Raw genomic sequence first — 60948 nt, 5'->3', positions numbered from 1 at the left:
TTCCGACTCCATCCGCCAATTATGGTTCTGGCCTTAAACCAATGCAACAAAAATTGGGTGCTCTTACGTGCTCTTTAGAGAATTGAGGGTCAATTAGTTTTTCATTTTCTGATAGAAAATACTCCTTACTTTATGCAACGTTTTTTATTTTTAAATTAAATTTACTGATGTTATTAGTGTATTTTTATTTTGGGTGATCTTAATTCAGGTTGGGGAAGAGAGAAAAAAAACTGAGAATTGCGTATTAAGGATGAAGAAAACAATTTGAGAAAAATAATGTCGACAGGCGGTGTATACAGGCCATTAATAAAATTTTTGAGTTTTTGATAAAAAAATAAAAATAACAAAAACTAGGTTTATATTGTATTTTTTTTTGTAGGAATACTCATTTTAAACAGAAATAATAACAAAAACCACAAAAAATAATTATGGCCAGGTTTTTGATGACAATACTCCTATGTGCGCCATATGGTTTCTTAGATTCGGATTTCTTGAAATCTTAACCCCTAGGTAATTATAATTACTGACAGCTTCAATTTCATTGTTGTCGAATCTCCAACTTTCATTTCGACAGTTTGGAGCAGTCATTAGTAATTCTAAGGATTCAGCTAGAGATATTGTCCAGGATCCGTCAGGCTTAAGCAGTCTTTATAGGGTTGATAGAATTTGTATTTATGGCAAATGTTGAAGATTGTTCTAGTCACTTTCCGCAGATTAGACAAGTCTTCGTTCCACCAAGGAGGAAATATTTTGGTACTATGTCTCACCGGACACGAGGTTTTACAGGCAGTGATCATCGATCTTTCAAGGGTTATTAGTACCTACCTTTGACTCAAAATCATCAACCGTATCTGTACTTAGATTGGCTATACTGCGCAGCTTTGCACTAAAAACTTGACCGACATTCTTCCAGTCAATTCCTTTTTGATTTCTATAAGGGATGGGGTTTTGGTTTTGAAATTAGATTGGACGAGAATCCCAAACTCTGGTCTGAAAAATATTTTAAAGGGAATACTATTCAATTTTCAGCCTTCAAATTGGAGTAGTTATTTGTAATAGTAATGTCTAGTACATCCTCCCATTCTTCATAGTTTCCTGGAGTAGTGCCTCTATTGCGAAGAGTAATGTTATTTTCAATGATGTCTCGAGGAAACGTTGGCTCCACTGGCTTGTCTAGATTACAATTGGCTCTTATCATCGGAACTCCTGTAGTCATTGGCGTTGGCTACTATCTGTACAAAAAGAACAGTAAGTCGTCATTGGATGATGATGGGAAACCCACTTCATCCAAAAAGATTCCTCTTAAAAGCTTAAAAGACCAGTCGATATCTCTTGACGGTACAGAAAGCGAAAAAGACGTCGAAAAGAAAAAGAAAGCCGAATTGGAAAGCGAGAAACTGTCGCCTTTAAAAGAGGCAACGAATTACAAGAACGAAGGAAATGTGTGCTATCGCAAAGGCAAATACGACGAAGCGATATTGTTTTATGACAAAGCCATAGACAAATGTCCACCACAGAATCACAACGACTTGGCTATCTTTTATCAAAATCGGGCGGCTGCCTATGAAATGTTGAAGAAGTGGTCGAAAGTGAAGGAAGACTGTTCTAATTCTATATTACACAATCCTCGGTATGCCAAAGCCTATTTCCGCCGAGCGAAAGCTAGCGAAGCCACAAATGATTTACTCGAGTGCCTTGACGATGTAACGGCGACTTGTATTTTGGAAATGTTCCAAAATCAAAACACAATTTTGTATGCTGATAGAATTCTAAAGACAACTGGAAGAATTGATGCTGCCAAGGCTATTGTTACAAGAGTTCCAATTTTACCTTCGAAGAATTTCATTAAGACATTCTTTAAGTCGTTTGTCCAGGATCCATGTGTGGTGAAAGAAGTGAGTTTTTTTTTTAAATGGATTTGTTGTTTATTTTTATCATATAATTTATTTGTATTTTTTAAATAGGTTCCAAAATCAGAAGATCCAAAAGGATATGTGCGAGCTAAAATGGCATTTGATAGTGGTAAATTTGATGATGTAATACCAGCGTGCACTGAAGAAATTGAATCTAGTGAATCGGAATCACAGTATAAATCTGAAGCTCTTCTGATGCGAGGAACTTTCCATTTGTTGTCTGCCAACTTTGCCGATTCAAAAACAGACTTGGATGCCGTCATCAATAATGGTAAGGAACTAGTTTAACATAGTAAGCTGTTGGAGTTTTCCTGATTTCAGACCAGATATGGTTGAGATGAGACTGGAGATTATATCACTGAATATTCTTATCCACTCTCAGAATCTTTGTTTCGCACAAATTCCCATTTAAACTGGTTTAATTTCATGATTTTGCAACACAAAAACTTCAGTATTGTTGAACAAACAGTCGACAAGTTCGAGTCTCTTCGAACAAGTCTTTTTTGAGGCATTTCACAGAGTATCCGCGGGATATCATTGCATTAAAAAATTTCCAATATCTTGTTAACTTATGGATTTATGTATATGTCGCTTAGTTTAGAAAAAGTGATGTCAGAAAATTACCTCCTGGATAAATTGCATAGTTTTGCTTTCATTTTTTTAATCCATTTTTCCTTCTAGTCCAAACAACTACTGTAGTAAGATTTGTGTAATATTTGTTTTTTGTCTAACAATTGCTGATGTTTCGTCAAGAGGACAAATAATTTGTTCTGAAGGTATTATACGTGGGCCAGAGTTTCCTAAATATAGTGCAGTTAGGAAAGCTGTACCACCTATTATTTGCTTATAAGTTATTTGAAAAGTTATTGCCCTTCATGAATCCTATGGAAAGGTTTACTTTTTTCGCAAGTGACTCACGAAGGGCCGATCCTTTCCTGGCCAGTTCAACCGCCTTTTCACTACCTTCAAAATCACTGAGACCTTTAATCACTGAGCTTCCTGAAAACATTGAGATTTCCTCTCTGCATTATTGAACCAATAAGAAAATGTTCTGGTAGAATCAAGTTGGTTGTATCATCGTGACCGAAAAGTTTTGACTTCCAACAACTGCCATAGCCATAGTAGATATACAAGGTAAGAGATGCAAGAGAACGCTAAGTACCTCGTGTGGTGAGCTAGTCATCCCTAAGCTCTCTGTTCTTTATGTTTTCTTGAGTTTTTTTTGTTGTTAAGTGCTTTGCTTTTTTTAATTTTAGTTTAAATAACATTTTCTCCATTTCTTTTTTTACTACTGAGGTGTATTTTGTAGTTTTTCATAAAGTTAAGTTAAGGCTTCACCTGCTTAAACGCCACAGTTGTGCAATGTCTGAGGCCAAGTAAATACAGGTGTCATTTCCGTTTCTTCATACCATGAATTCTTAGGCATGGCTCTTCTTTGCAATTATGTTAAAAAGTAGTTTGATATTGCCTTTATATTTGGATTAACAAGGCATCTTCTTTCTCAAAATCGATATTTTTGACGTATAAAGTCTTTCTGGGATTTTTATTTTCTTTTTTCACGATCAAGTTTTGTTACTAATATTGACATGAAAATCATCTACACATCAGGTTTAAAGGGCTGAAATTGTGTAAGTTGACGAGAAAGAATGTAATTTAAATAGTTAAAGAATTAACTATTTAAGGTTGATCATGGGCGAACAATTCAGTTTTGAGCCTTCTTTTTAGCTAAAGGTGCATTTTCTATTACAGAAAATCGCATTTTTCGCGATGGATTATATATTTGCTTAGAGATGATTCACTATTGACCATCATGAAGCCAAATATTTACTTTGCATTTGGGAAGCACATCCATTCAAATAAATATCCAATATGTGGATCAAAAAATGAAGGATATTCCATTTTTTACATGCTACTGCCTTATACATTTCCCTCTAGAAGATTGACTTTTATAAACATCTAAGAAACCATCACTTGTTCGCAAACAACTGAAAACTTTCAAGATATTTATGATTTGATGGTTTGATCATTAGGAGACCGCCTTTTAAGCATCATGTTCTTCCCTGTAAAAAATTCAAATGCTTTGGAAACTAGTTCGTCAGAGCGATGTCTTATCTTTTGCTACTATTTCCTGAATTCGACCGCTGACCTTCTTCTTAAAAATATGCTTCCTGATCTCAAACTAATTTGAGATTTGGATTCCCTTCCGTATTTAGGTTGGTTTAGAACAAAGATATTTGGGGTGGAAAAATTTCCATGTGAAACTCAAATCATTTTAATATTTTTTATTTTATTTTATACTTTCAGCTGATGCCGACGTCAATCTACGAGCAAATGCACTCATCAAACGAGCCTCGCTTCATATTCAGCTTGACGATAAAAATACGGGCATGGCTGATTTCGAACTGTCTGTAAAACTTGCACCCAAAAATCCCGATGTCTACCACCAACGTGCTCAAATCTATATTCTTATGGATCAGTTGGACGAAGCCCTTAAAGAATTTGAAATGTCTGTTAAATTGGCTCCCAAACATGCTATCGCCTACATACAAAAGTGCTATGCCGAATATAGACTGTCAATATTGAATCAAGATCAAATGCGCCTCATGGCGATCATGAATGAGTTTAAGAATGCCGTCGAAAAGTTCCCCGATTGTGTGGAGTGCTACAGTCTGATGGCCCAAGTCCTCAGTGACCAATCACAATTCGATCAAGCCGATTCGTTCTTTGAAAAAGCAATAAAAATGGCTCCAGAAAATGCCTCATTCTATGTGCATCGCGGTATTATGTGGTTGCAGTGGAAAGGAGATGTTGATAAGTCTGTTGCCTTAATGAAGAAGAGTATTGAAATCGATGAGAAGTGTGAACTAGCCTACGAAACACTGGGAACCATTGAAGTACAACGTGCTAATCTAGACGGAGCTGTTGAATTGTTCGAAAAGGCCATCAAATTGGCCAAGAGTCAAACGGAAATGTCGCATTTATATGCATTAAGAAACGCTGCTGTTGCCCAAATAAATGTTACACGAAAACTTGGAATCGATTTGTCAGCGATATCGGCTCTGGGGCGTTAAATATTTTTTATTTTAGAGAAACAAACACTTCTTCTTTGGCACCTCACAATGTCATTGCAATTTGTATTTTTAACTAATTTTATAATTGTTTTTCCCTTGTTCATTTTTTTTTCACATTTGATTGAGTTTCATTTAAGAAAAAAAAAAAAAATTCTTCGTTCCTTTTTATTTTATTTGTATTCGACAACAACTAGCGTGGCATTTTTTTTTATCGAATACAAATAGAATCAAACAAAATATCACAAGTTATAAAAAATTATGTTTTTTTGTTCTAAAATTTAAATCAATTTGAAATGTTATCGATTAAGTTATGCATAGTTTAGTATTCAAATGAGGAATTCATTCAAATGAGGAATTCAAGGAAAAACAGAACAAGCACGAAGATCTGGTAAATCCTCCTTTATATGATAACATTTCAAATTGAATTGAGTTTCAGAATGAACATTCAAGTATAACGAAAACAAAATAAAAAGTTTAATAAACCGTTAAGTAGTATGTTAATTACAAAAATTCATTGTTTTATTAAAAGTCTAAAAACTAAATAACTTGATGGTTCGATTAGGTGATATGAGTTGAAATTATTCCTGCTGAAACCTTATAATCAGCGAGGACAACATCGATTAAGCTTTTGAATGGTACTTTTTATAAGTATAGAATGCTCGGTAAACCTAAAATCTAAAAGCTATGGAAAATTAATTCAAAAATGAATTATGAACTTCGATTATTTTGTTAAGATATCGAGGTAATCATTCAAAGTCAATATATTAACTTTACCATACATGCTTTGTCCGGTTTAAGTCAATACCATGTATGGATATAACGGTGTACCATATTTTTTTGACTTTGAAAGAGTTAAAAACGACTAAAAACAAACAATAATAACGATATCTTAATCTAAACGATTATATTCGGAGGAAGAAAAGTGTCAAGGCATTTTTTGCAGTAGGTACAGTGGTGGCAAAATAATTAGAAACGTTCTCCTTTGTTTACAAAATGTTATTTTTTTCTTACTATAAATACAAAATATTTAACAAATTTTTAGCAAACATGAGTGATGATACAATCCTTGTACCATTTTAGGAAAAAAAATTTAGAATTTATCCAACAAAGAAAAATATTGCAAAAAATCTAAAATATAGTCCAATTTTGTGTGGAAATATAATTAGAAACACTGAGGAAAAATTACCAAGAAATATCCTGTTTTTGATTTTTAGCATTTACATTTGCCAAACTTGGTCAATTAATTAAACGTACAATTAATAAAAAGGACTATCGCCAACTAATTTCTATTAGTTGGTTAATGCGGTTGCAGTCCTCGAAAAATGCCACATGTTCCAAAAAAAAATAATAAAACGTCCTTAACAATATTCCTGACACACCAACCCCTTATATTTTTAGAAAAAAAGGTGCAATAGAGAGGAGATCCTTAGTATTACATCAAGCTCTTCAAATACCTCTGTTAAAAAATATTTCTAATATTTTGTATTCATATTAAGAATATACAAACGTTTTGAAAAGAAAGAGCGTGTTTCTAATTATTTTTCCACCACTGTATATGTATGTAAGTACAGGGTGTCTCAAAAGTAAAAGTCCAAACGAAATATGCTGAATGAATTACTTAAGGGCTCTCAGAATTTGGTAGTTTGTTTATCCCAAATCCTTAAAATATTTTATAAATATTTTGAAATACCTTCATCTTTAACTTTCAACATAAATGAAGAATGAAGAAAAAATTAATGTTGGGCCTTGAATAGAAATTAGTTTAAATTTTCATAAAAATGAAGTTTTTATTTTATTTATTAATAAACTGTAAACATGTCAACTTTTTTTTAATTCAGCTTAAAATAAATTTGTCCAAGAAATTTTGAGAAAAATTATATATCATTGCAAACTTTAAAAAAAGAAATGTTCGTTTTTTGTTTTCTTTTCAAAATTATGAGTTTGTTTGATTTTGCCAAAAACACTTAATTAAATAACATAGGTTTAAAATTTTGAGACTAAAATTAACTAATAGCATTTTAAAAATGTATTTCTTGGTATTGTAAGTATTGCCGTTGTGTTCAAATATTTTTTTTTTTTTTTGAAAATTTCAACTCTTGCCTAACGATTCAAAGTTTTCCCTTAATCAAGGGGCACGGTAGTGCCCAGCCAAGTTCTCTAGCAACTTTGGCACTACACCCTTATTTACAGGAAACAACTCAGGGCATTTTCGACCCTCCTCTAACTTCCACACCAAAGATGCTAGAAATTTCAAACTCGCTACATTTGTTGAGCTGGTCAAAATCAAACACCTCACAAAATTTCAGCCTCCTACGATGAGTAGTTTCTGAGATATAGGGCTTCAAAAATCGCAAAAACCGTAACTGACTGACTGACTGACTCACTCACTCACTCACTGACAGATCATCAAAATTATGGGGAACTTCCCGCTAACGTAGAAACTTGAAATTTTACACGATGATAGGACTTGTGGTGTATACAAAGGAAAAAATCGAAAATTTGAGATTTTCAATTCAGGGGGCGTGGCATCCGCCCATTTCCGCTGAATTTTCATCAAATATTATAGAGCACTTCTAAATATCGTAGATTCTTGAAATTTAGTAGAATGGTAGAGCTGGTAGTTTATACAAAGGAAAAAATTTAAAGTTAGAGAATTTTAGCCAGGGGGCGTGGCAACCGCCCATTTCCGCTGAGTTTTCATAAAATATTATAGAGCACTTCTAAATATCGTAGAATCTTGAAATTTGGTAGAATGGTAGAGCTGGTAGTTTATAAAAAGGAAAAAATTTAATGTTTGAGAATTTTAGCCAGGGGGTGTGGTAACCGCCCATTTTCACTTTTTCATTTTTTTAAATATAGACATTTTCATTTCTACAGCCATACCTTGCAAAAAGTAGTGAAATCACAACAAAAACATTACTGTTAAAAAAAGAGCCAAGTTCTCCTATGTTGAAATTATGCTGGCACAAAAAGTACTGAGATGTAAAGTGTACCAAGTTCTAAAGTTTGGGTTCAAATTCGTATCAGTAAAATTTTGATTGTTTACTTGGCAATTTTTGAAATAACTTTAAAAATCTGTAATTTAAAGAAAAATTGTCAAGAGAACAATCAAAATTTTACTGATACGAATTTGAACCCAAACTTTAGAACTTGGTACACTTTACATCTCAGTACTTTTTGTGCCAGCATAATTTCAACATAGGAGAGGCTCTTTTTTTAACAGTAATGTTTTTGTTGTGATTCTTTCTACACGATTATTTTCTTTAAAAATCTTACTTTACAAAGTTTGCAGAAATACACATTTTATGCATTTAGCTAAAAAAATTACAAATTTTTTTTTGTCCGATTTTCGAAAAAAAAATCCCTTGCCTAAAAAATGCACTTTTAAAAATTTCCTTCAAATCTATCGAGTGATACATCAAAACAAAGGTCTCTGGTCTCTTTAATCTCTATTCATAACCGTAAATCAAAAGTTTCTTGGAGGTATGGTTGTTGAGTTATTGTAAACCAAAATTTTTTTTTTTTTTTTTTTTTTCTTACATTCAGAAGCAGGTTTTTTCAGACTAAAGTCTCAAAACAAGTTTTGGTTTACAAATATGAATTCGAAGTCAACAGGCCTATGCTAGTATTTATCTAGAAAAATTAGAAATATATTATTTTCCGTTTTTCGAAAAAATCCAAGGGGTACCCTTGCTTGAAAAAAAGCCATTTTTAAAAATTTCTTCCAAATCCATTAAGTGATACAGGCCTCTCTAATCTCTATTCATAATTGAAAACCAAAAGAATCTGGTTGCTGAGTTATTGCAAACCAAATTTTGTTTTTTTCTTACATTCGGAAGCTTGTTTTCTCGGATTAAAGTCTCGAAACAAGTTTTGATTAACAGATATGAGTTCATAGTGAACAAATCCATCGAGTAATATATACATCAAAAGACAGGTCTCTTTAAGCTTTATTCATAAATAAAATCCAAGAGTTTCTTTTAGAACTAGTTGCTGAGTTTTATTTTATTCACTACATGATATCTCAGGGGCAAATCTGCTGTATTGTTGAAGGAATCTCTTCAAAACATTAATTTTAGTTTAAAATTAATTAATTTCTACATTAACATTTACTATATGAACTGTAAGGCATCATATTTTTATCCCTGATTAAATCTATTTAAATGGGTCACTCTGGCGTATGCGTAACTTTTTTGCATTGAAACATTTAAAGAGCTTTTCCAAACTCGGTATCATATACATATGTATGTATGTAATTATTCTATGATAGAGTTTCAGGAACGGAAACTTTCTTAGAGATATAAAGCTCAGAATTTATTTTCGCAAGCCTCAAAATCTTAAAAACTCAAATAATAAAAAAAACTCATGTATGTTTTCAATATTTTTTTATTCATGCATTTTTCTTAACAAATACAATAATTTTATTATCTCTATATTTTATTATAAAGAATATCAATCAACGATATTCTTTATAAATTGCTTATTGTTTTTTTAAATTTATTAAAATATTTTGTTCTTTTGAGAGAGATTTAGTAAAATTAAATTTTAATTTTCTCTCTCAAATCAAAACAGTCTTAAATTACAAAAAAATTTAATCAAAAATATATATGTTTTAAACATATTTAATAATCTTGTAGGTATGTGTTTGTGTATTATGTATAAAAATAAATACAATAATCAAGCACTCAATGCTTCCATTTATGTAGTAGATGGTATGGGTTGCACTTCTCTTTCGTTTTAGTTTTTGTCTACAAAGAATCGATATTTTCTTTTTAATTAATAAAACAAGAAGGCAAGCATTAATTGATGTATGTTTTTCTTCATTTTTCTTGTTCTTTTTTTGGTTACATTATAATCTTTTTCTTAAAGTCTCAAAGGTAATCAAATTCTAAAAAAAAAAACACTACAAATAATTATTTATACATAATGTATCGTAACAAAAAACTTATAACAATAAAAAATAATAACAAATAATAACTCGTACAATTTAATTTAGTAAAATAATTATATAAATTAAATATAATTGAAGCCCAAAAAGCTTTAAATTCGTTTTTGTCTTTACGTATTTTCATTTCTTAAATTTTATTTTAAGTTCCAATTTGGTACTAATTTTAAAATAAAAAAAATATTAATTTAAGGCTTCAATTTTTGTTTTTGTCATATACGAGAGGACTTACAAAATAAACAGAAACAAACTAAAGTTAATGAGCTGTTTTTTTTTTTTATTAAAATAACTTATAAATTATTTGATTTGTTGCTCTTCTTTCGATGGCCTTGTTCAGCTTCAATTTCTTTTTCTGGTCGACGATCGTTAAAGTCTTGAACTTCACCTGAAGCCCATATCACATAGACAATTGAAGTTGATACTAAAACTCCAAATGCCACCCAGAATACTAAACGCCATTCAAGAAGTGTTGCCTGGAAATTTAATTAAAAATTAGAAAAATTTGTCCTCCATCGGATTTTGATGAAAAAACTTACATTTGGTGTCAAGACTCCCACAAGATAAGGCGTTATAATTCCAGTTATAGCACCAATTCCATTCGTAATGGCCATTAAAGTTCCTGAGTAATTCGGACTCAAGTCGAGAGGGTTCAACTTCATGCCAGCATAGAAGGTACCCATAAGACCCATGGCAATAGTAAATAGCAGTACAACTGCTAACCTATCACAACCAGCGTATGACGCTGCCACAATGAATATTGCTGGTCCAACAGCAGCTAAACAGAGAAAAAAGTAGAAAAATTTTGTTAAAGAATATTAACTTCCTCGATTTCAAACTTAATTCTTACCAATTGTGGTAAACATCTTCCTCGAATTGGTAATTCCAATAATCTTCCTTGTGATCAACCAATCACCAAATACTCCAGAACTTAGCGAAACAATCCACATCATCAAGTATGGCAGTGAAGAATAGAGACCATTTTGTTTGATAGAGAACTGCATAACATCAGCCATGTATTTGGGCAAATCAGTTACCATAATGTAGAAGCCCCAATCGTGACCAATTTGTGCAAAGACCAAAGCAATCATTGGAGCATTGGTAAGAATTTTCCTCCATGGTGTTGGTGGTAAGTCAGTCTTGCGATCAATTGAACCCATTTCGCGTAAAAGATACTCCTTTTCTGATTGTTTGATGAAAGGATGAGAACCTGGGTCACTGTAGCAGAGAACGGCCTTGAAAATAAAGAATCATCCAATAAAACATCTCTTTGAAAGTCAAAAAGTTATAAAATAACTTACAAAAATAAGGAACCAAATTACTCCCATACCACCAAAGAAGTAAAATGTCCAATCCCATTCGTAGGCGTCCAATAAAATACCCGATAATGAATTACCCAAAATGGTACCAACTTGTCCACCGCCCAACACTAGAGCTCCTAATTTACTTCTCTCTTTCAATGGTACCCATGATGAAAGTAACACACTCAGAGCTGGGAATGTTGTTCCTTCGCCCAAACCCATCAGCACACGCACAACAATTAAAGCCGTTGATCCTCCCAAACGTATAGCCATAGGACTGAGAATAGTAAAGACAGCTGTCGATAAAATACCCAAACATAAAGTCCATTTGCCACCGAATTTCTCAGCCAATATTCCACCAGGAATATGGGTAATAATATAACCCCAATAGAATGAGGATAGAATTAAACCCTGACGTGATTCGGACCAATCATATTCACCTCCAAGACTCTGTAACGATTATTTTGTGTTATAGTTAAGGTGTAAAATCTGATTCCATAGAAAGTTAGAAACTTACAGGTAATTCGCCTTCTTCTAATGGATCAGCCAAACAAGCATCATTATCAGGATTATCAATATCTGTGTGATTTTTACTGACAACCAATTGTGTAATAGCTACTGATAGGCAAATTCTCATCGTGTAGGCATTCAGGATTGCAAAGAAGCCCATGATGGAGAGAATTACCCGTTGGGGTATGATGAAATCTGAAAATGAAAAAGAAAAAAAGAATGTGGTATTGAAAAGGATACAAAAATTGATTGATTGCAAAATGTTTAAATTAATTTTCTTTTTCTTAGACGACTAAAAGCTTTTTTTTTTTGTAAAAATATCGGTATCCTAGTTTTGGATGCTCAACGCCATCAAGGTCCCTTTATGGTCTATTCATAACTGAAAACCAAAAGTTTCTAAAAGATCTTGTTCTTGAGATATTTAAACCCAAACATTTTTTTTTTTTTACATTCCGAAGCCGATATCTTTTGACCAAAGTCTCGAAATCGGTTTTGGATCAAAGATTTGAGTTCATAATCGAGAGACCGATACATTCAGGCAAAATTGAAAATTTCATTGTTTTTAATTTTCGATACAAATCCAAGGCCTTGCCAAAAAAAAGGCATTTTAAAATTTGTTCTCCAATTGAGTGAGACATCAAAATAAAGGTCTCTTGAAGCTTTTTTCATAAATGAAAACTGAAAGTTTCTTGGAGATCTGGTTGCTGAGTAATTTGGATCCAAACTTTTTTTTCCATACATTCGGAGGCAGATATCTGCGGACCAAAAAAAGAAACACAAATCTATTTTTTAAGAATTTTAAAAATTTTCAAGGGGGTAGGTACCCCTTACCGAAAAAAATGCATTTTAAAAAACTTTCTCGAAATTCATCGAATGAATGAATAAATTTTATTGAGGCTTGAATAACAAAAAATAAAGGGTTTTTTATTTCAACATCTCACAATTTATTGGCACCAAAAAATATTCTTTATGCATTACTTTGTACCTATATGAACTTTTATAATCACAAAACAGTTTTTATTTTATTCGGGACTTATTAAAGAATTCAGGACTTCTGCCGCAGTAGGGTGGGACATTATTCCCGAATTCGATTAGGGTCTTGCGAGTTGCGACCCAGTAAAGTGAGACAAAAGTCATGAAAAAAAATCGGGACTTCTATCGCGGGGTCTTATGTCCCTGCACCGTTTATTTAATTTTAAAATGGGCAAAGCATTTTAATGACTAAGTTAGGATTATAAAGGAAATATTAACGATAATTAAGCAAAGTGAAAGTCTCAAATTTAAACCATTTTCGTACTACATTTGTTTTTTTTTTGTTTTGAAATTAAAAAAATTTTAAAATATCACCATACTAAAATAGTAACAACAAATAACACATTTCTAAATGAATTCAAAGAAATAATATTTTTTAAGGCACGCACGTGCCTCACAGTCGTGCAATTGTTTTCTAAAATAACTCATTTTTATTTTTACTCTTATCGACATTTATAACAAATTTATGAATAAACAAAAAGATATCATCGTTAAAATATGCATATTATTTATTTTGAATGGAATTTTCCTTTAACAAAAATTTCTCGTAAAAATAATAACTAAAGTAAAAAAAAACAACGTGTATCAACATACTGTAATAACTTTTGTTGTCCCATAAAAATCACTTTACGTGTTTATTATTGTTTATTATTTTTTTCTTTTTGTTTATCGATGATCTACGACTTCAATTCAAATTTTCTAAATGTATCTGACATTAAGATAAATTTAACTGTGATTAAAGTTGACTAATTGTTGACTATTTTGTAAACTAAATGCTGAAATTATTATTTTAGATTTATCATGGAAACAATTTTGTTTACTTAAATATCTTGTTTTTAATGATTAATCTAAAATGGCTTGAGTTATAAAATTTTTCAACAATTTAACGGTATTAACGAATTTAGAATGAGTAAAGATGAAATTATGAGAACTTTCGAACTAAACTTTGCCTATAAATTGTGTAAAAACACTGAAATTTCCATAAGAAATTTAACTTCAAAAGTTCTGATGACGGTTTTTCGTTCAATTCTACAGCTTTTTAATGTTTACTAACCGAGAAATCAATCAATATTTAGACTACTTTATTAAATATTGTCTACTGAAAGTAAGACGAAATTACGAGTATACTTAAAAGTACCTTCTTCTTCCTTTTTTCTCGGCGCTGTTATGATCTCGATGTCGAGGGGATCATAACCTTCCCACGTTACTGCTTCACACTAGTGATCCGCCTGTGGGGTTCGCCGGGTTGACCTCAGAAATCGGCGGCAAGCCTCCCGGTTTTGTATTGTTCCGTTTCTGAGGCCAACTGAATGCTGGTGTTTTTGCATTTGCTTGTACCAGGAGTTTTTAGGCCTACCTTTCTTTTTATTTCGTGTTGGAACGTTATATGATATTGCTTTTTTGACGGGGTTCTCAGGATCTCTCCTTTGAACATGGCAATACCAACTGAGTCGGTGGTGTTCAATTTTTTGGGAGATGGTATTTTTAACATGAAGGCTTCCTCGGATCTTCGTACTTCTAATTCTATCAAGCTTTGTTACTCCTGCTGTCATGCGAAGCATCTTCATCTCAGCTGCCGTTAACTTACTCTCATACTTTTTGTACATTGTCCAACATTGTGAACCGTATGTGAGTGCTGGACGCACAACTGCGGTGTAGAGCCTTCCTTTCAGCTTAGGGGGCATTTTTCGATCACAGAAGATAGCAGAATTTTCCCGCCACTTCATCCACCCTACGCTTACGCGATGATTGATATCGTCATCACAAGTACCTTCGTTATTTATCATAGACCCCAGATATTTAAACTTTTCACACTTGGGAAGCACTACACCATTCAAATAAATGTCAGGAATAGGCCTGTGTGGATCAGAAAATGGGCAGCATAGGTATTCTGTCTTTTTCGCGCTTATGCGGTACCCACTACCTTCTAGAACATCCACCCATACATCAAGTGCTCGTTGCAGGGATATCGGGTCTTCACTTATGATGGCTCCATCGTCAGCAAAGAATAACTAATGCACTTTTGGGTCCGTCACTTTGCCATGAAGCAGGTAATCAAGAACGGTACTTAAGAGTACCTACTTATACATATTTCAGCTATTTTATGTAGTGTCTTTTTGATGTTGTTTCATTTGTGCCCTTGATTATGAAAGTGGACTAAGTCACTTTTTGCATTGGTTAAAGAAAAACTTACATAATAATTTTCTTATAACGATAAATTGTATTTTTTTTATGAAATCACTGAAGGAGCAATAAAGAAATTTATTTACTGCAATTTCGCGTTCAAATAAACTTCCCCTTTAAATAATAATTATTTTTAGGCTAGATTTGATGCCATTTTCAGGAGTGACTTAGTCCACTTTCATAATTAAGGGCACATTTACATCTGTTTTCTTTAAAAATAACACTCATGTAAATAAATAAATTCTTAAATACGGAATACGAATTCCGTGCGTCTAGCTATTTAAAAATTTTGCCAGACTTTAACTTTTGATAAATTTATTCATGTATATTTGTTTGTATACTTATAAAACAATTGAGACTAATTAAGAAATTAACAATTGGTTTTTAACAATTGACTTCAAATAAAAAAAAAAATAAAAAAAAAAAACATTTAGAACAGACCGAAAATTTGGCTGAGTCGTCATAATTTTGTAGACGATCAAAATACGCCAAATGATTGCATGGATCACAACAGATATTAAATCTATTATTAACTGATCAAATTAATTTGTTTATAGACTTGTTTACTAAACCTTGGCTTGGCACACGTACCTAACTAGATTTTGAAAGAATTCTTTGAAACTCTTTAGCTTAGTTATTATTTTATCTGATTTTCACATGACTGAGTCAGAGGCGTACGTTGAGTTGCCGGAGCACCGGGGCAAGACTAAATTTTGGGGCACCTTTGATATTTGGGGGCCCCTTTGATATAGAAAATAAGAGCAAATAAAAAAGTACGTATTCGTCTTACTTTTTTTGGGGGCCCCTGATGTACGTATCATTTGTTGGTCGCTCAGATTATTCAAGTAACATTTTTTGGGGCCCTAAGACAATATATAATTTATTTTTTTGGGCCCCCGAGGTAATATTTTTGATTCATGTTCAATATCTTATATTTTTGCTTCGTTTATTTTATAAGTAACGAACTTTCTGCATTGTCTCTAGTCGGAGCCCTGGCGTGTCGGGGGCCACCCCGCATGCCTCAATGGTGTGTACGCCCTTGGACTGAGCTGATTACGTGTGATGAAACAAACTATGTAGTTATTAAAATTAGTTCAAAAGTTCACATTAAAAAAAAACTGAAATAAAAGTAAAAGGGTAGAAAATAAAAAGGAAGATGGGGAAAAGTATAGTTTCGCAGTGTAGTTATTGATATTACCTATAGTAATCGGCCTTATCACGAATTCCATTCGTATCGGAAATTTTCTACGATTCCCGAAAAACCAATCACAGAATTCGTTCGTCATGGAAAAATTCATACAAATCGACACTACGATCCGATTTTATGATTGTTTTTTCTTGAATCGTAGCAAATTTCGGATAAAAATGGAATTCATGAAAAGGCCAAATATGGCTCAGTGACATAATGTATGGTCGCTGCATATGCAAAGTGCATAGGAAAAGGAACTACCTATTTTATTATTGGTATTGGTATTAAATAAAAGTAGGTGTACACCAGGGAAGCGTCTTGAGTCCTCTGCTCTTTATTACCGTTCTTGATTACCTGCTTGAAGGCAAAGTGACGGACCCAAAAGTGCATCAGTTATTCTTTGCTGACGATGGAGCCATCATAAGTGAAGACCCGATATCCCTGCAACGAGCACTTGATGTATGGGTGGATGTTCTAGAAGGTAGTGGGTACCGCATAAGCGCGAAAAAGACAGAATACCTATGCTGCCCATTTTCTGATCCACACAGGCCTATTCCTGACATTTATTTGAATGGTGTAGTGCTTCCCAAGTGTGAAAAGTTTAAATATCTGGGGTCTATGATAAATAACGAAGGTACTTGTGATGACGATATCAATCATCGCGTAAGCGTAGGGTGGATGAAGTGGCGGGAAAATTCTGCCATCTTCTGTGATCGAAAAATGCCCCCTAAGCTGAAAGGAAGACTCTACACCGCAGTTGTGCGTCCAGCACTCACATACGGTTCACAATGTTGGACAATGTACAAAAAGTATGAGAGTAAGTTAACGGCAGCTGAGATGGAGATGCTTCGTATGACAGCAGGAGTAACAAAGCTTGATAGAATTAGAAGTACGAAGATCCGAGGAAGCCTTCATGTTAAAAACACCATCTCCCAAAAAATTGAACACCACCGACTCAGTTGGTATTGCCATGTTCAAAGGAGAGATCCTGAGAACCCCGTCAAAAAAGCAATATCATACAACGTTCCAACACGAAATAGAAAGAAAGGTAGGCCTAAAAACTCCTGGTACAAGCAAATGCAAAACCACCAGCATTCAGTTGGCCTTAGAAATGGAACAATACAAAACCGGGAGGCTTGCCGCCGATTTCTGAGGTCAACCCGGCGAACCCCACAGGCGGATCACTAGTGTGAAGCAGTAACGTGGGAAGGTTATGATCCCCTCGACATCGAGATCATAACAGCGCCGAGAAAAAGGAAGAAGAAGATTGGTATTAAATAAAAGGTGGAGATGAAATTTTTATTTGTGTAAAATATTTCCAAAATTGTTTTTGGGAAAGTCGAGAAATTTAAGCTTGAAATTACTGACCTCAAAATAAATATTTCAGATTTTTTTCATATAAATAATCGATAGAATTCCTTATTTAGGATTTAACATTATGCAAGTGTAGATTGTTGTTAAAAAAAAACAAGAAATAAAAAAAGGAAATTTATAAAAATTTCAAAAAGTCAAAAAACGAAGAAAAAATAGCAGGTTTAAGTACCTACTTGTTGAGCTCTATTAAAAATAAAAAAAATCCAATTTCAGTATCTCTTCTATTTTTGTTATTCAGGACAGTTAGAAACTCAACATTCCTTTTTGTGATCTTTGCTATCATTATAAATAAATTATAATGCAGTTGAGAACTTATAAGGATAAATGCATATCCACCTATGAACAAACGGGTTAGATCAAAGGGGCAGCTCTAATTAATTTTGTTTGTTTTGACATTTCATTACCGACTCAAGTCAGGATCTTGTATCTACTTGAATCTTGTCAATTTCCAAAACATTTAGGTGTTAACCATTTTCATTCCATTTCATTTTATTTCTTTTATCATTTTGAATTCTTAAATAAAACAATATCACGTGTTCTCTTATTATTATCTACAATCAGTTATTTTTTTTTATTGTTGATAATATAAGACGAGAAGATATTTCAATATTTCATTAACTTTCACAACAACTGCATCCAACAAACCTGAAGAAAACAAACACACAACTAAAATAAAAAAAACGTTATTAATTTTGCAAATAAAATTAAGTTTCACAAGTTTTATTGAAATGTTTTTTTATTTTTTTTTTTATTTTATTGCTATAGCACATGTTATATACGAGTACTTATTTGCGGATGGATTGCGGGTGTTTACTTTGTTTCTCTCAAGGTTAGTTAATCGGAAATAATTATTTTACGGTTGTTAAATAAATTCTACAAACTTTATTGTTGTTGTTTGTATGGTTTGTTTGTCAGTCCGTCCACTTGTAAGCCACACAGATTAATTTCAGTGCAGATTTTAACACTCTCTGATGTGCAGTGTATTCTACCACTTTTGATGCGTTTAAGTATTGGCTTCATGAAAAAAGTTGCTTGTTACCAGCAACTTTTCCAAACAACTTAGTTGCCTTCTTCTATAGTTTGCAAGCAACTGTTTTTCCTTCTCCAGTTTAACAAACCCATTTGTGCAAACTTTAACAGATATTCAGCTGTTACTTGCAATTTCGATGATATAATCGCTTCACAGATCGATCTTTTCTACGAAAGGGATATGGAAAAGCAAGATAAATTGCTTCGAGTTGCCACCTAATTGCTAAAAAACTAGTTTCTTCAATTGGTTGACTGGTCAACTCGCAGTATTAAAAAAAAAAGAAATTCTTTGAGTGTCGAAAGTATCACCGCACCACCAATTTCATACGACACAATCGTTGATCTTTAAAAAAAAAAACAATCCTTATTTATTCTGTCAATAATGTGTCAAGAAAACGTGTACCATGCATGAAACCGGTCAGTTCACACCTGACTTAAAATTGATGGAAAGAAATGTTGATCGAGTGGTGCATTTGTGTGCTGACTGACCACCGCACAAAAGTAAAAATTAATATAAATATTGATTGATTATTATATTTTGTGATAAAATCAAATGCCAATAATTACCTACCACTAACTAAGTATTGATAGTTCATTAACCAATTAAGTATTTTCACTTCACAACAATCATAAAACGTCATTTGTTTATTTTTATTTCATGGAATATTTCAATAATTTATTCATAAACTTAACATAGAAAAATATTGTTTCATGTGAATTGAAAAGACCCTGTGGCTATGTGGTATACTTTTAGTTATTGTAGATCAATATTTATCTAGCACAATTGTAACGCTTGAGTGATTTTTTAGAAAATATCAATTGAATGAGTCATATACGTCTATAATTTATTCAAGTTTATTTCTAAGAGCTTAGACAATTAGTTGTTATACGAGAACCTTTTGGATATTTGAGATTTAATTTCACGACATTATCTCAACGATACACATGAGAAAATGTTTATTATTTTCTCCATACTGTGGAATTTCTTTGACTTTTGAGTAATTTTTGAAAAGTTAATTTATAGTAACTTACCGTATACTTTTTCTTTGGAGCATCTTAATAGTGTTTGCTAGATAATTGAAATACTGACGTTTTCTGACAACAGCAATAAACCGAAGCGAAAAAATGCCTATCAACAAATTAATAAAAATAGAAAAGTTTATTTCATTCTAAGACGTTTCAAAAAAGTTACTTTTCTATTAGAAGTCCCAAAAAGCCAATGATTCGTTGAGAAGCGTATAGACGTTCTATTTGTAATGGAACAAAAAAAAAAGAGCATTTCGGTATAAGTTGTTTTAGTTTTTTGGATGAAGGAACAAAAATACCCGAAAATAAAATTTCCGTATAAAATCTCTACACTTCCCTTGCTCGAAAGAACACCCTCCAAAATAGTTCTATCGTCTCCATAAATACTTTACTCCTATCCTTATATACATATACTAGATTTCAATCGGATAACCTTTTTAAAACTGATATTTGATATAAAATATTTTCCCCTTCCAAAAAACACCCTTTCATCCAAATTTTATACATACTACTTAAATACCTTTTGGAACTTATTAAAGAATTTACTAGCTCTTTGAGAAAAACACCCTTTCATCCAAAATTATTTTATGAAGTTTCTTTATTATTGGTTTCTGTACAAAATGTATCGTTAAAATAAAAATTCATTAGGGTGGTTCATCAATTTTTATTTTTTTTTCAATAAAAAAATATGCTTTTAACCATGATATTCGCATAGACACTTTGAATTCTTGCAAATATCAATTGAATGAGTCATAGGTATACGTCTATAATTTATTCAAGTTTATTTCTAAGAGCTTAGACAATTAGTTGTTATACGAGAACCTTTTGGATATTTGAGATTTAATTTCACGAGATTATCTCAACGATACACATGAGAAAATGTTTATTATTTTCTCCATACTGTGGAATTTCTTTGACTTTTGAGTAATTTTTGAAAAGTTAATTTATAGTAACTTACCGTATACTTTTTCTTTGGAGCATCTTAATAGTGTTTGCTAGATAATTGAAATACTGACGTTTTCTGACAACAGCAATAAACCGAAGCGAAAAAATGCCTATCAACAAATTAATAAAAATAGAAAAGTTTATTTCATTCTAAGACGTTTCAAAAAAGTTACTTTTCTATTAGAAGTCCCAAAAAGCAAATGATTCGTTGAGAAGCGTATAGACGTTCTATTTGTAATGGAACAAAAAAAAAAGAGCATTTCGGTATAAGTTGTTTTAGTTTTTTGGATGAAGGAACAAAAATACCCGAAAATAAAATTTCCGTATAAAATCTCTACACTTCCCTTGCTCGAAAGAACACCCTCCAAAATAGTTCTATCGTCTCCATAAATACTTTACTCCTATCCTTATATACATATACTAGATTTCAATCGGATAACCTTTTTAAAACTGATATTTGATATAAAATATTTTCCCCTTCCAAAAAACACCCTTTCATCCAAATTTTATACATACTACTTAAATACCTTTTGGAACTTATTAAAGAATTTACTAGCTCTTTGAGAAAAACACCCTTTCATCCAAAATTATTTTATGAAGTTTCTTTATTATTGGTTTCTGTACAAAATGTATCGTTAAAATAAAAATTCATTAGGGTGGTTCATCAATTTTTATTTTTTTTTCAATAAAAAAATATGCTTTTAACCATGATATTCGCATAGACACTTTGAATTCTTGCAAATATCAATTGAATGAGTCATAGGTATACGTCTATAATTTATTCAAGTTTATTTCTAAGAGCTTAGACAATTAGTTGTTATACGAGAACCTTTTGGATATTTGAGATTTAATTTCACGAGATTATCTCAACGATACACATGAGAAAATGTTTATTATTTTCTCCATACTGTGGAATTTCTTTGACTTTTGAGTAATTTTTGAAAAGTTAATTTATAGTAACTTACCGTATACTTTTTCTTTGGAGCATCTTAATAGTGTTTGCTAGATAATTGAAATACTGACGTTTTCTGACAACAGCAATAAACCGAAGCGAAAAAATGCCTATCAACAAATTAATAAAAATAGAAAAGTTTATTTCATTCTAAGACGTTTCAAAAAAGTTACTTTTCTATTAGAAGTCCCAAAAAGCAAATGATTCGTTGAGAAGCGTATAGACGTTCTATTTGTAATGGAACAAAAAAAAAAGAGCATTTTGGTATAAGTTGTTTTAGTTTTTTGGATGAAGGAACAAAAATACCCGAAAATAAAATTTCCGTATAAAATCTCTACACTTCCCTTGCTCGAAAGAACACCCTCCAAAATAGTTCTATCGTCTCCATAAATACTTTACTCCTATCCTTATATACATATACTAGATTTCAATCGGATAACCTTTTTAAAACTGATATTTGATATAAAATATTTTCCCCTTCCAAAAAACACCCTTTCATCCAAATTTTATACATACTACTTAAATACCTTTTGGAACTTATTAAAGAATTTACTAGCTCTTTGAGAAAAACACCCTTTCATCCAAAATTATTTTATGAAGTTTCTTTATTATTGGTTTCTGTACAAAATGTATCGTTAAAATAAAAATTCATTAGGGTGGTTCATCAATTTTTATTTTTTTTTCAATAAAAAAATATGCTTTTAACCATGATATTCGCATAGACACTTTGAATTCTTGTTTCCAATCTCAAATAAAACATTATTTCTGAATTTCAATAGGGACCTTTATTATATTAGTTAGTTTTTGCAACTAACCCACATTATATCTAGCTAAAAATAAAAATACCCTTTCATATAAAAAAAATTTTAGGGTACGACTTTAATTATTCCTAATGTCGATGGCAAAGACAACATTTTTTAATAAAGTTCGCAAAGGTACCATCTATATCTTTGATATTATTGGACTTATCTCGGTTTATCCTTATTTTCAAAAAAAAAAAAAACACCCTTTTATTCTAAACCATTTTTATAGGGTAAGATTCTTGGTTTCTGTTGTTGGTAAATGACACATTTAATTTCATTGGGGTATCTTTTGTCATAGTTTTCAAAACGATAATTCTGAATTTTGTCTGTTCTTAAAAAAAACACCCTTTTACTCAAGATAATGTTGTAGACTCTTTAGATCCTTAGTCTTTTTAAAAAAATGAAATTTTTTCACCAAGTTTAAAAAATAAAAAAAAAATCTATGGCAGCTTCTTACTCTTGCAACACACACTTTTTATAGACTCTTTTGATCCTTGATTCTTATTGCCAAAGCTTACTTTTTGTCAACTTTCATGTAAAGAACAATTTTTTTTAAATGCCTCTTTTACTTGCTACTTAAATTTTTTTTCGTTCACTCATTTTTTCCTAAGTTGCTTATATAATGCTTATAAACAAAAGTATGCAAAGCCGTTGAATACGGTAATGATTTGTTAGTTCAGCTCTAAAAGTTTGAAATATTTACTAACAATAGTCAGTTGTATTCAGATATTTCTTACGTAATTTTCTAATTTTTTCCTGATTGTAGCAGTATAAACTAACAAACTATGAATGTTCATTGATTGAACCAGATGTTTAAGGGCAATAGAAAAAAAAATTGAAAACATTTAAAATTGGCAAACATTTTTTCAAATATTTTTATTAGTTAGGTACCATTACCATTTTTAATCAGACATGAAACAAATATTGAAACAAGTGTTTTTTGTATATTTTTTTTTAGAAAAGAAAAATTATATGACAATGTTAGATAAGTTCCGTATTATTTTAACCTTGGTATTGATTCTTTTTTGTGATGACAATGATTGTCAAAAAAAAATGTTTCTATAAAATTAATCAAAAGTTTTTCTTTGATGCGGTTTAGTTTTTAAAAAGAAATCACATTTTTATCTTCGGAAAAAAAAACTTGAGATAATAATAATTTTAATGAAATTCCTCACAATTATCATCCAAAGTCTTTAAAAAATTATAAAAAAAAATAGCGACACGAGTCATAAAATTTGAATTAAAATTCTATTGTCAAAGATAATAAACATAAAAACGATATGTATTTAGGTACTAAGTACGTAAAATTACTGTCATTATCATTTCTATTTTCATAGTTTTAATAGAAAAAAAAAATAAAAGTGATTTATTGAGTTCACTTAACTTTACTATCTTCATTTCTAGAATCATGAATAAAATAAGATAAGTTTTACTGCTTTAGACGTCGAATATTTTGATAAAGCTGTTTTTAATATAACCACTTAGCACAAAAAAAAATATTTCCATAAAATGTTATCAAACGATAGCCAAAAAAACAGTCAAACAATGGTTTACTGAGTAGAAATTATGCTATTAATATTTTGAATACTTTGGTTTAAGAAAGTTATAATTACATAAATTTAAAAAATAAAAAAAAAATAATAAAAAAAGATTTTGCCTAAAGTAGACTTTAGTATAATCAATCAAATAATTTATTATATTTATTTTTATTTTGTTCGTAAATTCAAAAGAAAATTGATTCGTTCTTTATAAACCTGCAGTTTCATCAAAGTCACTTTTGACTCTGACGGATGCGGAAACTACGTTGTTCATACAAAATGAGCTGTCAGATCTTGTGGGATGAGTTTTCAAATTCTTTCAACAAAGTATTACCTATGTGAAAAATTTGTTTGTGTAGACTGTAGAGGCATCTAAAGAAATTGAGCTTAAAAAGGTTTGCTTGAGCTTCAATGTATGTAATCCCCCCTTCAATTCCAAGAAGAACGGTTTGAAACTCAAAAGTGTCAAAATAAATACATTTTATGAGCCCGTTCTTACCTCAGTTTAAGTGTCAAAAATCTTGAACAAAAATCAAGGTTTACCATAATTGAAGGTTATTATCTATACTTGCCAATTTAAAAACAGTGTTTTTTTTTTGTTAAAACTAAGTATTATTTGGCACTTTAAGTTGATTAAAAAGTTATTGGTTTGGAACCTGTCTAGGTAAAACATTAAAGCTTTTAACATGACTCTACTTACTAACTAACTAACAAATTGTATGTCATAAAATAACGAAGTAAACGAATAAACGTGATGTGAATGATATCAGTTTTTTTTGCCCACCAGGGATTGTACTTTTTAGAGGCTTGTGTGCGGTCAGTGTTTTGTGTCATTGGCACCATGAAGACGCCAATAACGATGCCAAAAATTAGTGTCAGTCTTAATAACTAACTGTCTGTTGTATTTTTTTTTTGGAACTAATACAATTAGATGACGCATTAATTTTGCTTACGAATTTTTTCAAGTAGCTAAAAAAAACATAGTACCTACATAAATGTTGATTTGATGCATGGTTTCAATTCTCTTTTCAAAAATAAAAAAATGTTTTGATATAAGGCTCCTCCCGGGTTTAATAAACTACCAGAACTTTTTTAGTTTTCTAAAATTATATTTAAAGGTTGCGAGTATCGATTTTATTCAAGAAAGGTCTATTTTTAGGTTCTTAATTTGAGTTTACCTTAAAAAATAATTATGAGATTAAAAATTAATAATTATTTAAACTTTTAAAAGTTGACTTGTTAGAATTGATAAATATTTCAGCTAGTTTTGAGAGTGTTTGTTATACATCTAGTGCTAGTTAACTTTCAAACATTTAAAGAAATATACACGGAGAAAAATGAATCTAGTATTTTATACTCCATATGACTAGTAAGGTAATTAAACTAAAAAGCCCTAGATTTTAAGTAAAATTTACCTTACGTATTGAACATTTCTTGGATCCGTAAAGTAATTTTTACAAGAAAGTTATGGTGAACAAATTATAGTAATATATACCTTACGAGTAGCAATATTTTCTTTACGTAGAGTCAAATATACCTTCAACCAAAAAAGTGTATGAATCTTTTCACTTTAAGATTCTAGTAAAACATATTTTACAAATTTAACTATTCTATGAATAAATTTAACCTTACACTAAAGTAATAATAATACTGAATTCTAGGAAATTTCCCCAATAGAGATCAGTAGTCAGTACCCTCGATACATAGAAAAAAATCTTAAAGCTGTCATTGAAAAGTGCGCCATTTTTTCTCCATTTGTGTTTGATTTTTATTTTTTGTCAAAACTTTTAGGTGAAGAGTGCGGGATAATAACATTAATTCATAAAGAATTCGCAAACAATTAGATCAAATAAAGTCAATTTAATTTTTATTGATATTTGCCTAAGAGCCAATTTTTCAATCTTCTAATAAACAGTCAGTTAACTGTTCGACGAATAAAGTTATTAGGCTCATAAACAATCAGATAAAAACATTGAATTTTTCAATCAAGAATAATTTATTCTATAGAATAACAAAAAAAAATTGTCAAATTCAAAAATATTTAAAATTAAACGTCATTTTTATTCATGATTGTTTTTGTTTTCATTAGTTTCACTGTATTTTTTTCAAAATTCTTTCAAAACAGCTTTGACAACTGACACAATATTTTTGTTGAGATTATTCCTTAGAATAATTTTTATTCGTCTCTGAAAGAAGCAGATAGTTTTATTCTTAGGAATAAGCTATATCTGCCTGTTGAAAAATTGATTTTTTCTCTATTCTTAGGAATGAGTACTAACTGACTGTTTAACTGACTATTGAAAAATTGGCCCTAAATAAAATTGTATGCATTTATCTTACAATAATTAATTAAAATAAAAAAAGGTGATTTTTGTAATTATTGAAAAACATAACAGGGTCATACGTTACTTCTAAAAAGCTTTGAGGATTAAGTACGTGTTACCTAGTTATGCTTTTCAATAATTACAAAAATCAACTTTTTTATTTTAGTTTTTGTAAGATAAATGCATACAATTTTATTTAGAAAATGTCATCAATAAAAATGAATTTGACTTTACTTGATCCAATCTGTAACTAAATTATATACCTTCCATAGAGAAGTTAAATTTACTTTAAAAATCAGTATTTTCAGCCTTATAGTAAGGTTAAATATGTACCTAACTTTCTAGTTATTTCTATTAGAAATTCATACAAAAAAAGGCTTTACTGTAAAGTTAATCATAAGCTATAAATTTACTAGAAAAGTAAGGTAAATTTCATTTTATTGGGGAGTCAGGTGGTTCATACCTTATTTTTTCTCCGTGTAGACTTTTTTGATATACCTAAACTTAATTTTTGGAAACCCATTATTTATATTTTTAAACAATTAATGCCTCAAAATATAATTTTAAAAATTTGAAAAAAAATCTAGTAGTATTTAGATAAGCTCTACTCCAAGAGAAGCCTCTCAAAAAAAAAAAAAAACAAATTCCAATTGTGCCCAATCCCAAAGTGTGTACATAAGAAAATGTTTGGGCCAAAATGTATCAATTTCTCTTATATGTCAAATTTCTATAATTTAAGTTAAAGGTTGGACGTTATTCAAAAGTATTTCATTTAATAGCTTGAGCTCTCTAGGAATAAAAGAATCCTCAACAGCTTTTATCAATTCCACGTGCGTTGTTTAATTCAAAATATTCCACTCAAAGGTACTTTAAAAGATTTGTATCCTTATCAGATAATTCTAATCTATCAACCACAAAAAAAAAAAAAAAAACAATTTATCGTAGTAAAAAAAGCCTGCAAATTAACATTAATCACAAAGGTACATTTAATCACTTAGTAAATTATCTTTTCTCATTTAAAAATAGACTTGTAGATAGGTATAGCTAGGCTTCCTATATAAATAATAAATAAATCAAATTAAAATACAACTACTCACAGGTCAGGTTTTTCCTCATTTTTTTTTTTTTTTAATAAAATTTAATAGCAACGAGTATTTTGTTTTTCATTTATCTTCAGATTAATTATATATTATTTTCTAGTGTAAATGATTATTTTAATAAGAATTTGTATTTCAATTGATATTCAATTATAAGAATTTTTTTGGATTTTTTTGTGTAAACCACAGAAATATTTTACTACACTACAATATATGCATATGAATAAATTAATTATAACTATTTTTCATCTTTTAAACTATGCTTCCAATTGTTTTCCAACTTTGTTTACTTAAGATTCAAGGTTTCAAGCAATGAACGAACATGGATTCAGTTTTATCTTAAGGTTATATGCAGTTTATTGTATTATGTACCTATAATAAATTGTTATCTCCCATGCTTTACTTTTTTATGAAATACAACTTACATTAATTTATTATTGTTAAATAATCACTTTGCCATTGAAATTTTGTTGGAAAAGTTTGATTTTATGATTTAAAACCATAAAAGTTTTTGAAAATGTTTAAATTTTTGTTTCTTATCACGCATGTTATGTGTGACCCGTATTTTTTTTATGAAAATACAAAATTTTATCTTAAAATTAACTGAGCAAATTTTTACATTTTTCGAATTAAAGCATTTAGAATACCAAAGGTTAGGCCCACACTTCCATTGATTAAAAAACTTTTCCATTCTCATAAACTGGCGCTAGAATATAATTTGAAAATACGTACCCTATATAAATGTACTGTTAGAACAAAATCACAGAGTTTTCAACATTGCTTTTTAAAAGCCATTTCGAATTTGTGAACTTAAATATTTTCAAGAAATTTGATGGTCTGAAATTGAATGCGGTCTCCAAATTATAAGCTAGAGTTTTTAAAATCAAAGGTCAAGGCAGTGCATTGATGATTTATAGTAAAATCTTGAAACTTGGTACAATTAAAAAGAGCTAAAAGTTTACTAACGGAAAAATTTAGAAACTTGAGATTTTTTACTTTGCAGGATTTTATACACAGCAATTGGTATTGCTGAAGTAATATTAAACAAGAAATGTACTGAAATTTGCCAAGGTTTTTCTTTAGGTGTATTTTAAGAAACTGCAAGTAGTTTATAAAGCTTCTTAACTACTAAGAAAAAGGAGTTTAAGTAACCTAAAAAGGGTAACAAAAATTGATCACAGATACGAATATTTCAAATACTTGAGTATCAGCAAGGAGTGAGAATAGATTTAAAATCAGTTTAAATCAGTTAAAAAGAAAACATAATCGAATGTAAAAAAGAGTTCGATTTTGTCAAAAATAACCGTCATCCAGTTGATTTTCTCTCATAAATTATTATCAAAATGCTTCAAATTATTCTTAAAGTTCTACATTTTATGTTTGAAATTCCATTTTATCTATTCATACGACAAAAATTTTTCCATTAAAATTTGTCAAATTTTTTCTTGTTTTCATTCAACAGACAGTGACACAAATAAAATTCTGCTCAAAATCAATATTTTATTGACTGAACTAAAAAATATATAAAATGTTTTGTCAGGTGTAAACTGTCTGTTTTGCAAACTCGCAGTTTGAAAGTCTCAGATAATTAAAATAAATGAGATATCAAACCAAACCTAGGAATTGTAAACAATTTCTATTTGAAAAAGTCTATTCCTGACTTTAAATGAAATGGTTCCGATTAAATTAAGAAATTAAACATTGTTATTAAAAATATACGAATAAAAATTTATCTACAGCAACCATTCCTTTATGTGGTTTCAAAATAAAAATAAGTTAAAAGTGAATGAAAATTAGACAAAAAGAACCTAAACTTCGATTCTTTTCTAGACAATTTTTTGTTCAGACCTGTAAGGTGTCCGTCTGAAATAAAAGGTTGACAATTGTCGAGAATCCTACGACCCTATTATACCCTAATAAAATCGTAACTTTTTTTGTATTTTAAAGAATTTTTATAAACAAAATTAATGAATAAAATTTGCAATTATGCAACAAAAACTGGAAGAAGAATTTTTAAATAAATATAAACAATCTCTAAGCTTAGACGTCAATGAGGTTTCGTTCAAACAAAAAGCGATTTAACTGGTTTAAACGGAAAATAAAAATGGAATATCTTCCGAATTAAGTACATATTTATTGATTTTAAATGATCTAATTTTAATTTTGATCAGTCGAAATTGGCATTTTAAAAATTTTGCCAAATGACACATAACATACATTTTTATAATTAATTCAAGACAAGTTTAAATGCGTTTTAGTTTTCCAATGTTTCAGCTATGAAAAAAATATAAAACAAAAAAAATGGGTTCTTTGACTTTGGACTTTTTTTTTGTTATTTTTTTTTATGTCGATTTTTTTTTTTAATGAGGTAAAAATCAATCGAGACAGTGCGAAGGTCAAGATCAGAGTTGAATAAGCTCAATTATTCATTTAAAAACAATGAAAAAATAAATGTGAATGACTTTATTGAATTGCATTCATGATTTTTGACTGTTATTGTTTTTTTTTTCTTCTGGTTTTAACAATGAAAGATGATGGGTTTGTTTTTAAATTTATTTTTAACTAAATTATTAGGAATGTTTGAAAATTCTTGTGAATTTGTGTAATTTGCAACCAAATTAAATTCGGATTAATAACCTTTTTAATTATAAAAAGCAAAAAATGATTAACTGTTATTCTTCACCATGGGAAGCAAAATAATAATAAAAAAAAGAAAAAAACAATAATTAAGACCACTTAACAATTTATGAAGCAGTATGTAATTGATGGATCGGAATTTAGAGTTTGCCAAAATTATTCAAAAAAAGAAATACAAAATTGAATGCCCAATTTTGTTGTATACGTATAATTATCTCTCGATAGAACTGGTTAAATCTAGTTTAATATTTGGATGAAGATTATTAGGTGATTGTTATAATATTAAATGAAATAATTTAATGGGTTGGTATTAATGAAGCTATAAGTATGTGTAAATTTTAAACACGTTTTGAGTTTCTTATGATTTTGTAATTCTATAGAAGTTCTTTTCTATCTACGTTATACCCTCTTCTTGAAAGTGATAGTCGTAGTTTGGTTTATAAACGGAAATCGAAGATTTAGATTCACCTATATACCTTAAGGGAACAAAAAGAGGGAGCAAAAAACTATTTTTCGTGAATCATTTTCATCTTTAAGTACAAGTTTTAATTCAAATAAGTTGAAATTTGGTGGATAATTTTTGGGTTTTTTAAATTTAACAAAATACTTCTAGTTTTTTTTTAACTCAAACAAAATTAAATGTCAATTTCAATTTTGTAACTTTGAACTGTGTGGTAAAAAACTATTTTGTTTTGTATTGACAAAAGTCTAATTCCAAAGCTTATCTTAAAAAGTACTACATAATTTTTATTCGTGTGGAAAATGCATTCTTAGTATGACCTTCAAATTGTCATATCCCTATAACCACACACATAACACGGTTATCAAAAAAGTTCACAATTTGTATGCAGTTATGTTCAAATTTGATTTGATATCAGTCCCATGGTTTTAAGCCTTTTTGCCCAAGTCCCATATTATTTTGGGATTTTATGAAAGATACAAAATTGACATTATAGTCTAAGAGCCAGCGACCTAAAGTTTGCAGGTAATTTCTTAGTATTCACCCCTATGAAATATGTTTAAGGACATCCCCAGGCATATTACTGCAAAAAAAAAAGTCTCGTGAGACGTGGCAAAAACGGTCTGCCAAGCACTTGAATGTGAAAAAAATTTTAAATTAAGAACTCGACCTTAAATCAAAAAAAAAATATTTAAAGAGAACGGCAACACTTACAAAACTAAACGATACCATTTTTTAAAGGTAAAAAGTTATACTACTTTTTGGTTTTTATATAAATGTTTTTTGATGAATAGTTTTTGAAACAAAAAATTTCAAACACAAAATTTTGAAAAAAAAATTCAAAAAAAGTTCAAACAGTTTTTTTTTTCATAAAATTTACCCAATCAAGTATTATTTTTTTTTTGTTTTAATTTTTCTTATATATTTTGAGTCAAACAACGAAAACTAAAAGTCAAAATCTCTTTTACTTTTCGAGAAAACTGAAAATTACCAAACCTTCTATTTTTTCACCAACGCCAAAATTACGGCTATTAATTATGTCTTTCAGAAAGGAAGTAAGATGTTCACGGGTTTTATTGCAGGAATCGTTCAATGGGTTATAAAAAAGATAAAACCGCGGAGTGCTATTAAATGAGAGGGTGGGAACTGGAGATAGGGGTGCAAAAGCCCCCTTTTTGGTTTTTTCAATATATCTCGTAAACAAAGCATAATTTTGAGATATTGTTCTTAATAAATTTTGTAGAGAATAAAATTTCCTATAATAATAATGTTTTTTAAAAATTTATAAAAAAAATTTCCTTACCAAAACAGTCAAAACAAACAAAAAAAAAATCAAACAAAATCAATTTTTTTCGTTTTTTTACTTTTTTGGTTGTGTCTCTTATTTGGACTGAGATAGACATTAACATTGCTCTAATAAAACATAGAAGAGTAAATTTTCTTTGAAATGCTGGTCTCATCAAATTTTTTCATTGAAAATTAACCAAAATATGGCCATTTGAACCTATCTTTTTTTCGCAGATTCAGTTTTTCTCAAGTAAAAAAGAAAAATTTGAGGGGAAAGTACTATAACTTAGCAACCAAGAATTGATAGCGGTTTTTTGTAGAAGGGTTAAATACAATCATTTTTTACTATGGGAGGGGGTGTCTATCTTCCCCCGTTTAGGCGGAAGGGGTTATTAAAAAAAAGAAAAATACTTAAAATCAAAAAAATTTATTAAAAAACAACGGTAACACTTACAGTTATGAACGATACTTTTTTCGAAAGCTAAAATTATACACTAAATTTAAATTTTTAAGTTAAGTTATTTAAACCAACTATTTCGAAATAAACGATTTCAAAGTCAAAATTTTAGAAAAAAAGTTTAAAAAACACGTTGATTACTATTTTAAGAATGACTTTGGGTTTCAATACGAAGTTTATCCATAAAGTAAACAGCCTCAATTGATTTCTTATCAAAAACTGAAAATCATTATGTTCCTATGCCTTCTTGTTTTCCTTAAAAAATTAAAAAATGCAAAAACTACTTTCTTTACCAGGCTCATTCATTTATTTTGAAAACAATTGATTTAAATAACTTAACTTAAAAATTTAAATTAAGTGTATAATTTTAGCTTTTGAAAAAAGTATCGTTCATAACTGTAAGTGTTACCGTTGTTTTTTAATAAATTTTTTTGATTTTAAGTATTTTTCTTTTTTTTAATAACCCCTTCCGCCTAAACGGGGGAAGATAGACACCCCCTCCCATAGTAAAAAATGATTGTATTTAACCCTTCTACAAAAAACCGCTATCAATTCTTGGTTGCTAAGTTATAGTACTTTCCCCTCAAATTTTTCTTTTTTACTTGAGAAAAACTGAATCTGCGAAAAAAAGATAGGTTCAAATGGCCATATTTTGGTTAATTTTCAATGAAAAAATTTGATGAGACCAGCATTTCAAAGAAAATTTACTCTTCTATGTTTTATTAGAGCAATGTTAATGTCTATCTCAGTCCAAATAAGAGACACAACCAAAAAAGTAAAAAAACGAAAAAAATTGATTTTGTTTGATTTTTTTTTTGTTTGTTTTGACTGTTTTGGTAAGGAAATTTTTTTTATAAATTTTTAAAAAACATTATTATTATAGGAAATTTTATTCTCTACAAAATTTATTAAGAACAATATCTCAAAATTATGCTTTGTTTACGAGATATATTGAAAAAACCAAAAAGGGGGCTTTTGCACCCCTATCTCCAGTTCCCACCCTCTCATTTAATAGCACTCCGCGGTTTTATCTTTTTTATAACCCATTGAACGATTCCTGCAATAAAACCCGTGAACATCTTACTTCCTTTCTGAAAGACATAATTAATAGCCGTAATTTTGGCGTTGGTGAAAAAATAGAAGGTTTGGTAATTTTCAGTTTTCTCGAAAAGTAAAAGAGATTTTGACTTTTAGTTTTCGGTGTTTGACTCAAAATATATAAGAAAAATTAAAACAAAAAAAAAATAATACTTGATTGGGTAAATTTTATGAAAAAAAAAACTGTTTGAACTTTTTTTGAATTTTTTTTCAAAATTTTGTGTTTGAAATTTTTTGTTTCAAAAACTATTCATCAAAAAACATTTATATAAAAACCAAAAAGTAGTATAACTTTTTACCTTTAAAAAATGGTATCGTTTAGTTTTGTAAGTGTTGCCGTTCTCTTTAAATATTTTTTTTTTGATTTAAGGTCGAGTTCTTAATTTAAAATTTTTTTCACATTCAAGTGCTTGGCAGACCGTTTTTGCCACGTCTCACGAGACTTTTTTTTTTGCAGTAACATGCCTGGGGATGTCCTTAAACATATTTCATAGGGGTGAATACTAAGCAATTACCTGCAAACTTTAGGTCGCTGGCTCTCGGTCTATTATCTTATCATGTTTAAACTTATTCTACAGACAAAAGAAAAACAAGCTTTTAAAAAATGTTTAGATATACCATTATTATCTGCACACGGCGCATGCATGGGAATTTAAAAAAAAGTTGTACTAAAAAAAATAATATTCTTGTTTTAATCAAATTTTAGGCTGTATTTTTTTTTTATCGGTGTGAGTTAAACACAAAAATACTATATAATGGAGAGTATTGAAGTAGGTTAGTAAGTAATTTCATAAGATAAGAAATTTAACTCAATGTCAATTAATTCAATCAACCTTGAAGATTCAATCTTAAGAATTGAAGTTATGACCCCTTACATCCAATAATTTTTACTTGTGATATATACCTACCGCTCTTTCAATATGGTAACAAGAAAAAAAGCACGAAACCGAATATACTCGTATCTATAAATCTATTTAAAAAAGTGCAATTTACTAAAGATCTACCAAAGTACTTGTTAATTTTATTAAACTCTTTTATTTAAAAATGTTGACAAATAATTCTTTGCAAAAAAAGTTAATATTCATATCATAACTGTCAAACTGGCCTATATTTTCAATTTTTTTGTTAAATCTTCTTAAGAGATATTTAAGAGACTTTTTTTACTGAGCTATAAATATTTATTTTTATTTTTGCAAGTTTTTTTTTTTTGTTCAAACTCATTTTTCTTGAAATTAACTATGTCTTTTTACTGAGAAAGACTTTTATACCCGAAGAAAAAGACATGCATGATTTTTGCATGCGTATCTTAAATTAAGTCTATTTCCGCTCAATTTAAGAAGGAAGTCATCTTGGCAAAAAAACACACAGAAAACCGCTTGTTTTAAGGTGTTTTTTTTTCTCCGTGTAAGTTCGTAACGTTTGGGAAACTTTGCAAGACTTTTCATATATGAAAGTGGACTAAGTCACTTTTTGCATTGTTTAAAGAAAAACGTACATAATAATTTTCTTATAAATATTTAATGATAAAGAAGTTTATTTACTGCAATTTCACTTTCAAATAAACTTTATCCCTTATATTTTTAGGCTAGATTTGACGCCATTTTTAGGAGTGACTTGGTCCACTTTCATAATTGAATCATTTATTTGCAAAACATGATAAGTCCATAATTTTAAATTTTTCAGGAGAAGAAAAAAACGTTCTATTTTCTTTTGATATGCGTAGAAAAATTTATAAAAAATATATTCTGTAGAACTCTTGCCTCGCTACAAAATACCGTTTCGTTTTTAATTTTTGGAGCGATAGCTCAAAAGATAAAAAATAAAAACGCTTTTGGACTTATCATACTTTGAAAATAAACGGATGTGAAATTAGTTTTTAAATGGATATGCAATTTTGCTTTTAGCCCCAGTCTATCAAACAATTGTATTTGAGAATAAAATACAATGTCCGGACTGCTAATTTAACTTTAAAGTAGCTTTAAACTTAAGATTTTCAGCCATTAATCTAATATACCATTTACACAAAAAGAAGCTGTTGTTTATTTTCAAAAGATGATAAGTCCGGGACTTATTCTGTTTTTGATACTAAAAAAATATTTCGCGTAGCTGTAAAATCGGATATAGATGGAGTAGATAGTTGATATTTTAAAGACAGACGTGGTTATCCCTGGAGTACAAATTTAGTCAAAAAAACGAATTTTGAAAAAAAGTGGACTTATCATGTTTTGCAAATAAATGATTCAATTAAGGACAAGTATTTGGAACCAATTTCTAAAAATTCTTTTCCTTAAACAAATATTACCAACAATGGGGAGCGATCTTGTTAATCGTCAAAAAGATCTTAGGCCCGCTGCACACATGCTTTTTTTTTGACACCTTTGAATTATACACATTATCGTGACGCTGCGGTATTTTGGAAACGTGCGAGTCTTTTTTTTTTTCCGCCCCATCATCGCAGTGGTACCGCAGAGTGTATGCGTAGTCAATATTATTGTGAGTACTCTTAAACTCAAACTCAAAATTGAGGGCACCTTTTTCCTTGAAACGAAAAAGTGCGTCTTTTTAATGGGCAAAATAACTTGTGCCAAGATTGAGAGCGCTTTTGTCTTGAAAAAAAGAAGGGTCTATAAAAAGTGAACATAAGGGGCGATTTCGATCCTCAAGAGGTGTATAGTGTTCCCTTTATACATAGTACTCATAACTTTGTGTTGATTTCTCAAAAGTCTTTGTTTTTATATTAATTCGGTGACCATTTATTAAAAAAAAAACCTTTTGTCAAAAATGTATCCTCTATAGTAAAAATTTCACCAGTTCTCAGAGGAGGATACAGTACTGATAGCTGAAAATTTATCGTTTCAACACCATAGTCCCAAAAATTTACTTGAATATTTAACCCTATCCACACACAACCTATTAAAAAACTGACTGAAAGCTTAAGGAGACATGCGACAATTTTCATTTCTGTGTTTTTAGAGTTAAATGATGTTAACTTCATCATTTACCCTTATGCCCAGATATACATATTTGCAAATTTAGAGACTCAAACTTAATCAAAAAGAATGTGGAATTTCAATGGAACTTCCCAGGATATAAAAAAAAATATATTTTGACGGTGGTAGAGATGCCGCTTGAAATTGAACTGCGATGAAAATAACTGTCTATAAATTTCGACTTTCTCAACTCGGCCATATGTTTTTGAAAAAAAAGTGAAACCTATTTGCAAAATGTTATCCACTTCGTTCTTTTAAACAAAATTGCTTTTTACTTGTATTTAAGGTTAGTGTGCCAAAAATTATATGGGAGGTGATTTTTCGAAAAATAGCATAGGTACTTTGCAGGTCATGGCTATGCGTGAAGATACAAAGAGGGTTAGATGAGGAATTGACAAAGAAAGAATATCAATTATAACCCTCTCGGTTGTTTTAAGTTTAGTTTTTTTTTTCTATGCAGAATTAACCGTCCAGCAATCAAGTGATGATTTTTTATAGAAGAAAATGAAAAAAAAAAACAATTATTCAGTAGGTACATCAATTAACTTCTCCTTTGACTTATTTCAAATCTTTTAACTTTAATAAACTTTAATTTTGTATTGAGAATCTGTAGGGTTAAGCAATTATGTATATACAAATTATAAACCTCTGCAATTATTAAAAAGGTAAAATTGATAGAGACAGGAACTTAAGTTAGTTCACTTAAACCTTTTAAATCTATGAAAAAAGACTTCCACTTGTTCCCTTATTACGTCAATCATCAGAGTTTTTTTTTTTGTTATAATATAAAACTAGTTTCTTGTAATTTTATACACGTTTTACCAAAAAAAAAAAAAAAACAAGTTGGTTTTTTATGTTAATTAAGTTATTCATTAAATTTGGCAAAAGATTTCACTTGGAAAATTAAAGAGCCTCAGAATTGTTCAAAGTTAAATTGAATAAAATTACAATTAAATTCAAGACATGTTCGTATTCAAGTATTCATATATGGAAACAAAACTTTTTAGAATTTAGCAACTGAAGAATATGCCTTGCGAACAAATTACCGGCCGGCGCTTGCGTGGCGTTTAAACTTTAAATATATAAAATTAAATACAAAGATGTTTCATTGAAACTTTTAAATAAATAAGGAAAAAAAAAAACAAACTTACATCTACTCAATCTTTCATATCTGACCGGTCGATTTTTACCCCTCAAAGTACCATCAACTTGAAATTGATGAACTTGTACTCCTGAAGGAAGCGTTTCAGCTTGATGAATAAGATTTCTATCTTCACCGGGAGAAAAGTCTTTCACCATTTTGACTTCAATTCGTAAATTACAAAAAATTAAACAAAAAATCCAAATCGATAATATCACACAACACTCTGTCCTGCTCGACTATACGATTTCGACTCGTTCGACAGTATATAAAAATCGAAGAATAAACTTTCTTCAACAATTGTAACAGCCAAGCACAGTTGTGGTCACCGACATCGATAAAAGAATTATAAAATAAGATAAGCAAGCTCAAAATGTTATAAGCCTTTATGACAACTGGTTTGTTTGGCCACGATCAGTTATTGGGTGCTATAAATACACTCGATTTAGAATATAGTCAGGCAAAAACAAAAAAACAACGCCTAAATGTAAAGAATGGTTAACAAAAATTAAAAAGACGAAACAAAAATAAACAAAAGCTCATTTATATTATTTTGGGTCTTAAGCTTCTTCTTCAATAAATTGATTGGTTGGTTTGTCTTTCATTAAAGAAGGTTCGGAAATTGAAGGAGAAGCTTTTTAGCACATCTTTTGTTTTTGTGCGAAATTAACTTGAATCGTTATTTTATTAACAGCTTTTTTTGTACTTTTTATTGAATTGATTGTTTTTGTTAAGAAGTTGTTGGCAACTTTGAAAACTAGAGTGCGTAAGAAGTAGGAAATACATAGGAAGGTCAGAAGTAATTTTCATGATCATGGTGGTCTTCATTTGATATAATAAGCAATGATATAATATGGGTTACTGCGGCGTATACGTACTATTTTGTAGTTTTTTTTTTCAGATTGTGATTTTTGTTTATTTTTTGTGCTTTATTATGCATATTTGTATTTTATATTAAAAACTAAAACTAAAAATCGAGTAATTCACCAGTCATTGTATCTTACTTTGAACTTAAGAACATGGATCCTATAAAATCGTGCGTTGTATTTTATATTTATTCTTGGTGAAAATTTTTTTGAATAATGCTATGAATTTTCTTCACATACAAAATGGTCGAAATTTCAATTTAATTTCTTTTTAAATATTCTTCCAGCAATACTCAAATAACCAAATATATATTGAATTAAATTTTGAATAAAAGAGTTGTCTCTTTAAAATTGTACTGCAGTATTAAAAACTATTTGTTTTGATACTATTCTGAGGTTTGTCCAAAAGTGCTAGATAAGGACACCTATCCCTTTCTCCCCTACCCAATTTTCGACTTGATTAAAGTATATTTCTGACTTCTTAAAAGATGACTTAATATTTTTGTATCAACTATGACTGAATCTCAGTTATGGAGTTAAAATTTAAAATGTCAAGAGAATATTTTTAAAACATGTTTTTTTTTAACTAATGTGGTTGTAGAGTTTTAACAAACTTCAACTCAGTGAGAAATAATTTTCTCCCATTTGATAGAATAGGAAATAAATGCACATAAGTTTTAAAGTAATTTGAAAGTAAAAAAAAAATCATGTGTGCAATTCACACGTGGTTGAAGTGAAACCTTAAAAATCATTTAAAAAAATCGAAAAAATATAACTTTTTTTATTCCATCACTTTTTTTATATGACAACCTACAATAAATTTTATATCGACCATGTCTGTACAACATCTACAAAAAGAGCTAGAATTTTTTTAACAAAGTTAGTTTTCATAAAAAAAGCAAAACAATCAATCTCTTTTCTCTTCTAACGCCATTAAATCCATTTTTTAAAAGACAACCTATGATAAATTTTATATCATTATTATTTCACCTTTTATATGACTCTTCAATCATATTTCTACCATGCCTACAAAAAAAGTAAACATTTTTTAAAGCCAACCATGTCGAAATTTCAAACTCAGATTACGGTACTTCCTCTACTGCTGGCTGGCCATCGGCAACAAATCTTTAGAGGTGTTTTGAGGTATTTTTCAAGTTTTTCAATTAAACATTATATAACTTGTAGAGCACGTACCGTTATGTGTGATATATTAAATGAAAGGTAATATTATCAGAATGCGTATTAAAGTTAAATAAATTTGTTATGTGTTCTAGATCAAAAGATATAACGTGTTTAGAAAAAGAACATCTTTCCACCGTTATCTCAGAATTTTAAATATGAAATTAATTGAAATTTTGCACAATCATAATTTATTTAATTACCTATCTATCTATTAAAACAAAAAAGTTATGATCAATTGATTTTTCGTGTCGCTTTTTCGTTTCATCTTGTTTCAAATCACTACGATACTAAAGAAGTTTTCACTTCAAAAATTCTTTTAGTCCAATTTTAAATTTAAAAATTTGAAAAAAAAATAAAGACTAAAAAATCATTGCCACACATAATTATGAATAATAATAAAGTCAAATACAAATTAAAAGTACAATTCTTCGAAAAAATTGGTAAATCCAAAACCTAAACTATTATGTACAAAAAGTCAAATGCTAGGAAATAAAATATTTTTTGTGTTATGGGTTCAAAAAAAAAACAAAAAAAAACTACTTTTCTTTTATGGAAGATTTGATAGGAAATTTGTATGTTTAGTTACTCGTAGTTTTAATAATAAAGGATAAGTAACTTTATTTAAGTTGCTCTTAAAGGATTCATGGTGAATGAATTTTGGAAAAAAAAAATACCCTAAGTGAAACAAAAATTAAAAAAAAAAACAACATTTGGAAACATTTTGAATCTTTTGTCAAAAATCATAAGTTGGAAAACTTTAATTTTTTTTAATATAGAAAATAAAAAATTCTTATTCTGCACTTTAAGTTACGGATGTGCAAGTTTTAATCATAATTGTGTGAGTTATTCAAACAGTTATTAAATATCCATAGAATTTAACTTGAATAGGTACTTAGTAAGGTATTATATGGTATATCGTATGATATTTTTTAGAATAACATGTTTTTTTTTTTAAATAATTTAACGGGCGTTACATTTGATGTCTGAAAATTTTGTTTTTGATAGCAAAAACCCATATTTTGCCGTTGCCAAAGAAAGAAGTAGAAAACAATTTTTTCAATTATTGGTAACGTTTACTCCACTATCTTAAGAGTAAGTATGCCTTTAGCAAACATATTTTGGTTATTTAATTTTAAATCTATGAACTTTTATAATAATTCTTGTATAATATTAGTGGCTTTTCTTATTTTTAAAACAATGACTTCTTAACATAATTTAATAAAAATTAAACTAAAATAAAAATGACTTTAAGCCTACATCAAAAAGACATTTTTCTTTTTTAATAATTTTCTTGATCAATTTGCAATCTAAACAGCTCATCGGAAAGTATACGAGTTTTAGGGCCAATTTTTCAATAGTCAGATAAACCTCAGATAGAGCTTATTCCTAGGAACAAAAGTTTTTTATATTGACATTATTCCTCTGATAGTCTAACTGACGATTGAAAAATCAGGGCTTAATATTATTTGTCTTGTTATTTTCTTTTGCAGTCAAATGTAGTTATTTATATTGGTTGTAAGAAAATATTTTTTTAATACATTCAAGAAAAAAATCTTATATGTATGTACATATATATTGTATAACAAAATTTGCGTTAAGAAAATCCAATGCAAACCAAAAATAAAAATAATTTTCTTATTGCAAAATAATATTTTTCCATAATATTCATCGATTTTTTTCAAATTAAATTAATTATAAGCTGTGTTTTATTTTCCTCGTGATCCAGATCAGATCATTGATTTATTTGCGAAACAATAACAAAACAAAATCCTGCTTTGTAAAGCTAATAAAAACAATGATCTGATCCGGATCACAAGGAAAATAACACAGCTATTGTTAAGCTAATGAATGCACGTCAACATTGTTATAAATTTGACGAATATTAAAAAATATTTTTTGCATTGATTTTATTTTTAATACAAAATATTTTTATTTGCAAAAAAATTTTTGTTAATGCAAACTTTTCATTTTCAATAAAAAATATATATTCAATGCAAATTTGTTTTATTTGCAGTTGCATTTTTTAATTTCGAATATATTTTTTTTGTTTAATTGATATTTGTACAACCCCGAACTAGTGGACTTATCTAACGATTTTATGTTTAAAATGTAAATAATAATAAATAAAGTTCACCAAATATGCAGTTTATCAAATATGATAATATAAGAAAAATTCATCCTTCAATAAGACCAAAAATCAACTGGTGAGTTTTCAAGTGCATATTGTGATTAAAATTAAACAAATAAAGAGTCTAAACTAGAATGCATGGTTCCTTTGTGCCAGTAGTTTTATTTGGTATGATAGTTACGTATTTAAAAAAATGCATTTTTACTGTGACCCCTTCACACATTTCATGATTGCAAAACTCTCCAAAAATACCAATCGATTTTTGCGATCACTCACACCTAAAGATTCTTGAATGCTATTTGTAATTTCTATAAACTATTGATTCCAAACGAGTTTTTTCTTACAAATGAATGAACCGTTTTTTAACGGAAATGCACACAAACTTCATATTAGTTGATCAGTAGTATAAATTTGTGACCAACACCGATCATGAAATGAAAACATGTAATTAAAATATCAAAACAAAAACCTTAATCAAATGTAACTATTGAAATTACTTTTACATACATTTGTGTGCATCGAAACAAGGTAACATAAAAAACGCTTTTGTTTTCTTTAAGTAATTAGTTAATCTGTCCTTTTTTTTTAAACAAAATTATGCATATTAATCAACACAATTCCAAACAGATTGTACCTACTAAAAAAAAAATAATAAACGCCACCTACATAGTTGTTCATTTTTGCTTGAACTCAAAAAATAAATTTAATTCCATGATAAGTGTATCCCTACCTACAGTTCAATAATTTAAATTAATTGCAATAATTAAATTATTTAAGTATAATCGTTACACTTTTTTTTTATTGAGGAAATTCATTAAACAGGTGTTAACCAAATAGCTAACGAACATTTACCCCAAAACATATTTATTTCATTTTTTTTTTTTTATAATTACATATAACACAAATACGCATTCCCAAATGGCACACTTCAGTGCCCGCCAAATATTTAATTACTTAAGTTGCTACTTTGTGCCTACAAACATGTTAACTTATTTTTTTTTTTGCAGCACACATTTAACAACGTTATATTTTTCTTTATTATTATGATAGATATCCTAATCCACCCTACGATTAACAGTAAAACATAAAGTCATAAACAAAATATAATCAAACTTACATTTTGATATTCTTATTCCCCATGATGGTTGTTCTGTCATACTAATTTAATTTACTTATCACTTTGCACTTTTTTTTTTTTTTTTTGTTTATTTTACTTAATTTTTTGGCACAATTTGGATTTTCAAATTTGAATAAATCCAATTCGTTAATAATTCTTCAACAGTCACTCAACAAAAAACTTGAAGGACACAACACAATGAAGTATGTGGAAAATTTGAATAATTTTACTATTTTTTTTTAAATTTTATTCAAACAAATTCTTAATAATGGTGACTTAAAAATTTTGTTTAATAAAAATGATAACAAAAATTAAACTAAATAATCAAACAAAAAAATAAATAAAGTGAAATAATTTATTTTTTTTAATTCTAAGGGTTGTCAGTTGCTATTCTTTTCTTCGTTTAATTTTTTTAAAATTTTTTTCTTTCCGGGGTTTACAGGTGTTGAAGCAAAAAACGATACGACAACGACGATCACACTTTAGGAATGATTAAACGGATTCCGATACAATTCACTTTATACAAATGAGATGACACTTGGGGTTAATTCCACTGGCAATGACAGTTTAAACGGTTTTTTTTTTCTCTGTTTGCTTGTTAGCAAAAAAAAAAATAATAAAACAACTGTGACGACAGACAATACGGCTGGAAGGTGAAAAAATGAAAGCACCTAATAAGAGCGACGCGCTTTTGAACGTAAGAGATTTAACAGCTCAAGCTAAATAATTGTTTCTTTATATTAAAAGAGCTAAAGCCGGAGCGTACAGCGTCTGTTCGCTTTGCTAACCAGAAAGTGAATGAAAAATTTCAAGCGATCGATATGCTGTCTTGGCCTGGTCTGGGGTCTGGCCATATACCTGTGATACTCTTTTTTTTTTTCAATTTTACTTTGTTTTAACTCTACAGGTGCAGGTGTGCCTTAAAAGCCATATTCTGGTCATGTTAACAACAATTATATTGTGGCTCTTTGAAAATGTCCATGGCCTTAGGGGATTTACACAGAGTAAGTTTTTTGCAAACAGGTAAATGCAAAGTTTCGCATAAAGTGACTTTTCTCTCTGAGCCGGAATTTTTTTTAACAGGGGTTGTGTTGTGTAGCATGTGCAGAGGGGTCAGCGTGTGGCTTGACAAGACAGTTAAACCACGCCATCAATTATTGATATTTTACACTAAAGCATTCGATGGGAAAATGCAGTTTCATAGTTATAGCTGATCTCGATAGTAAATACATCTCTTAAGAGTGATGGTGGGAGGAAAAAAAATAAACAAAGTAAAGCACCGGTATCAAACAAAAACGTTATCAAAAATATACCTATCAAGTCTCCACGACTCTACAACACACGAGAGATGTTGATTAAAGAACAATAAAACGTTGACAGAGAGAAAACATCATACAGATCTGTTAAGTGTTGCCGCATAGTTTTATATATATTTTTTTTTTTATTTCAAGTAAAAGACCAATTTAATACATCAATATAACTTCTGTAGGCACACCTCTTTTTTGCGAATTTGGTTTATACTTTTTCATGTCGCTAGAACTTTTTTCGGTCTCACTATTTTATAGAGAATCATATATGAAATTGATGTAGAATTTTCTGAGGAATTCGAATTTGTACTCACAATTTTTATTTTTGTCCATCCAAATTCGCACCCGTGTGCCGACAGAGGGATATTTTACTGTGATTGTAAGAAGTGTTTCAAAATATTTTAATATTTTTCAATAAACAGCGTTAAATTCTTTACGTGTTAAATGCAGGGACATAGCTCCATAGGACATAAGTCCATAATGGAGTTATGTCCCACCTTAATGGGACATAAGTCCAAAAAATAAATTTAGGGAGCTAGGTTTCCCCTCTAACCCCATACTTGAGCTCAATAAAGGTTTTGGAGTAAGTGCGAGGTTAGGTATATCTAAAGTATCTAAAAAAAACTACACATTTAATAGAAACTTTTCAAAGACGGTTCAAAAAAACCGTTAATTTTTTTCTATAACAAATATCAAAAATCTTCTTCGGGCTCTTATTCTAACATTCTTTTAATTTTTATTTGGGTTTCCTGTAGTTAAAAAATCTTTTAATTTATTTAATTTAAATCCTTTGAAAAAAACTCAAACGGCAAAAACATACATATTTCTTTTCAGTGTATATTATGAAACTTTTCCCAATTAAACAATTCGTGTATCAACACAAAATTTCACTTATTTTAAAAGATCTACTTTTAAATTCGATACACCGCTTAAAAATAAAATGCAAGCCTTGCTCTAACTTTTCTAACTTGCTCTTAATTTTCAAATCACATACATCCTTACACCCGTTTAGGGTGAATGGATGGAATGGATTGACGCACAGACGTACAGACGCAGTGGATCGAAAAGCTGAAAAAAGCTGACACCGGGCTATTACTTTTGAATTAATGAACGGATTTGAATAATTTTTCTAACTAATTTGTTCTAAGAATGTCAATAATGTCATGGACATTTAGCAAAATTAGAATATTTCAATTTGAAAATCTGCTAAAAATTTTGGTTTTTTCAGTTCAAGTTAGCGGTTAATGACAAAGATGCTTAAGCATCTTTTTAAATTTAAAAAAAATTTAATGACGATTTTCGTATTTCGAACATAAACCTACAGTTAAAATTATAAAAAATATTTCATATTCATTGGAAGTGCAATTTTTCAATAACAAAAATAAAAGTTTGTAAAGTGTTCTATTCCTTCATCTTTTAGTATCTTGTATATGTTTAAGGAACGTTTTGAATAGATCATTTATTGGATAAAATTTGTGCAGTCCATCAAAACTAGTCTGATACCAAATCACCTCCAGTCTTATTATGTTAGAATGGGTCACTGTGGCGTATGCGTAATATTTTTTTTTCTGTAAAAAAAACTTAAACATGTTACCTATACATAATATAAAATTTTTATCAGTGATCAATAAAGGCAACTAATTGATCTCTTTTACTTATTTTAGAAAATTTAAAAGATGTTCATAACTGATCATTTGAATTTTACAAGTAAGTTGTAAAGATAAACGAGGTGGTGATGGATTTAAATGCTATTTTTTTCTAATAAATACATTTAATTTACAATACATTTTGGATTTGTTTATAAATTGGACAGTTAAAGTTTATTGTTCCTCGCATATTCCGAGGAAAAAAAATTTTGTTTTCATTAATTAACAGACATTTGAGAGTACGCGAAGTGTATTTGTTTTGTAAAAAAAAACGCCCTGTCTCTTTTGCGCAACTATCTGATTTTTTGTGTTAAAAATAAAAAAAAGGTGTATCATACGGTCTTTGAGTTAGGTTTACTGACAAAAATCTTTTGAATATTTAAAGAAGATACATTTTAATTGATGTTTTTTTATGTTCTTTCATTTAAACATTCGTATATGTTATGTATGTAGTTGGAAAAATTTGATTTAATAAAACATTTTTTTTTTAATTCGCAGGCAATTAAAAAAAAAATTTTTTTTATGTTTCAGGATTTAAAAGAATTAAATTTCTAACTTCTAATTAATTGTTTTATTAGTATGCACACTGAAAAAAATTTTCACCTATAGTTTGTTATTCACTTCTTCTTTAAAAGAATTTTGGAACGTAATTATTTCATAAAAAAAAAAGTGTAATTTCCTATATTCCGATTTTGTCAGTACTCTAGATGAAAGTTAGTATTACAATTAAAATGGCAACCCTGCAATATGTAATATGCCGTCTAGTTGATGTCTACAACCAAAAAGTGTGAATTTATATGTAGAGCAATGTGCTTATAAGTAAATAAATGGATAAATTATAACAGCATCGCGGGGATCTTTTTGGAAAAGTACTCGATAGACTTGTTTTGATTGCTTAAGCTTTATTTTTTTTATTACACCTTTCGTCCTCCCTTTGGATGTGACATAACAAACTTTTGTATAAATTTATGAATTTGCACATTATTTAAATTTATTTCTTGATTTTTTTGCGACACAAAGAATGTCAAAAGAATTTTGGTAGGTTTAATAAAATCTCTCGATGATGTATACGAATTGGTAAAATAAATATTGACTATCAACAGATCAATGAATCAAATTGATCGTGAAAAAAAATTCTTTGTATTTTAAGTATAGCTGTTAATTTGAAAAAAAAAAAAATAAATAAATAGATAAATATTTAAATAAGAAACAAAAGTGAGTCGGATTTGATTAGGTTGTGTATAGTGGAGTAACTAAAGCTCAAAAATTGGCAATATTAGGGAACCCGGCCGAACAGTTTAGATTTTGATGATCTTTTTTTTCAAACGTCGGTAATTAAAAATACTTTAAAGTCTATAGATTAAAAATTGCCGGTGTTGCCGTTTTGATTTTTTAAATTTATTTGAAGATTTTTGTGAACAAAAACAAATTTTTTTCAAAAATTTTTCTTAAATTTCATAAATTAATTGATGCCAAAAGATTGTCTAGGAAATACAAGGAAAAAAAATATATGGGAGTGAGGGACAATCTTCCATAGTTCAAGCGATAGATGCAATTTTCTTATTAATTGACTTCAAACACAAAAAAAAATATTTGAACACAACGGCAACACCTACAATATTCAAATATACATTTTTTAAAAGCTAGAAGCTTAGTCATATATGTAAAATTAAAATTAAGCTAATTGAATGAACGGCTTTTGAAAGAATGGTAATTGAACTCAGATTTTGAAAAAAAAAATTATTGAAAAAATTTTAACATGTCGTTTTTTAAACTTGGTCGTAATATAAAATGCATTTATTTTCAAATTTTTTTGGCAGCATTTATTATGGTTTCAAATTATAAAAGGAAATGTCAATATGTATTACGGTTTAAGAAAAAAATTAAAAAGTATTTCATTTCCGAAGAACTTTTTTTAATAAAAGTTTTGAAGAAAAATGTAACTTATTTTTTTTTTTTAAGTTCAACATCTAAACATAAAGTTATTTTTTATTCATTTAATAACTCTTACTGTTGAAAGTTAAATAGCAAAAAATTAAAGTTCCTATTTCCCACAGTCTTTGAAATAATTAATTATTTCAATGCAAAAATTCAGTTTTAATAAAAAAAAAACATTGAAATTGAAGTAATTTTTCATTTTTTTTTTCAAAAGTGTGATATATTTTACCTTTTTTGCTTCGAAATTCAACTGATAATATTTATGGCCAAACATTTTTTTTAAATAAATTCATATTTTATTAGAAAAAGTTTGGAAAAAAGTAATTTTAAATTTTTCTAATAACATTTTTTTTTTTTAATTCTGAGTTTGAGGACCATTTTTTCAAAAAGTCTTGATTAAATTTAGTGGATTTAAATTTAAGAGATAAGAATGAGCTTCTGGCTTTTTAAAAATGTATTTTAAAATATTGTAGGTGTTGCCGTTGTTTTCAAAATATTTTTGTTTGTGTTTGAGGTCAGAATGTTAGAAAATTGCATTTATCGCTTAAACGATGGAAGATTGTCCCTTACTACCTTTTATATATTTTCCTTAAATTACCTAGAGAATCTTTTGCTATCATTTGTTTTATGAAATTTAAGCAAAATAAATGGTTTTGTTAAAAAAAAATTTAATTTTAATTTTAAAAAAACAATACGGCAACACCGGCAATTTTTAATCTATAGACTTTAAAGTATTTTTAATTACCTACGTTTGAAAAAAAAAATCGTCAAAATCAGAGCTGTTCGGCCGGGTTCCCTAACAATTTGCTTTAGTTACTCTACTAGTAGTGAATATAAATATTAGGTACATTAATCGTTGACCTGAATTATGTTTTTTTGTAATTTTTTTCTATCAACAGAAGCAAAACAAAAAATAAACCAAACAAGCAAAAAAAAAAAATACCAAATTCAAACCCAAATATTAAAATCTATACATATTCATTTGGAAATAAGAGAATTCATATTTTTTTGAATTAATTTGATCATAATGTACATACACACGTTATCAGCTGCGTTTGTTAGATTGCTTGGTTTTGAAAAAAATTATTCAGTACTATGCTTTGCAAACGAAAAAATAAGTAGTTTCGTAGGACTTGAGCTTTAACGTTTGAACACAATTCTTATGTAATATTAAGATTCAAAACGTAGAAAGGTTTGGAAGAGAACTTGTAATGATTTGTATTAACCCGATCACGAACAACTTTCTGGCAATTTAGTCCAAGTTGTTCCTTGAAATGTTTAGATAAGCCAAGTCTATTCATCAAAGAGTCAATAACTTCTAAGTTCCAGACATATTCGATGGAACGAGCTCTGAGATTTCCTTTCTGCAAAGTGTTCACATCTGACTCCATAGTGAATATTTAACTTCCATATCTCAAAAGTTCAGAAAATTAAATTCAATTGTTAACATTAAAACAAAATTGTGTATTTAATTTTCTTTTTACTTGCTCTATAGGGCAAGTATTGGTTTTGTGTAGAAAAAAAATTTGAGGTTTTAATCAAAACCAACATTACGATGATAGAGAAGATCAAAAAAGTGGTTTTCGTCATGCCATCCGTCGGTCTGTGCGTGTGTGCGTCTGTGCGTCCATCTGTACATCGAGCTAGGGCCTAAACGGATGGATGGATTTGCTTGAAACTTGGTACAGATGCTTTTTAGGTTATTCCCTAATACCCCCTTTTTAACGCATATCTCCCATATAATGTTTTCGAGGTATTGCAACTTTCTCGAAAACAGCTCTAACGATTTTGATTAAATTTGGTATACGTAATAGACTTATTGATTCTAACAAAACTGCGTTTTTAGTTTTTCTCAAAAAATGCGGAGAACGGAAATATGGCGTTGCCGTTCAAAAATTGACATGTTTTTTAAGTTCATATATTTCACCAAAGCATAAGTCAATTTTATTAAAAATTTACAGACATCATTTTAAAGTATAAAATGTAAAAAAAAAAAAAAATCATGTGTGCAATTAACACGTGGTAGAAGTGAAACCTTAAAAATCATTTTTCTTGCAAAAAAAAATAAAATAGAAAAAATCTACCTATTTTTATTCTATCACCTTCAAATCCATGTTTTTTATATGACAACCTATATAAATTTTATATCATCTGAAAGCTTGTTGTCTTAGCTCAAAATATATATATCGATCAGGTCTATGAGACATCTACAAAAAGATTGCATTTTTTACCTAACAACCTATAAAAATTTTTACACCATCTGTAAGCTTATTGTCTTAGGTAAAAATATATAATATATCGATCAAGTCTATGAGACATCTACAAAAAGAGCTAGAATTTTTTAAACTCGATGAAATTGCATCCAAAAAGCAAAAAAAAACATTTATTTTTATGTTCTCATGCTATTAAATCAATTTTTTGTTTGACAACCTATAAAAAATTGTATACCATGTGAAAGCTTATTGTTTCACCTTGTATAATAATGCATAAATCTTATTTCAAAGATGTCTACAAGAGAAGTTAGAATTTTTTTAACCATTTCGAATTTCCAGACTGAGTTTACGGTACTTCCTACACTGGTAGCTGGTCAACAGATCTCCACAGGTGTTTTGAGGTATATTCAAATTTTTTTCAATTTAAGATTGTGTAACTTGTAGAGCACGTATCGTTATGTGTGATATATCAAATAAAAGGTTAGGTTATCAGCATGCGTATTAAAGTTAAATCAAATTTGTATGTGCACTAGATCAAAAGATATAACGTGTGTTGGAAAAGAACATCTTTTTACCGTTATCTCCGAATTTTGAATATGAAATTTATTGAAATTTTGTACAATTATAATTTATTTAATTACCTATCTATAGTACAAATTTCATTCATCTATCTATTAAAACAAAAAAGTTATAACAAGTTGAAGTCGTGTCGCGTTTTCGTTTCATCTTGTTTCAAATCACTACGATACTAAAGAAGTTTTCACTTCAAAATATTTTTAAAAACATTTTTGAAAAAAAAAAAAATTTTAATTTAATTTTTAAACTTTCGATTTTTTTTTCTCGACACTAAATAAAATCTTAAATTTCCAATAGACATTTAAGATAAAGATACTGTGAACTACAAGAGCAAGTACGTGCGACCCAGTCGTGGATTTTATTTTTTTAAGCAGGATAAGCATTTTGGACGTTCGGCGGCCATTAATGAAATTGGTATCAAATGAAAGAACTATAACGTAAGAAAAACTTTTAGGATGGACGTTTCGCTGTATTGCATTAGGAACGTAAGATTTTGTTGAAGTATCTTTTTTTCTATCAGTATTAAACTTGGGCATTACATTTTTTGCACTTGAACTTCTTCTTGTTCTGTTCCTGACGTTCCTGTGAGTTGATCTCGAAGTGGTCAGTAAGGAGCAGTGAATTTTATTTTTTAATATCGCATATCGCATACCTATCTGAAAAAAAAAGGTGTAGTAGTACCTACTTAATAAAGATTGCTATAAAGGCTTGACAATCTGAAAACTATACTTTTTTACACAAATTTTTTAATAAAATTTTTTTTCGATTTCAAAGTCAAAACTTGTGAAAAAAAAGTTTAAAAAGCACATTGAGTACAATTTTCACAAAGACTGTGGACTTCTATACGAAATTCATCGACACAGTAAACTGCCTTAATTGATTTCTTATCAAATCATAAAAATCATAATGTTAATATGCCTTCTACTTTTTGAGAAAATTGAAAAATAGACGAAATACTTTCTTTATCGGAATCACTCGTTTATTTCAAAAACAATTGATTAAAATAACTTAATTTTGAAATTAATATTAAGTTTATAATTCTAGCTTTTGAAAAAAGTATCAAGCAAAATTTTAAGTGTTGCCGTTGTTTTTTAATAATTTTTTTTATTTTAAGTATTTTTTTTAGAAAATTGCCCCTCCCGCCAAAACGGGAAGACATTGACTCCCCTCCCATATTAAACAATGATTGTATTTAACCCCTCTACAAAATCTCGTTATCAGTTCTTGGTGCTTAAGTTATCGGACTTTCCCCTCAAATGTTTCTGTTTTACTTAAGTAAAACTAAAAATGCGAAAAAAAAAAGATAGATTAAAATGGCCATACTTCGGATAATTTTCAATGAAAAAATTTAGTGAGTACAGCATTTTGAATGAAATTTAATCTTCTTTTTTTCTTTGAAGCAACGTTTATGTCTATCTCAACCCAAAAAAAATGTACAAGTAAAAAAGCAAAAAAACTCAAAAAATCGATTTTTTTGATATTTTTTTTATGATTGTTTCGACTATTTTGGTATGGAAATTTTGTTTTTAAATTTTTAAAAAACATTATTCCAATTAATTCTCTACAAAAAGGTGTTTATACAATATATCAAAATTTTGCTTGGTTTACGAGGTATATTGAAAAAAACAAAAAGGGGGCTTTTGCACCCCTATCTTCAGTTTTCAACCTCTCATTTAATAGCACTCCGCGGTTTTATCTTCTTTTATAACCCATTAAACGATTCCTGCAATAAAAACCCGTGAACGTCCTAGTTCCTTTCTAAACTACATAATCAATAGCCTAATGTTTTAAGAACAAGCATAGAATAAATAGAAAAGCTTTTATACTTCGAGAAAAAAATATTTCATGCGAAATTTTGTTAAGTATTTCATCTTCGAGTATAAAGTCAATCTTGGATTGCTATTTCACTGCTAAAAAAAAAAAAAAACATATTGAAAAACTCCACTATGCACGCTTCACGCTAAAAGAAAAAAAATACAAACTTCCATAAGAATTTTGAGCAATATTCCCTTAAGCTAGTTAACAAAAACAAACGATTCTAACAGCTTTGACTTCTTATATTCACTTTTTTTTACCATCTGTATTTATTAAAAATATGCAAAGTTAATAACTTTCTGTAAATATTGTGCCATTAACTTCAATATAATTATCATTTATGTACTCACCACCCAGATAGTTGATTGACTTCGAAAAAAAAAAATAACATGATAATAATTGCATGCAGGAAAGAAGACATCAAAACGTTTAACGAACAAGCTAGACTGTGTGGCTGCAAATATTTTTTAATTGAACTCTTTTTCCAATGATTAAATGCAAATTTATCAAGTCATTGCTATTAGATAGATCGAAGAAGCTTAAGGCGTAAAACAAGATAACCACTGACACTATAACTAGTGCAAAACTGATAGCTAAAAAGACTCACATAGTAAACTGTCTTCTTTACGAGACTTGGAGGAATTTTCCATTCCACAACTTGGTGTTGGCAAAACAACTATTATAGTTATCACCATCAAGAGTGTGTGTATGGTGAACCATCAATGGAAACTTACTATAAGTCAAGTCCTGACTAAAGTTGGTCATGAAAGATTAAAATTTATCTTCTCATTGCCCCCAGTTCATAATACACCATCATCTTACTATTAGTTTAGCTTGAGGCTTGAAAAAGACTAAAAAACAGTCCATCAAGTCTTTTTTTTTCTTAATACAAATAATTACTTTTCGATTTGTTCTGGTGACGAGTTTTTCTTCATACAGAAAATCTGGTATAAAGTCGTATGTTGCATGTACCATCCTGATCAGGTTGCGCATACGCATCAGAAACCTGATCATGTAATCAATTACCATAATTACATTTGTATGCATCGTTCATCAAAAAGCATGAGTTCGGGGTTGTATTTGGTTGATTTTATGAATGAGTCACAGTTATTTCTTCGATTTATTTCAAAGTATAAGAAATTGGTAATGTTCTGAATTCAGCTGTCAAAAGTGACACATGAGCTTATGTCAAAATATGTCTTTATGTCAGATTCTCTTAGATCAGTTTCTTCTTTACTACTTCCTTAACGCCCCTTTTTCTTCTTTTATTCATAAAATCTATTACGCCCCTGTCTTTCAGGTATTTTTCATACAAAACTATGCAGACATCGTGATGCCATAAACGTCATCTTTCTTATTCGGAGTAAGTCCAAGCCAGCTTACTCTTGTACTCGTCAATCGTCATTGCATGTATGGAACTGAAATGAAAAAAAAAAAATTAAAAATTCGAAAATTTGTGTCTGCAATCATATCGCGGTTCGCTTCGAATAACTTCTCCCTGATTTGTTATAGTTGCGATTTTGCGATCCGGTTCAAAATTGTTTTCCCACACAATTTTTTGGGTTCTCGGCCTTTTTCAAATGTTAAATGAGTTCGTGATCGAGGTTTTGTATTTGGACTTTGTGTGCGTTTTTTTTTTTTTTTTACTTCTTCTTATTTTATTAACAACGACTGTCGACGACAGCAACGTTCAGAGATTTTTTATTTGCCTGAGTGCAAGGTGGTTGGATAGTAAATTGGATTTTATGCAGCAATAGATTGTTATCGATAAAATCATTGCAATGTTAAATAGTAGTGCAAATTACTATGCATTGAGGTATGTATATATTTCAACTTTGTGGAATTTGAATTATTTTTTATTTGTATTTTAGTTATAACAATTTTGTATTTGTCTAAAGAATCAAGGCCGCCAAGAATATTGTAATTTAAATTAGATTATGCAAGTTTATTGGTCTAAGAACTGTAGAAGGTTAGAGTTTAATTATCAGTTTTGAAGAAATAAATTTAAGCTATGGCGACGACCAAATAGACAAGGCCAACACTAAATATTATGAAGGTTTGTTAGATAGATACTATAGTCGAAAATCGATACTTATCTACTTTGCGGCCAATATCTGCCATTAAATGATGAATGTTCAGTCTAACTTATTGATTTTTTTATTATTAAATCTTTTTAGTTTTTACTGATCAAAAGTGATCAGATGTCATTTATCATTAAAAAATGTAGCGAAATTTTAAATGAAACCTCTTTTTGGAACAAGCTATGCATAGTATTTTAACATCTTATTATTGCAGATAAAAGAGTTGTCAACCATATTTTGACAAATTATAGAAACAAGCAATAAAGGTATCATACTGTTATCAATGTTTTGTCTTATGTCACTCAAAACTTTATGATATGCTACGGAATAGTCATATGTCATGCATGCATATTTTATTCGATAATTTGATTGATTGAGACTAATAATATTGAAAATAAAAGAACCTACGTCATTTGATACTCTTTGTTCACTTGAAATAATTATCTTGCTTTAAAAATAGCCCAGTAATTTTGTCAGTGCTGTAAAAAAGTCCGTGCGTCAAACCTGGAAATACATACTGTCATTTGGCATAAACTAATTGAACTGAAAGTTTTTGAATTGTTCCAGGGTGGCAACCAACATGCGTTAACCGGCAATTCTTCAGCATTAAATTCTGATAGAAAAGTCTTCAACAAATTGTTAGGACTCTCAAATGTTTCTTTATCAAAATGATATGTAAAAAGGTGCAGGATCAAAAGTCCACAGGACAAAAATCTATTTTGAACTATTGACCCATTTGTGTGGGATATAAGTCCACAAATCATTGACCTACAAGCTACAACCCACACAAAATTCTTGTGGACTTTTGGTCCATCGATTACCAAATTACAAGCCACTAAGAAGGGCTAAGTTGAAAATGTTGCTGTACGAAAATTTAAAAAAGTAATTTTCTTAAATTCGCGCTAACTTTTGAAAATTATTTTATTAGGTTTTCAAATATTAAACAATTTTGAATTTTTGGATAGATTCTTAATTAAATGTTCAACGCCTAACTTTTCAAAATAAATTTTAAAAGCAATTAGGTACGGTAAATCGAATTTTGAGTTTTGAAAATGAAAATGAAAAAAAAAAAAATACCCTCTTTTCGATTATTTAAAACTCAAAAAAAGTAATAAATAATATAATATTCTAAAATTCGTGCAAATTTTTAAAAACTACTTTATTAACGATTGTCACTTACTTATAATTAAACGACGCAAAAGCGCCCAACTCTAGAACCTACAATTAAACTTTTAGTGAAGAAATTATCCTCTAATTGGAAAGAAGAGCGAAGAGTGGTGAAGGCTGCGAAGTTAAATTTCTACTTAAGCACAAACTGACGCTCATGCAGCGAGTAAGGGATGTAAGTTTTAAAAAATTTAACACATTTTAGAAAACTTAATCAATATTAAAAAAGTACGAATACGCCAGGATAAACCACTTAGATCGCATACTCTATTAGTTAGTTTTTTGAACAATTACTAGTCATATTGTACCAATTTGAATTGCTTTTATACCATACAAAAGTTTTTAAATTGATTTAAGACTTTATGCTAATGCTGTAGCTAAACCAATTCTGGCGACAGTTTTCAAAAATTAAAGCATTAAGCATTAAAGGGAACAGGTTAAAGTACGATAAAATCTGTATAACCAGGTTGGGTATCTGAATAAAAAATTCTGTATGTACAAATACATAATTCTGTATTCCATTATCTTGCTTTTCAATTTCTATTATTCTGTACTTAAAAATTTTTTAAGTCCAAAATTTTGTTTTACAAAATTCTGCAAATCCATTATTTGGCTTTTCGAAATTTCAAACCTTCAAATTAAGGTATTTCCTAACTTTTCTTTCATAGTTCTCAAATAACATTTTGAAGGTTCAGAAACGTTAGGGACTAAATATTTAGGTAATGGGCAGGTTCAGAAACGTTAGGGACTAAATATTTAGGTAATTTCTCGGCCTCTGATTGGTCAACTGTCAAAAAAAATCCTTCCAATTTATGTAATTTTATTGGAAAGCTAACTGGAAAATTAGGCAAGAAAATTTTACCTAAAAATCTAGGAAAGTTTTTTTTGTCAACATGACAGCGGATTGTTTTCAATTACAGAATTTCGTTAGCAAAATTGAATTTATTTGTGTGAAAAACGAATTTAAAGTGCATTATCGGTTATAATAAATAATATTTATTTATTAAAGTAAAGTTAAATTCGGTGTTTGTCCCATGCGGTCTTAGTTAAATTTCGAAATTTGACAATAACATCATATCCAAACATTTTTAGTCAATTAACGCAAATTTCCGTTCAGAAAATGACGTTGCCTAAATATTAGGTCTGTTTAATGAAGAAAAACTGGAACAGAAAAGATCAGAACAGCACAATTTCTTGAAAACTGTCAGAACAAAAAAGATCAGAAAAGTACACCTTCCTATTTTATAGGGTTGACTTTTACCTATCAGTTTTAAAACTTAAAATTAAAATAATTTTTTTTTGTTATGACTTTTCATTCAAATAAATTACAATTAATCAGAATATTTGTTCACATTTTGAATTTTTCTTCATATTAAGAAGATTCTAAACAAATTTTATTTCGAATTTTTTTAATTATATTTTTGTAAGAATAAAACAAATCAGTTGCTGTTTGACACTCGTTTGCTCTACCTCAAAAGTAGGAGCAGAAAAACTTGAACTAATCTGTGCTGGAAAACTTCATGGAACACAAAATGACAGTTTGTAGAACAGTTTAGGGCAAGGTTTTTCTTCATAAAACACATAAACCTGTACTTTTCGGATCTTTTCTGTGCGGATCAGATTCATAAAACAGACCTACATATGTATTTAGTGCCTAATATTTCCTGAACGTGCCCAATTTCTCGTTCTCTGATTGGTCAACTGTCAAAAAAAATCTTTCCAATTTAGGTAATTTTATTGGAAAGCTGACTGGAAAGTTAGGCAAGAAAATTTTCCCAAAAAATTTAGGAAAGTTTTTTTTGTCAACATGACAGCTGATTGTTTTTAAATACAGAATTATTTTAGCAAAATTAAATCAATTTGTTTGAAAAACGAATAAAAAGTGCATTATCGGTTATAATTAATACTTTTTATTTATTAAAGTTAAGTGAAATTTGGTGTCTGCGCCATGCGATCTGTAAAATTCTCAAATAATTTTTGAAATTTGACAATGATGAAAAATCCAAACTAATTTAGGCAATTTACTCAAATTTCCGTTCAAAAAATGACGTTGCCTAAATATCTAGTCCCTAATATTTCCTGAACGTGCCCATTCTAATTGTCTTTTATAAAAAGACATCATCCGTCACTATTTACCATGCAAGAAACTATCATACAAATACAATATCTATGAACTTCAAACCATAACATTCAAAAGCAAATATTTTGTTTGTATACAATTTTCAATGTCAAGTATCTATGAAATCTCTTGCCGGCCTTAACTGTCTATTTTGTGCCAAAATTAATCACCAACCATAGATTTAAGTTGAATAATAAAATAGTCGCTACGGTTTGCATATTATATTGCATGTCATTGTGTTAATGTGACACATTTTTCCATTCAGTACATCACATTCATATGAACATATAAACAAATTTTTAAATTCTGTATAGTGCTCTGCCCACATTACAACGCGTGCGCCACCAGCTAAAAAAGTTCAAAAGTAGTTCAACAAACAAGAGACATACGAACGACATTATCGGTATCGATCGGTGAGACGAAAACAAACAATAAATCAATTCGACAACAAAAAAAAAAAGGTGAATGCAGTCATGTTGATGTTTTGTTGTAGTTGTTTTACCTGAATGATGCTCCTCTCTAATTGTTTTTTTTTTTTTTTTTTTCAATTTCACATGCAGTCCAGTAATAAATCAATCAGCAACAAACAACATAAAAGGGTGAAAGTGCGTTAAAATGACAAAAAAAAAAAAGTTTTTAACTAGTAAAGTGTGTATAGACATCACTGACTTTAACATGTGCAATTGTAATTGATTTGATTTTTGCGTTGAACAAATAAAATATGCGCAAAAATGCCAATGGCTAATGGTATGACATTATGTCTGCCAACTTGTGCTCAATTTGTGCAGAAATAGAAAAAAATTCTTTTGCTATTTTCTATAGCCTCAAGAGAAACAAGTTTTTTATTCACAATAAAACTTGAAAACCTAATTTGGATAAGATCCAAGCCAGCATCAAATCTCGTTTAAGAAATCGTTTAAAATAGCGGTACATGACGGAATTGAAAGTAGAAGTTGATATTTTTACTGTCATAACTATTTTTCTATCCATATCAAGTCTCAAGAAATCTCAATAAAAAAAAGTAGGACTAGAACAGAATTGAAACACTAAAAGGTTATTACTTCTATGTATAAAACTTAACAGAAGCTTTTGTACCTTCTATAAGGCTTATAGAAGCTGAAATGTGAGTTAGATGCAATTTTTGCTATTTTCAAATGGTAAAGTGGCAAATTGTTGTCTTGGTGATGGCGCATGGAGAAGAAAAGGGCACCTTAAAATAAGATGACAGCTTCAAGCCCCCCCCCCCCACTTAAGCCTTCAAGATCATGTTATTAGTTAGCTGATTTCATCATAATGTACATGATTAACTGAATCTTTTTCGTAAATCTTAGAGATTAAGAGGCAGCTCAGATGCTCAAGTCCCCTCCAAATTCTGAAACGGCTGTTTTGTTTGAATAAGAACCTTTGCTGACTTTGAGGGTTGAGGTAAATTTTTTTTTTCGAAGTTAGTCCAATTCGCTATTTTTCACATAATTTTATTAGTATTTTGACATGATGTAACACCGTAAAATTTTACAAAACTTCTTATGCAACCTCAAAACGCCGCATTTTATCGTCTAAATTATATTTATTTTTTTCAAAAAAAATATTTTTCTGAAAAATATTGCAAATAGAAATTTTTGATATCTTACAATCTTAGTGGACAACAAACTAATGGATTTTTAAGCAGTGCGCCCTTCTAATTTGGATTAAAAGAGCAACACATTGCGAAAAAATATATATTTCGGATTAAACATGTGAGATAGTGTGATGTTAAGGCAATCGCTTAGCAGTGGCGTATTGAGGGGGGGGCTCAGGGGACTCAAGCCCCCTCCCCCCAGCAAAATCTTCAAAATGATTTAAATGTTTTATCTGATTGGTGTGATAGGAATATCCTTCCATTAAATATTACAAAATGTAATGTGTTTACTGCACATCGGATTTTAGTTCCAATGATGCACAACTACCATATTTTCAACCAGATTCTTGATCGCAAATCTGAGATTCGTGATCTTGGAGTAATTTTTGATCCGAAGTTGTCTTTTTCGTTACATATAGATTATATAATTGCAATTGCTAATTAAATGCTTGGTTTCGTCAAGCGAAACTGCAGCGAGTTTTCTAACCCTTATGCTCTGAAATCATTGTATATACATGTCATTAGTTCGTCCGATCCTTGAGTATTATTCAATTATTTGGTGTCCTTCTACTTCCATTGGGATAGCTCGTATTGAAAGAGTTCAAAAGGCTTTTAATAAGATTTGTAGTTAGGCAACTGAAATGGAGAATAGATACTAGATGCCAACCCAAAAATCACATGTCATAGCTTAACATAACTTTAGAATTCGTAACTCTAGTTTTTCGTAACTTCGGTTTCGCGTAACTTTGACGCTCGTAACTCTGTCGCCCGTAACCCTGGTATTCGTAACTTCATCGGTTTCCCGTTGTTTACTTAATACAAGATAAATAAAACACATTACCATGAAATGTCAAAATTCATCACTGCCTCTGTGTTTACACCTCATTCATTTAAAACCTAATTCATTTTTCTTTTAAAATTTGCAATAATATCGACCATGTTTTGCATTTCACTTACATATTTGATTTGTCTCGCAAAATTAATGTGTCTTCTTATTTTTTCTTTTAACTTTTGCTTTTTTTCCATTAAAATTGCCAATAAAATTGCATCCATATTAAAAGCAGCAGTAATTTCACTTTAGAAACAAAATAAAAATGGATGATCCTTCAGTTCGAGATTTTCGAAATCGATCGAAATGAAGAATATGTATCACGTTAAATTGAAAAGTGATTCCAATTCACTTTCGGTCAAATTGCGTTTTGATATTGAAAATAGTTATGAGTTTAACTCAAAAACTAAGTGTGATAGGAATAAATCTGTAAAATGTTTTGAATTCAGCACATGAGAAAGTTCGAACGAAATAAAATGTTTTTTTTTTTTTTAACGATGACTCAACACCTTGCTTTTCCCATGCAAAAATCTGCTTCATTTTGTGGAATCCGTTTTTTCTTAGGTGGTCCCAACAATGTTGCTTCTTGCTTCTATAAGGCTTTACAGATGGTACTGTATTCTCTATAAGGCTTTATAGAATTTGAAATGTGATTTAGATGCGATTTCATTTTGGCAATATTTGGGTAAAAATAAACATTTTTTAATAGTTTCAATGCGCTCTTCTAGCTAACTACATCGAAAAATCTTCATTGAAGTTACTTATTCAATAAATGACTGCTAACAATATAGGGACAATATTACAATTTAATATTGTTGCGTACAATGGACTTTAATCTTGGAGCAACAATAAATTCTAAAACAATAACCGTAAGATGTCAATTAAATGAAACACCAATAAACAATTTGCAAAAAAAAAAAAAAAGAAAATAATCTGGCGCAATTCTGTAATAAAAGAGGTACACACATTAACTTTATGATATGATCGCAATCAAGTTCGTTTTTATATAGACTATCGCGGTACGATCAAGCTATGTCATATCAAAA

The 60948-nt window shown here is 29.4% G+C and overlaps 2 protein-coding genes across 3 annotated transcripts; one reads left to right on the top strand and one right to left on the bottom strand.

The window, feature by feature from the left end:
* Positions 1 to 1139: 1139 nt before the first annotated feature.
* On the top strand, positions 1140 to 5494 carry LOC129912782 (mitochondrial import receptor subunit TOM70). Its single transcript, XM_055991205.1, has 3 exons — positions 1140 to 1895; positions 1965 to 2184; positions 4218 to 5494. Exons 1-3 carry the CDS (start codon positions 1140 to 1142, stop codon positions 4982 to 4984), a joined length of 1743 nt encoding a protein of 580 aa, XP_055847180.1. The 3' UTR covers positions 4985 to 5494.
* A 4686-nt stretch (positions 5495 to 10180) lies between these two features.
* On the bottom strand, positions 10181 to 43675 carry LOC129912730 (putative inorganic phosphate cotransporter). Of its 2 annotated transcripts, none has more exons than XM_055991116.1 (6): positions 42594 to 43675; positions 11745 to 11932; positions 11228 to 11677; positions 10777 to 11161; positions 10466 to 10704; positions 10181 to 10402 (listed from the first exon to the last, which is right to left on the bottom strand). In XM_055991116.1, exons 1-6 carry the CDS (start codon positions 42631 to 42633, stop codon positions 10220 to 10222), a joined length of 1485 nt encoding a protein of 494 aa, XP_055847091.1. In that variant the 5' UTR covers positions 42634 to 43675; the 3' UTR covers positions 10181 to 10219. The 2 variants fall into 2 exon arrangements, with proteins under 2 accessions (XP_055847091.1, XP_055847080.1); XM_055991105.1 differs by lacking the exon at positions 42594 to 43675 and adding an exon at positions 37311 to 37483.
* Positions 43676 to 60948: the final 17273 nt, after the last annotated feature.

Source organism: Episyrphus balteatus, chromosome 1 (genome assembly GCF_945859705.1).
Source record: "Episyrphus balteatus chromosome 1, idEpiBalt1.1, whole genome shotgun sequence".
Lineage (NCBI taxonomy): Eukaryota > Metazoa > Arthropoda > Insecta > Diptera > Syrphidae > Episyrphus > Episyrphus balteatus.
This window is presented reverse-complemented; position numbering and strand designations above follow the sequence as displayed.

Excerpts from the sequence above, each read along its gene's own strand:
- LOC129912782 (XM_055991205.1), top strand. The coding sequence starts at position 1,140 with ATGTCTCGAGGAAACGTTGGCTCCACTGGCTTGTCTAGATTACAATTG. Across the intron at positions 1,896-1,964 it reads ATCCATGTGTGGTGAAAGAA|GTTCCAAAATCAGAAGATCC; the intron begins GTGAGTTTTTTT and ends TTTTTTAAATAG. Across the intron at positions 2,185-4,217 it reads GGATGCCGTCATCAATAATG|CTGATGCCGACGTCAATCTA; the intron begins GTAAGGAACTAG and ends TTATACTTTCAG.
- LOC129912730 (XM_055991105.1), bottom strand. The coding sequence starts at position 37,458 with ATGGTGAAAGACTTTTCTCCCGGTGAAGATAGAAATCTTATTCATCAA. Across the intron at positions 11,933-37,310 it reads ATATGAAAGATTGAGTAGAT|ATTTCATCATACCCCAACGG; the intron begins GTAAGTTTGTTT and ends TTTCATTTTCAG. Across the intron at positions 11,678-11,744 it reads TAGAAGAAGGCGAATTACCT|AGTCTTGGAGGTGAATATGA; the intron begins GTAAGTTTCTAA and ends TAATCGTTACAG.